The sequence below is a fragment of the Saccopteryx leptura genome, chromosome 5, assembly GCF_036850995.1.
Source record: "Saccopteryx leptura isolate mSacLep1 chromosome 5, mSacLep1_pri_phased_curated, whole genome shotgun sequence".
Taxonomy (NCBI): Eukaryota; Metazoa; Chordata; class Mammalia; order Chiroptera; family Emballonuridae; genus Saccopteryx; species Saccopteryx leptura.
In genome coordinates, this window is record NC_089507.1 from 64737744 (window position 1) to 64809586 (window position 71843).

A 71843-nucleotide genomic window follows, 5' to 3' on the forward strand; every position below is an offset into this window, starting at 1 on the left:
AACCTGCTGCAGCCCCCCATTGACTTGAATAGGAGAGGAAGAAATGTGTCGGAAACTGTCATTTCTCCGCCTCTTATTGAAATCAAAAGGAGGCTGCGGCGGATTGTGTGGTAACCCGAGATTCTCGGGAGCTCTCTTCCACAAAATCCACCGCACTCCCAATGAAATCAATAGGAGGCGGATTCAATGCCGGAAACCGCTGATTTCAGCAGTTTCCTCATTCAGAATATGGGAAAATAGTGGGAGATATGGGAGATAATTATACATTGGGGAACAGTGTGAACTACATCTTATAGTGGTCTCTTATAGTATAAGACCGATGTAGTTCACACTGTGTAAATGTATGGTGCTTTGTGTAAGTGTAAGCTGCTTTGTGTACTGTGTAATGATTACACACAAAGCACCTTACACTTACACAGTATTGTGTGTATGGTGTGTGTACTGTTTTTACATTATTAACCTTTTTTACACCAGCAGGCTGTCTCGTAGGCTCTCTTGGCTCTCTGCCTCTTGCCTCTCCACCTCCTAGGCTTCTGTCATCCAGCGCTTGCTGCACCCGCCCACTGATGATGTCAGCAAGCGCTGGACACACATAATGTGCTGCTATGGATGAGCAGCCCCGCTGCTATGGACTGTGGAGTGTGTCCCCCCCCCCCCCTTACCCCGCCCCTTAGGCCCCGGAGGGATGATGCAATCACGTCTGCGCATGACCACAGGCATTCAGTTTGGAACGCATGTCCATAACGGCGTGCGTTCAAGCTGAATAGCGCTGCTGCAGACGGTAGCGCGGCATCTCAGCGGCTAAAGCCATCGGGAAATATGTATTTTCTGATGGCTTTAGGCGACCCCTGTTTTTTGGTCGTTCGACCCCCACTGGGGTTGCGACCCACAGGTTGAGAACCGCAGCCTTATAAGAACGTTTGTGATTACATTGGGCCTACCCAGATAATTCTGGATAATCTCTCCATCCCAAGGTCAGCTGATTCGCAACCTTAATTCAATCTACAACCCTGATTCCCCTTTGCCATATAACACGACATAGTTATAGCATCATACTCATTTGAGTTAAATTTCCTTTTCCCTAGCTTTCCTGAGCTATAATTGACATATAATTAGTAAGTTTAAGGTGTACAACTTATGACTTGATGCATATATATTGCAATATGATTATCACAATAAGGTTAGTTAAAATCTCCATCACTTCACATAATTACTTTATGTGCATGGCAATAGCATTTAAGATCTGCTCTCTTATCAACTTTCAAGTGTATGATACAGTACTGTTGATTGTAATCACCATGTTGTACATAGATCCCCAGAACTCATTCATTTCATAACTAGAAATTTGTACCCTTTGACCAACATCTCCCCATCCCTCCCACAGCAACGATCAATCTACTCTTTGTTTCTGAATTTGGCTTATTTAGAGTCCACATACAAATTAGAACATATGCTCTATCTTTGAGTCAAATTCTTAAAACAACAAAAACAGGTTACTTATTTAAAATGCTCAGAAGAAAGAAAGCATGCACCTGAATGCATAAGGTACCAAATTTCCTACACTGGATATTGCCAGTGTACTAACTTGTGTTGTCAGTTTCACTTGTTTCAGTGAAGACCTTAGACTAAAGCTTCTACTGCCATCTCTGGGCAGACATCTCAATTGGGGGAGGCTTCAGCATCTAACAAATCTGGTTCAGCTAGAGCAAAACCACTCATTTCCTCAATTGCTAATGGTAGTTTGTTATCTTTATCATTTATCATTGAGAGTAAAAAATATATATATACATTTATCAATATGATTATTGGAAATTGTAAAAAAAAAAAAAAAAGTATAATAGGCCCTAGGCCCTGGCTGGTTGGCTCAGTGGTAGAGCATCGGCCTGGCGTGTGGAAGTCCGGGTTCGATTCCCAGCCAGGGCACACAGGAGAAGCGCCCATCTGCTTCTCCACCCCTCCCCCTCTCCTTCCTCTCTGTCTCTCTCTTCCCCTCCCGCAGCCAGCCGAGGCTCCATTGGAGCAAAAGATGGCCCGGACGCTGGGCATGGCTCCTTGGCCTCTGCCTCAGGCGCTAGAGTGGCTCTGGTCGCGACAGAGTGACGCCCCGGATGGGCAGAGCATCACCCCCTGGTAGGTATGCCTCGTGGATCCCGGTTGGGCGCATGCGGGAGTCTGTCTGACTGCCTCCCCGTTTCCAGCTTCAGAAAAATACAAAACAAACAAACAAAAAAAAACCACAAAAAAAGTATAATAATGTTTACATCTATTTAGTGTTATTTTTTGTCATAATGGAACAGACTTCATAAGCTGTAGTGATTCTTGTGGGAGAAGGTTCTTTGCCCACTCTTGTGGTTTTCATTTGTTTTTTTCCACAAGTTGGGGAGAAGGGGTGGTAGGCAGAGAAATCAATAACTAGTACAGGTAACACTTCATCACAGTGGAAATGATGGATAATTCAGTGAATGGAACTGGAACAAATGGCTACCTTGTGTTTTAGAAAAACTTATTCAGCTGAGCCCTGACCAGTTAGTTCAGATGGGTAGTGTCAGCCTGAGCACAGGGGTTGCCAGATCGATCCCAAGTCAGGGCACATAAAGAAACAGATTGATGTCCCTATCTTTCTCTCTCTCAAATCAGTAATAAAAAAAATTAAAAACATACTCAGTTGAATGTCTACCTAGATTTTTAAACCAAATTAAATTTTAGGTAAATGAAAAGGGTTGAATGTGAAATTTTTGATGGTGTCATCTGACTTTGATGGTTAGCATCCAAGACATTCACTTCAGTTCTTCCTATCAGTTCCGTTGCCGTTGTGGTTTGAGAGTGTGACCATGAAACGTTTCTTTCTGTGTAAGCCTGACACCTTTGGATGAGCATCACTTCAGACTGAGAAATCGTGTTTCTTATCTGAGAGAGAGAGAGAAAGAGAGAGAGAGGGAGGGAGGAAGGTAAAGAGATGAGAAGTATCAACTCATAGTTGCATCACGTTAGTTGGTCCTTGATTGCTTCTCATACATGACTTGACCCGGTGGCTCAAGCACAACCAGTGATCCCTGTTCAAGCCTTTGGGCTCAAGCTAGCAAGCTTGGAATCATGTCGATGATCTCGCACTTAAGCCAGCGACCTCTGGGTTTCAGGGACCCCGGAGTCTGGGGCCAACATTCAGTCCGGTTCATTAAATTCTTAAGTGTATTTAAGTATATTTTTATACTCCATTCTGTTCCCACTGATCTACTGTTCCTTCTACTCTAGAACTCGTTTTAATTTCCTTACATTTTAATATCTTTTAGAGCTAATTCCCCATCACTCTACCTGATACAGCCTTTCAGTTGCACTGCCCTAGAGAAACACTGACTGGGGTGACAGGCTGTGCTGGTCTGCAGGTACAGGTATTCCCATTTCTGTAAGGGCGCCACTCCCCGGCCTTTCCATCTCTAATTATAAATTAGTAAGTTAAATGGAGAGCCAGTCTCTTATAAATTGGCTAACAAGAATCAGGCTCACATACAGCCTTACTTACTTGGGCAAACTGGAAATGCTAGAGTTTCTAGGTTGAAAACTGAAGACTGAACCATACTTTTATAGTCTTTTTAGCTGGAACAAATGGAACATGAATACATGCAGTGAAGCCCAAGGTTCTCCTAAGACATGAGGGTACCACACTTTGATTCATGTAAAGGGTGGGGAGGACATGTAATGCTAGGGGATAAAATCAAGGCCAGTTGAAAAGAATACTTAGAAGGGATCAAGTAGGCAAATTCTATCAAGACAATATTGTATAATGGCTCAGTGCACAGACTTTAGGTTGGGACTGCCTGGGTCTGAATCCCTGCCCTGCAACTAACTAGTATATGACCACGGGCAAGTTACTTTAATTACTCTATGTCTCAGTTTACTCATCTGTAAAATGGGGACAATAACAGTATTTGTCTTATAGTGCTGTTGTAAGGATGAAATTCATCACATAAATTAGCACTTATAATAGTGCCTGGCACAGAGAAATTACTCAGTAACTGTTACATTATAATGATCTTAAGCATTAAGGCACAAAGACTGTGAATCTATTTGCAAAGTTTCCAATGGCTGTCTCAGACTTTAACTAAACCAGTTCAGTATTAATAAATACTGCTAGATATTACTTTTTTCTATAGATAATCAGTCATCTACATTTGCACTATAAATTTGAACAGGGAGGGGAAGAGGCAATATTGAATTGTGTTTGATGAGAATCTTTAATTGTTCATTTCGGTAGTATTCTTCACAGAGGCTGCAGTGACTTGCATTAGATGCTGTGTGCCATACAAGGGCGATAAATAAAGGTCTCAGCCTTCCAGGAGATTTGAAACTAACAAGATTAAAAAAGGACAGGTTTGCTGAGGGTCCCAGTGAACTGCGAGCTGCTTCAGGGCATTTCCAGGAGTCAGCATCATCATGGCAGAAAACATCAAGAACAAAATCTAGAATTATGACTGCTTTTTTGACAGCCACTTCCCCAACCAGAACCAGAACAGGAACTGTTGGCAGAACTACCTGGGCTTCCACTGCTGTGAGAAGGCAATGACCACTAAAGGGGGTGAGGTCTCCATGTGCGAATGGTCCACATCTGTGGTGTCGGCCTAGGAAGACCGCCAAGCACAAGGCGTGTTTCCTGGAAAGACTTGAACTGGCTCCACTGTCTCTCTTCTGTCCTCCATCCTTCTCCCAGGATGGTGAAGGGGGACCTGCGTATATCCCACCCTGGGATCCTGAACCATGGCTAAAGTAATAGTTAATACTTGTTTAAAAGTGTAAAAAAGAATACATGGGTATAAATGAGGGGCTCACAATACTTACAGGAGAACCCATGTATGGGGTGGGGATGAGAATAAACTTGAACTATTTCATAGAGGAGACAGTATTTGAGCATTTTAGTTGACGAAGTATATTCCAAAGATAATTTTTTATGTATTGGGAATAAAATAAAGCAGTTAGAAACGAAGGGTTTGGAAATCTCAGGGAAAATTCTGGAATTTCAAATATACTGCTCACAAAAATTAGAGGATATTTCAAAATGAATATAAAGCGATAAATAAAAGAAGCACTTGATTCTTTTTTATTAAACAAGAACATCAGAAAAGCAAATGACAAGTCAAAGAAAGTTGTTCAATTATGCAAATGGGGTGCAAAACCAACTTTTATTTCATTGGTGAAAATGCACTATACAAAAGGCTGAAAGTACTGGAGTATCTGCACGTTCCCTGAGCCCTAATTTGTGTGAGCTGTGTAGTGCAGTTGGATGAAGGAAATGGGTAAGAGAATGATGACAAATCTGGTTACAAAGGTAGGCTGCACCAATGTTAAGGAAGCTTCGGATTTCATTTTTTGAGCTGAGAAATAATATGTTAATATTATTTGATCAAGTATTACTGGGAAGGTTACTGTAGTTATGGGTGAGAGGTATATTCAAACATTACCCATAATTCTGGAAATATAATTGAAGTGTATTTTTTATTTATAAATTATATAAGGAATTCTTAATAAAACATATGTACAAGAAATAATTCATATTTGAAAATGCTCATCAGATAGCTTCATGCCTTTTCAGTGGAAGGGAAATCAGAGGGTAATCTCAGCAGTTCTTCTGCTTCTTCTTGCAAAGCCTCTGCTTTTTCATGCAACAGCATCTATGATAAAAACATCACGACATGAGGCCAAAATACACATTGCTGGAGAAATGCTAATATTTTTACCTCCTGAATCCGTACATATCAGCAATCTATACGTTAAAACTAATAATGAAATTGAAAAATGGCTACTTAAGAAAAAGCGATTATAGTAAATGACGCCGAAGCATTTAATTGAAGCCATTTTAGCTGATTGCTACATTTGGTATACCAAAAATAAAAGGGCTCTAATACTCTCAAAGATTTCTCTTATTGAAGACTCAGCCACTTAAAAATTAATGTTTAATCTATACAACCTAAGACAACTTTGTAAAAATTTAGTTAGCTCTTGAAAACATTATCCATTATGTATGCGTTTTATTTTTCCTCAATATTTAGTATGCTATCTTTAAAAAATGCTATCATTTTTTCAAAGAAAAATTTTATTCAAGTTCCTAAAATTAACATGGCTAATTTCAAAAGACATATAATAAGCAAAGAAAGCATTCTAAACATGGTACATAGATGTAAATGAATATTTACTGAATTATTTTTCTCTTTTAGAAACCTAAAATATGATGACATATTACCATTTATGACAACGCAGATGTACCTTGAGAACATTATACTGAGTGAAATAGGTAAATTGAAAAAAGATTAGAATTATATGATTTCACACACAGGTGGGATATAAAAATGAGACTTATGGACATAGATAGAAGTGAAGTGGTTACCAGGGAGAGGGGGATGTGGAGGCAGGAAGGGAGTCAAGAAAGACAAATATATGGTGACAAAAAATGATTTGACTTTGGGTGATGGGTATACAACATAATCAACAGTTCAAATGCTATAGAAATGTTTACCTGAAACCTGTGTACTCTTATTGATTGTCACCCCATTAAATTTAACTTTCTAAATAAAATTACAAAAAAGAAACTTGAAATAAAATGTTATAGCTGGGCTTTATGTATATATATTGGGGTGAAGTATTTTTACTACTTCCGTTACCAAGTTTTATAATAAAAAGTTTAGCAAAATCACAAAGGAAAAATTTCACGACACAAAGTGAAAATGAAATACCTATTCTCTACTAATTTGATATAAAGCATAGCATTACATATATAAAAAGACTAAAAGGTAATTATGTAAGCTTTACAGCAGCTGAGGTAAGGGTGACCAAGTACAATGACTCTCCTAACACATCCTCTAGAAACCATACAGATCAACAAGTAAACTACACAAAAACCATGCATCAGCATTACTAAGAATACAGAGACCACCGTTAACTTTAAATTACTCATAGTTTAAAAAAATCTACCAATTTCTAGCAGAGCCATTCTCAAGCTCCCACTACAAAGTGTTTGCAGAGATCAAGTTGGGTTTGAGAAAAACTACACAAAAAAGAGAAGAGGGAAAACAGAGGGTCTCAGATGAAATAAAATCACCTCCAGATAGAGAAGGGCTGCCCTAAGTACAAAAATACTAAGAACAGAATCTTGGTAGATTAAAGCATTGTTATAAGAAAGAACTTGAAGTGTGTGAAACTCTAGAAGGCAGTCTTAAAAAGGCAATACCTCTAGAGCAAAGAAGAGTAAAAAGGAGAGGTGTCTTTTGCAAGCTAAGCAGTAAGGGAAAAATATAAGGGCAAAATTTAGAAGCCTGTAGGAAAATTAAGGAAATTTTAAAAATCAAAGAATGCCATTCTTCCTTGCGTTTCTCTTCCACTCTAAGCCACCCATTAAGGACACTATACTTTGCTATACTGACAGAAAGACTCTTGAACTAGGATTCTCATTAACCACTTGAATGGCTATTCATCCCTGTCTAAGAAATGCAGAGGCATAAGCAGCTCTCATTATACAAGTCTAGTCTATAAAAAGAAAAAATAACAAAGTGCTTCAGCTCATAAATATTTCTTTCCCTGAAAGCATATCATGAAGCACAAATATATAATATTCAAAACAGAGTTAAATAGTCTCAAATAAACACTTGAAGACATGGGTAAAAACACATTCTGAATAAGATGCTCAAAACTAAAAACGGAAATTGACCAAAATCAGGAAAAAAAATGAAACAAAGGTTGAAGCTCAGGAAAGAAACAGAAGAAAAAGGTAAAATTATATCAGAAATAAAAAATAAATAATGAGATATCCAAGGAAGAATAGATTTAAAGAAAAACCTAACTAGGGTCATTGCGAGGAGAGGGAAAGAAAAACAATCATAATATAGAAATGAGATAAAGAAAGAAGTAAAAAAGTCAGAGAAATTGAAGGGGAAGACGGGCAAAAAAGACCCAAGGTACACAATTGGAGATGCTGAAAAAAGACAACCTAAGCAATGGGTCAGAGCTCATATTTAGAACTACAACCTGAAAAAAACTTCCAGAAATAAAATAAAATAAGATATATCCTTGAAAAATTATTTGAATTTAAAGCTAAAGAAAACAGGTTTGTGATTTATATATTCAACACAAGAATAAAAACTCAACTCCTAAGGATTGGGGTGGAGAACTAAAATGAAATACAAACAGCATCTGTGTTTCAAATATATAACATAACCACAGCTTTAAAAAAGCAACACTTGAGGCCCTGGCCAGTTGGCTCAGCGGTAGAGCGTCGGCCTGGCGTGCAGGGGACCCGGGTTCGATTCCCGGCCAGGGCACATAGGAGAAGCGCCCATTTGCTTCTCCACCCCCCCCCCCCTTCCTCTCTGTCTCTCTCTTCCCCTCCCGCAGCCAAGGCTCCATTGGAGCAAAGATGGCCCGGGTGCTGGGGATGGCTCCTTGGCCTCTGCCCCAGGCACTAGGGTGGCTCTGGCAGAGCGACGCCCCGGAGGGGCAGAGCATCGCCTCTGGTAGGCGTGCTGGGTGGATCCCGGTCGGGCACATGCGGGAGTCTGTCTGTCTCTCCCCGTTTCCAGCTTCAGAAAGAAAAAAAAAAAAAAGCAACACTTGAGCACATTAGTTCAATTTCATAGTCTCAAACTAAAGAACTATAAATAAATACTAAATTCTAGTTAGTAAGTCCCCCCCTTTTATGTTAAAGCATAAAGTGGTATGCTTTAACAATTCTAAAATTAGTTTCAGTATATTCTAGGATTCAGCAAAATAGATAAATATATTGATGAAAATAGGAGTCAGGTTTTTCACTTTTGGAGAAACGAACTAAAAATATGAGAAGGGGGAAGAACACAATGAGTCCTATAGTGGATTAAAGATGACTGGAAAATTTTTGACACCTCTATCGACAGATGGGATTTAATTCTCCTCTTGAACCAGTGCTAACCTTGGTGATTCACTTGTAAGTAATAAAATACAGTGGAAATGATTCTGCATGATTTTCAGGACTCTGTCAAAAGGAAGCTTTTTAAATTTCTGTCTTGGTTTCTTAGAATGAAATCATCCCAGGATCTCTTGAAGGCTCCCTTCCCAAAGCCCAGCAACCATGCTGTAGGAAACCCACCTATGTGGAGATTAAAAATAGTTGGCCCTGGCCGGTTGGCTCAGCGGTAGAGCGTCGGCCTGGCGTGCAGGAGACCCGGGTTTGATTCCCAGCCAGGGCACATAGGAGAAGCGCCCATTTGCTTCTCCACCCCTCCCCCTTCCTTCCTCTCTGTCTCTCTCTTCCCCTCCCGCAGCCGAGGCTCCATTGGAGCAAAGATGGCCCGGGCGCTGGGGATGGCTCCTTGGCCTCTGCCCCAGGCGCTAGAGTGGCTCTGGTCACGGCAGAGCGAGGCCCCAGAGGGGCAGAGCATCGCCCCCTGGTGGGCAGAGTGTCGCCCCTGGTGGGCGTGCCGGGTGGATCCCGGTCGGGCGCATGCGGGAGTCTGTCTGACTGTCTCTCCCCGTTTCCAGCTTCAGAAAAATACAAAAAAAAAAAAAAAAAAAAGTTAAATAAGAAACCTACAATGTTTAAAAAGACATGATAACAAATTGAACAAAAGGGGACAGAGAATAAAATAAAAAGAACCTTTAAACCCTTGAATTTCAACAGAAAGGAGGCAGATTGAGAATGCTACCTAGCTGCAGACATGGGCCGTTACTTGTGGAAAAGAAAGGGTGATTCAGATGAGGGAATCCAAAGCTAGGAAGAATCACTCTCAGGGAGAACTGGATCCTAAGCAGGGAACAATCCATATGTGCCTGGCTGGATATCAGAATCGCTTCTATGTCCACCCACTGTCCCTCTTTGGAATAGTCACTGTGGTTATCCCAGCCTTCCTCACCGTTGCAGGTGTGTATTTCTTCAGCTGTTCTCAAGGAACATCACCTGTACCTAGACTTGGTTTAGAAGAAATACTGGACCTCGAGGTCCAGCCTGAGTCTGATTCCATAAGGGAATATATCTTTTACAGATAAATCTATTTTATAAGTGGGAGAAATGTAAATAATTTGTGACCAGGGGCCAAACATTAAAGATGACTGAAAACTATGGGCATACCCCTCATGGAGAGAGGGAGGTCTAATTCCCTTTCCTTTCAGTACGGGCTGATCTTAATGGCCTTCTAGGAACAAACAATATAGAGCAGAAGGGCCTCTACATAACTTCTGAAGTTAGTCCAGAAGATCTCTTGTATTTTCTGCCTCGATTTCTCAAAATGTTCACTCTCTGGACATTTCTTCTCACACCTGGTTGCCATGGCACGAGGGATGTGGAAAGGCCACGTCACCCCAGGTAACAGTGCTTTCACCTGCCAGCCAGGTGAGTGAGCGTCTTGGGTATCCAATCCAGCCAAGACTACAGCCTCAACTGAAATCTGACTATAACTGCATGAGATTCCACATAAGACTCACCCAGCTGAAAGCTTCCAGAATTCCTACTCAGAAAAAATATGAGCAAAATAAAACAGCTGTTTTAAGCCGCAAAGGCAGATGACACTTCCTTAATCAAATGACCAAAGTTAACATTAGTAATTGAACAGACTGGCAGCCTCTGGCTTCTGGCACAATGTCCTAAGAAGGACACACATCATTTCTGTGGCATTACTGCAAAAAACTGCATAACCTCAATATAATCCTAACTGGTTTCCCTATTTCCATTCTTGCTCCCCTATTTGCAGCCTTTGACCTACTCTTCTACTCAAAATCCTGCAAAAACATCTCCATTTTTCTCTTTCAAGCTATGTGGAAAGTGAAAGGAATGGCTGGAACCAGAGCATGTATTTTGGTCCATAAGGTGGAAGCCGTGAATTGAGGATGAGACAGAAGTACGCGTCACTGGATACAACAGTGATTCCCCGTATCGGCTATGAATTGCTTATGCTTGAACTGGTCTAATAAGCTTTTAAAATTTAAAGTCATTTCTATGGACAGTGTTACTACAGCTCCATTGGTATCCTTAATAATATATAGCCTAACTCCATATTCCTGTCTGTATTACTAATTTAGCTATGTTACCTTGGGTAATCACTTTTTTTAAATCTCATTTATTTATTCAAATATATATTAAACGTCTACTCTAGGCTGAGTACTGTGCTAGCTGCTATTACAATGGAAATGACTCTAACTTCATCCCTACCAACCCCAAGGCTCCTAATCTAATGAAAAAGGTCAGTTTTAGAGTCATCAAACTGGAGATAACACTGACTCGACTCAGCTCTCGGGACTGTTGTAAAGATCAATGAAGTCATCTGTGAGCACCATCCAAAAAAGATGGAAATTTAATTTTTAGCTCATTCTTATATGTATATGACAACAATGTATCAATGAAGTTTTTAAAAAGCTAAGCAGTTTCAGGCTACAAGAATGGAATTGCAGTTGAAATCAAGAAGGAAATGATCCCAAACTGCTATGTAATGGCTTTCCCCACACGGAGTAGGAAGGTAATGACACACAGGACCGCATCCAGCAAAGGGTAAGCAGGACAGTGACAGGTTATTTACTACGGATGAAAGAAAAAGAAGAGAGACACTCTTGTTGGCAGTGAGAACTGTTTTTAAGTATGTGAAAAACTACCCTGAGGATGACAAAATAGTTCCAGAGGGTAGTATTACGACGTAATGGCCAACATTTTAAGAAGGCAAAATTGAGCCTCATTATAATGGGATGCCTTTTGTAATACTAAGTGTGTCCAAAAATAGAACTCTATAATTTTTGAGGTTGTAAACTTCTTGTCAGTGAAGGTATTGTAGGGTGAGAAGACCAGATGCTGAGGGTGCTGTTGACAGGACTTCTGTGAAAAGGTTGTAAGGAGGCAGAATTCAATGAGTTAGATTTCCTTGTACTTCAATGAAGTCTTGAAACTGTCGATTTTTGGAGGTCCTTTTTCTCTTTATAGTAGGCCCTGTATCATAATGGGTGCACTATTTTTATCCATGTATTATGAGTTTATACTTTTCTGTTTGTCATTAAATATTTCTGTTTTCATGTCTAAGGTATAAAGAGAGAACAACACAAAATATCATAAAGGTGAACAAATGGTTTACTTACCTTTGCTGATGCAACAATTTGCTTGGCCTGGCGTCTTGATAAATGCTCAATTGTCCTTATTAGCACTTCAGGATCTGCATTAGCCAAGTGCACTAGACTTTTATAACCTGCATTGTATAACTGTTTTGCTCGACCCTGAAAAGTATTATAAAAAATCAGTAGGATCAGAATTTGGGATTTGAAAACAATAATTAAATGTTGAATTGAAGAGGAAAATTTCACACGAAAGAGACAGGAATATACTAAAGTAAAGAAATAAAAATGAAGAGAGAACACATCAGAATCCTGAGGAATTTAAAAGATGTATTTTGGTGCTTCCAATGTGACTGCGAGAGAGCCCTTCAGTCAGCTGTGTGTGCAATCAGCAGTGAGAAGTCCATTATGGCACTTAGAAAACAGGCATTACTTCAGACCCCAATCAAAATGTTGTAGACTAATATCCTTCAAATGTTCTTACCATCTACTCAGGAAACTATAGGTGCGTGGTGTGGTGTGTGTGGGTGAGGTGTGGTGCGTTTGAGTGTGAGGTGTGGATGTGGTGGGTGTGGGTGTGGTGTGTGTGGATGTGGTGGGTGCGGGTGTGGTGTGTGTGGATGTGGTGTGTGTGGGTGTGGTGGGTGTGGATGTGGTAGGTGTGGGTGTGGTGTGTGTGGGTGTGAGGTGTGGGTGTGTGTTCCCAAGCAGAAGAGTTCCTCTGATTCAAGACCTGAATAACAGAGAATAAAATTAAGGGTTGGTCAAGAGAGACAGCTGAAAAACCAGCTGAGAATACTTTCTTCTGTCTCTTAAAACATGTGAATAAGGCTTGTTACCACCGAGTCACCAGTACTTTAAATAAGAACAGAGTCTAAGCTGATGGAAGGCAATTCTTCACTGAAGAAGAGATGCTAAGGATCAGTGGTAGCACACATATACTTGGGGAATGTCATCTTATCCCTACTGTTATTTTATTCACATGTGTGCTCCTGGGTTAACAAGGGATTTCTAGGAGACCATGGAAGCAATTTATCTTAAAAACAATCAATCAAACAAACCCATGCTATAAGGCTGTTGTCATTTACCCTATGACAAGACTTCACAGTTAGTTGAAATCATCTCAATTGGGAAACTGGGAGGCTACTAACCTCTAAAACTCCAGTCACTTCCATGAGAGGGATCAGTTCTGCCTTTACACAGTAAGTCAATTTCTTCGTAAGTTCCACCAAAAGGGCTCTATAAACCCAAAACTCTTCAAGTTCCTGCCGAACACAAAGAGATATACAGAATTTAAAACTGGTAAGTTATTTCAAAGTTTAGTTTGCGTGCTAGGGAGTTCAGAGAGACTATTCCCTTATGTAAGTTCTGGGACTTAGGTTAAGCCAGAGGTGAACAATAATTCCATGCAAAATTATTTTAAGGAAACATGGCAGAGACTCTGATGAACTTGATGAATAGTTTTGGGATGAGGAAAAAATACAAAAAAGTAAGTCAATAAGAAGAGTTCTACTCAGTTTTATCAAAATACCAGAAAGTGAAAGCATATTTTTTCTTTCCCAAATGACTGAAAATAATACCTACTTCTGGGAATTCACTCTGAAGACAAAATACAAATATGGAATGATTCAAATGCAAGCTGATGCTCAGAGCAACAATACTTAAACAATAAAAATACTAGGAGCTATGGGTGAATAATTGTTAACGCTGGATGGGTAAATGGGTATTCGTTATATTATTTTTGTCTTCTTTTGTATACGCCTGCAATTTTCTATAATAGTTTATTTTTTAAGTCTCTTTCTAACCTTTTGGTATCATTGTGAGAGTATGTGATACAGGGAATAGCATCAGTTAGTCACTTTGTGACCACTGCTCAAGATAAAAGAGTAAAAAGAAGATACCTTGACTAAAGCCACTGAATCAATCACTCCTGGAACTGCCCTCGCTCTAGCTTTCCTATTACCTAAGATAATCTTTTTTCTTATTGTTTAATCTATTTTTTTTAGTTGTAGGTAAAAACATCTTGATTAATACAATTAGTGTCTTATTTTATATGACTTAATAATTATTTAAAAAGAAAAAACTTTAAAATAGACATTCACGAAAGCACAAGTTGTTAGGTAGGTTTTTCCTAAGATCGACCATCAAATTATATTAGTTGTTTTTCAAGTTCAATATAGTCTTTAACTTGAACAATTCTACAAGCTGAAGTCCTTATGGCTCTAATTAAAACAAAGGGATAGCATATTAGGAAAAATATCTTTAAATATGAAGAACAAAAAACAGAAAATTTAAAATATATTTTAAAGGCTGGCTTGTTACTACTCAATTTTGTCTATTGCTTCGCAAGCATGTGATTAGGAAATGTAAGCCAATATTTTAAAAAGTCAGCATAAGTAGTAGAAGATATTTAGAAAGATAAATTTGCTAAAATAATTATAATTCAACCCAAAGTCAAGTATTTTGGATTATTTACTCATTAGTACACGTGACAGAACCAATTGCCATGTACACATACAAAATATGGAGATTTAATAGGGAAAATGAAGTTGATTTTAAGTCTAAAAATAAAATTCATGGGAAAAAATGTTTTTTAAAAATCAAGTATAGGGCCTGACTGGGCGGTGGTGCAGTGGATAGAATGTAGGACTGGGATGCGGAGGACCCAGGTTTGAGACCCCGAGGTCGCCAGCTTGAGCGCGGGCTCATCTGGTTTGAGCAAAAAAAAAAAAAAAAAGCTCACCACCTTGAGCCCAGGGTCCCTGGCTCGAACAATGGATTACTCGGTCAGCTGTAGCCCCATGGTCAAGGCACATATGAGAAAGCAATCAATGAACAACTAAAGTGTTGCAACAAAAAACTGATGATTGATGCTCCTCATCTCTCTCTGTTCCTGTCTGTTCCTATCTATCCCTCTCTCTGACACTCTCTCTGTCTCTATAAAAAAATAAATAAAATAAAATAAAATAAATATGGAGATTTAAGATACGGAAAATGAAGTTGATTTTAAGTCTAAAAATAAAATTCATGGGAAAAAACGTTTTTTAAAAATCAAGTATAGGCCCTGGCCGGTTGGCTCAGTGGTAGAGCGTCGGCCTGGCGTGCGGGGGACCCGGGTTCGATTCCCAGCCAGGGCACATAGGAGAAGCGCCCGTTTGCTTCTCTACCCCCCACCCCCCTCCTTCCTCTCTGTCTCTCTCTTCCCCTCCCGCAGCCAAGGCTCCATTGGAGCAAAGATGGCCCGGGCGCTGGGGATGGCTCCTTGGCCTCTGCCCCAGGCGCTAGAGTGGCTCTGGTCGCAACAGAGCGATGCCCCGGAGGGGCAGAGCATCGCCCCCTGGTGGGCAGAGCATCGCCCCTGGTGGGCGTGCCGGGTGGATCTTGGTCGGGCGCATGCGGGAGTCTGTCTGACTGTCTCTCCCCGTTTCCAGCTTCAGAAAAATACAAAAAAAAAAAAAAAAAAAAATCAAGTATAGGGCCTGACTGGGCAGTGGTGCAGTGGATAGTGTCGGACTGGGATGCGGAAGACTCAGGTTCGAGACCCCGAGGTCGCCAGCTTGAGCACGGGCTCATCTGGTTTGAGCAAGGGGTTACTTGGTCTGGTGAAGGCCCGCAGTCAAGGCACATATGAGAAAGCAATCAATGAACAACTAAGGTGTCACAACAAAAAACTAATAATTGATGCTTCTCATCTCTCTCCGTTCCTGTCTGTCCCTATCTATCCCTCTCTCTGCCTCTCTCTCTGTCCCTGTAAAAAAAAAAAAAATCTAGTATAGGAACAAATATAAAAACAGTATTATGCTACCCAATACTAAGAAATTTAAATATAGCAAAAATGGCTTATATTATAAATTCATCAAAAATCATCTGAGTAGAAAAGTCTGGCAAGCTTTACTGTGTTATTTAAGGAAATTCTGAAAGCTTCTTTTTAACAAATCTATCTCAAATGCATATGGCCAAAATAAAGTTTTCTCCTTGAGTTACTTTATAAAATAAACATTTGTTGTAGAAGTCTAAAGTAGCTGCCTGACATTGAAAGCAAAAGCAGTAAATTACTGAGACAATCTAAAGAACATGAAACGAAGTAGTTAAGTAGCTTTGGATATTGACCACATACTAATCAATCATTTCAGGTGGGTGTTATGCATGAGGAGGACATATACAGAATCCACATTAGTGGAGAAATGTCATCTTAAGAGTTGATTTCCAAACACTTGAAACAATTAACGGTGCTTCTAAGAATAGGGATAATTGTGTGCTTTCTACTTGCTCATTATATACTTTAGTTGATTTTGTCATTTTTGTATCTTCACATAAGTATGTAAATTGTGTTTTTCCAAGCCAATAAAAACAAAAAGACACTTTAAATAAATTCTGAGTGCTTTGTAATAACAGAATAAGTCAACAATGAGAAAATACTAACTGGTTTATGAGTTTAATAAGTTAAAATAAGATGATGCACAAAGCACCTAACATCCATTTAATGGCATTACCTCACAGAAGTGTAACACACAAGATGAGAACGTGGCAGCTGCAGTGAGGAGACTCTGTGTATATCCTCGAGGCATATTAAATTTTTCAGACACATTCCAAATGTTGGTCTCTTTGAGCAAGGTATAAAGCACAAAAGACAGGTATAGTCTATTCACAACATCCTTGTTCACCTTCTAAAAAGACAAATAAATTTATGTACTTGAACCTACTAAAAAAAATGTACATTATATTCAAACCAGATAAAAGGTAAAGTGAATGAAATTGTGCTACAGGAGAACAAGGCTAGAATGATTCACAGAAATAAAACAAAGTTTTAATATATATATCTTAGATCAGTGGTTTTCAACCTTGTTACACTTGGGGACCGGTGAAAATAGGAGAATTATTTTGGGAACAGCTAAGGAAGAAATTACCCTGAGCATAAGAAGTGAATCTAAGATCATTGGGTCTCTACTCTTTATATAACATCAGGGTGGTTAACTCCTTCACAAACCAACACGAAATTTCTGGTGGATTGGCCCATAGACCAGTGGTTGAAAACACTGCCTTCAATTAATTCAGATTATCATTTTTCTGAGTATTAAAAAAAAATGCCAAATTGTTTCCAGTTTATATTAAACTTCTTTCTATAGGAAGTGCAGTAGGTTGAATTGTATCCTACCAAAAAATATATTTTTAGGTCTTAACCCTGGTACCTGTGAATGTGATCTTATTTGGGAGTAAGATTTTTGCTGATGTAATTAGTTAAGACTCTTGAGAGAAAACCATCCTGGATGTATAGTGGGCCCTTAGGGCTCTTTATTTAATGTAAATTATAGTAGTTGTTTCTCAAGTTCAACACAGAGTATAAATGTCCTTATAAGAAGAGACGACACAGGAGTGACACAGACGAGAAGGCAATGTGAAGATGGAGGCAGACATTGGAAGGACTCATCTACAAGCCAAGGAAAACCAAGGATTGCCAGCAACCACAGAAAGCTAGGAGACTGGCAAGATGTTTCTCAGAGCTTCCAGAGGGAACCAAACCTGCCAGCATCATAATTGTAGCCTCTGGTCTTCTGAATTGTGAGAGAATAAATTTCTGTTGTTTTAAGACACCCAGTTTCACTTGGGGTGGTGAACACACAATACAAAATACAGAGGATGTATTAGAGAATTGTACACCTGAAACCTATATAATTTTTTTTTCTGTATTTTTCTGAAGCCGGAAACGGGGAGAGACAGTCAGACAGACTCCCACATGCACCCGACCGGGATCCACCCAGCACGCCCACCAGGGGGCGACGCTCTGCCCACCAGGGGGCGATGCTCTGCCCCGCCGGGGCCTAGCTCTGTTGCGACCAGAGCCACTCTAGCGCCTGGGGCAGAGGCCAAGGAGCCATCCCCAGCGCCCGGGCCATCTTTGCTCCAGTGGAGCCTCTGCTGCAGGAGGGGAAGAGAGAGAGAGGAAGGAGAGGTGAAGGGGTGGAGAAGCAGATGGGCGCTTTTCCTGTGTGCCCTGACTGGGAATCGAACCTGGGACTTCTGCACGCCAGGCCGACGCTCCACCACTGAGCCAACCAGCCAGGGCCGAAACCTATATAATTTTATTCACCAATGCTATCTCAATAAATTCAGAAAAAGACACCCAGTTTATGCTAATTTGTAACAGCAGCCCTAGGGAAAAACTACACGGAGAGAAGAAGTTAAGGTTGTATATATGTGTGAATGTGATTATAAATTAGACAAATGCATTTATTTAGATAAATATGTTAATAAGCTTGTCTATATTGTAAACTGTCAATATTAGATTCTATGATTTTCACAGTCATGATAAGTAATTAATGTTCCTAAGTTAAAACACTGAAAGAGAAAAATGCTTTCTATAGTTGTCAGTTCCTATTCCGTCTACCTGCTTTTGCCTGTGGTGTCTAGTAACTATTTTTTATGTAAAATTTTCAAAATTAATGTCATACTAAGTTAGAAACTGAATAGCTCATGCTTAAAATCAGAGGGGGGGGGGAAAGGGTGATCTTGAAAGAGAAAAGGTAGGTATAAAATATAAAATTATATCCTCTACTATAGTAATAGAATGTTTGAGATGAGAATTTGACTGACATATTAAAGAAAATATGAATTAAGATTTTGCATGTTGATATTGGACCACCTATTTAAAAAGCATTAAACTAGCCCAACCGGTGGCAGCACAGTGGAGACAGCATCTACCAGGAACACTGAAACCCCAGGTTCAAAATCCCAAGATCACTGGCTTGAGCACTGGCTTATCCATGCATGCAGAATCACCAGCTTGAGCGTGGGATTATCGACATGATCCCTTGGTCGCTGGCTTGAGCAAGGGGTCATTGGCTCGGCTGGAGTCCCATGTTAAGGTACATATGAGAAAGCAATCAGTGAACAACTACAGTGCTGCAACTATGAGTTGATGCTTCCCATCTCCCTCCCTCCCTTCCTGTCTGTCTGTAATAATAATAATAAATAAAAAACATGGGGGAGATGGTAGATAATTAGGTTTCAATGGAGTATAGATTATCAAAGAAAATTAAAAATGGCCTGACCAGGTAGTGGCGCAGTGGATAGAGTGTTGGACTGGGACGCGGAGGAACCAGGTTCAAAACCCTGAGGTCTTCAGCTTGAATGTTGGTTCATCTGGTTTGAGCAAGGCTCACCAGCTTGAGCCTAAGGTCACTGGCTTGAGCAAGGGGTCACTCGCTCTGCTGTAGCCTCCCAGTCAAGGCACATATGAGAAAGCAATCAATGAACAACTAAGGTGCTGCAACAAAGAATTGATGCTTCTCATCTCTCTCCCTTCATGTCTGTCTGTTCTATCTGTCCCTGTCTCTATCTCTGTATCTGTCACACACACACAAAAAGAAAATGAAAAATGAAAAAAAGTATATATTATGAGGTATGAAATTATATTAACTTAAGGAATTTGAAGGCATATTAGCTAAAGAATTATTTTTACTGCTCTTACAGTGTATGTACTAGACACTTGCTTCATGTTTATTGACTGAACTTTAAAACCCCCCAAAATACTAAGATATCAAACAAAACAGTATTAGTTTATCCACTTCAACCTTCTAGAATGGTTTATGTATGTCAAGTACTAGATTGGACGTTCTCTGAGAGCAACAAACAGCACCAACAATAAAAACCTGAAACCTGTCCTATCTTAGGATCTCTGGTATCAAATAGAATGCCTAATAAAAAGTTTTTAAAAAAATATAACTTTCTTATATAATATCATAAAAACATTTTATAAATATTTTACAATTCTTATAATGGGAGCAGTAAGTAGCATAGGAAAAAACAGATTAATAAGATTTACCTTTCTCGATGATAAAATCCTTATACGTACATGATAATATTTTAAATACAAAGGTACAAAAAAAAGCCATCACACCACCAACAAATAAATTTTTTAAATTGATTTTAAAGAGAGAGAAACATCAATTTGTTGTTCTACTTATTTATGCACTTATTGATTGATTCTTGTATGTGCCATGACTTAGGGATCAAACCCACAGCCTTGGTGTATCAGAAGGACGCCCTAACCAACTCAGCGTCTAGCCAGGGTAATAGTTTATTAAAAATGCCTAAAATTTCACCCTCAGATGTTTTTTTTTTTTTTTTTTTTTCATTTTTCTGAAGCTGGAAATAGGGAGAGACAGTCAGACAGACTCCCGCATGCGCCCAACCGGGATCCACCCGGCACGCCCACCAGGGGTGGTGCTCTGCCCATCCTGGGCGTCGCCATATTGCGACCAGAGCCACTCTAGCGCCTGAGGCAGAGGCCACAGAGCCATGCCCAGCGCCCGGGCCATCTTTGCTCCAATGGAGCCTTGGCTGCGGGAGGGGAAGAGAGAGACAGAGAGGAAAGCGCGGCGGAGGGGTGGAGAAGCAAATGGGCGCTTCTCCTATGTGCCCTGGCCAGGAATCGAACCCGGTCCTCCGCACGCTAGGCCGACGCTCTACCGCTGAGCCAACCGGCCAGGGCCGCCCTCAGATGTTTTAAATATAAAGTGGGAATTATAATAATTTAGACAAAAAGTGTGAAACAAAAAGATCAAGTCAGTAAAGATGATAAAATAGCATTAATTTTGTTAAATGAACTTGGCCATTGAGGAAGGAAAAAAGGACTGTGGTACCTTCTTAATAGCTTGACCTGATACCTTCTTCCCAAGATAGTTTTCAGAGACTCCAACAAGAGCAGCCACATTTTGTTCTGCTGGACTGAGCTGGTTAAACTTTATAGAAAAAGAATAATTATATAGAAAAATCAAATTGTAACTTTAAAAAGTGCCATTTGAACCAAATCTGGTATTTTCTGATACCAAATTTTCATTCTTGCAAAGGACATGAAAAAACAGAACATTTTATTTACATATTGCAAACTTTAAAATATTATTAAAATATAACACACTTTCTAGAATTACTTAAAGTTATGATCACAAGTACTGTGTAATATTGGAAGATGTCTAGGGGTACAGAGAAGAGGGAAAGCTTTAGAAGTAACTGCATTATATATACCACTTAAGAAAACTTATAGGAATAATTTAAAAATATGACATTAAAAAGTTTATTTCTTACAATTAAAAGCTGCACACTGCTTCTGCCTAATGTGGTCACGCCTCTATCCTGTTTACAGTACAATCATAAAGACTGTACTCTACCACTTGCTTTTGTAATAAATAAGGCCTGTTCCTGCTGGTGATAAAATTGCTATTCCTTCTCAGTTATTACTATTACTGGGTTTGGGATATCATCATGCTTGGCCCTGACAGAACTTTCATGTAATTAAACTCTCCATCATCAGAACCGGCCTTCATGGTTTTCTTTAGATCCTAGACATTATAATGCAGTGGTCACCAAATCAGAACAGTAACTATCTTTGGGGAAATGGAGACAGGATGATCCTTTTTTCTTTTCTGTACCTTTATTTTTTGATAATGACATATTTAACAGAAAAGTAATATTTAAGTTAAACAAACCAAAAATGCTATTGCCATATTACTTTTTCAGTTTTCAATACTGAGTTTAGAAACAGAGAGGAAGGGAGGGAGGGAGGAAAGAAGAAAGGAAGGGAAAGAGGGAGAGAGGGAGGGAGGAAGGGAGGGAAGGAGAGAGGGAAGGAAGGAGGGAAGGAGAGAGAGAGAAACACTGATTTGTTGTTTCAAATATTTATGCATTCATTGATTCACTGGCTGATTCTTGTATGTGTCCTGACCTGGGATCAAATGTTAGCGTATCAGAATGACACTCTAACCAAATAAGCAACCTGCCATATTACTATTTTAAAAACTGGAAGAACTAAAAGCCCAATTGCAAATATATTTTAATAAAAAAAAGTGAACAACCACTTGAAGAAAATCCTATCGTTAATAGGCTAAGTAGCCTATATTGAAGAAACATATATGCTCACCTGTCTGAAGTATATCATCCAGTCAGGGTTACACTGAGAAGCCATATCATAAGGAGTGGTTAGGTAAATTAGATGAAGAAAGCTTTCAAGCACAAGGCTTTCAAGACCTATCTTCAAATCTCTGTAGAGAATGTCACAATAAGCCAGATCTATAGTTCCTAAAAGATATAAGTATTTCATCTTTCATAATCACCAAAGGGGGAAAGAGGTAATTTTAAAGAAAGTCTTGGTTAGAAGTTAACTAAACATAGCAAATAGTATTCAAAATCTCTTATTATGTAATTTAGCACGACGACTTGGAGGTCGTTCTGATAGTATCCACCAATATTTAGTAAATTTATACCTTCTGACACAACTACTCTATTTTTGGGAATTTAACCCAGAGAAACATTTCCACACACATCCAAAAACATGAATAGAGATGCCCATGCAGCCTTGTTTGTACCTGAAAAAACTCGGAAACAGTGCAAATGTCCATCAATAGGAAAATGGTTAAACAAATTATGGTCTTTATATCATGGGTGACTAAAGTAGCAAAAGAAAATGAGGTAGATTTAAAAGGTTTAACATGTTAAGATGTTCATGATATTTATAAGGGAGAAAAGCAAGCTGCTAATACATACACTATGACTCCATTAAAAAATAAAGTATGTGCATATGCACATATGTATATGTGTGTACATATGTATAGATACATGCACCTGTGCTACATACACATGAAAATATTTGCAAGGATACATACACATACACACACATGTGCACATATATTAAATTGTTAACTGTGGTAGCTCCTGGGACAGTGGAAATGGGAAAGAAGTATAAGATTTTCTTTTGTAAATTCTGAGTCCTAAGAGATTTTTTTAACAACAGAAATGTATTATTTTTCATTAAGTAAATTATGAAATAACTATAAAAAACTATACACTGTCATGCAACAGTCTCTCTATTCACTGTTCCACAGCAATATAGTTGACTATTTAAAAACAAACACTTGGCCCTGCCAGGTGGTTGGCTCAGTAGATAGAGCCCTGGCCCATCATATGGACTTCTTGGGTTCCATTCCTGGCCAGGGCACAAAAAGAAGCGACCATCTGCTTCTCTCCCCCTCTCTCTTCTCCTCCTGCAGCCAGTGGCTCGACTGCTTAGAACACTGGTCCCTGGTGGCACTGATAGCTTGGGTGGTCTGAGCAATGCTAAACGTAGTTTAGTTGATTTGAGCATCAGCCCCAGACATGGGTTGCCAGGTGGATTCCTGTTGGGGTGCATGTGAGAGTCTGTCTGTCTCCCCTCCTCTCACTAAAAAAAAAAACCAACTTTAAAATATTTAAACCTGTATATATCTATGTATTATACATTGAAGTGAAATATACAGAAACTGTCTAAAACGATATACACCAAATTGTTATTCTCGGTAGAATTAAGATTTGTTGATTGCCGGGGGAGAGGAGTGTGAAGAAGGGATGAACATCTTTTTTTCTATGTACTTCTGCAGTATTCTAATTACTTGTAATTCAAAATATTTTTAATGTTTTGAAATTGAAGTAGTCTAACAGTTTATGATTAATTAATAAGAAATTGCAAATCCAATTTTAAATAACAATAATTTTATGTCTATTTTTTCCAATGCATTTCCTAAGATTTTAAAAAAATTTTATTTTAGGTAAACTATTACCTTTAAAAGAAGCTCGTCCCAACTTTGTAATGTGAAAACTATACTGGTACCATTCTTCAGACTTACAAAGAGCGTCTTTTTGTGTAAGTCCTTCCTCTGTCAGAGTGGTGTCTTTTTGTAGGAGTCCCTTTTCTGTCAGGTATCTAAGTGATTCGACAGTTACTTCCCAGAGACTTTTTTCTTTCAACAAAACCTTTTGCTGAACACCGAACAATGTGCCACTCATAAACTGATAGATCTCACCAAGATTTGTTGCAATCTGAAACAATTCAGGGCACCATTGGAGCATTTTCCTTAACTCAAGACATCATTTTCAATGTACTTAATTAAGATAATTCCGTACCTCAGAGATATTTAAATAAAAAAATTAAATAAAATCTAAATTGTTGCATATATGAAGGTGATTTTATAATAGCATTTAAAAATTAACAAGAAACAACATTTTAAGAAAGATGACAGTTACCATATTCATAGTTTTTATGAAAACATCTACACATTTTTTATTTAAAAACTCCTTTGGTTTTTAGTGATTTTTCACAATATCTCCAAAGCTGTTCTCTGTTTATTCCACAACCAATTATCACTATTTCTCACTCCTCCTTCAGAAATCCTCCCAGACACCTGAGAAAGCACTCTAAAAATAGTATTTAAAAAGAAATAAAGAAACACATAGAAAACACAACTGAAATCTCCACCGAAACAGGATCAGGCAATAGTGTCCCTGTTTTATCACCTAAAAATAAAAAGCAGTTCTCTACCTCTTTCTGTCTCATTTCTATCTTCTTTTCTTGCCTTTTCTTTTCTCCTCCTCTTACTCACTATTTAAAACTTTTAATGGCAATCATCAGTAATACTTAACCCTCAATTTGGTAATTAGATGTAGAGCTGACTCTGAATTAGAATGATTTTATATTAGGCAATTTCAATGAAATCAGCATGTTATGGTAAAATATAGTCAATCAATAAGCATATTTCTCTCTCACAATTCTGATAATATTTCAACTGGAAAACTTAAGTAGTCATTTCATATAAAATGAATATAGGGGATAACAAAAAATATTATGGAGCAAAGACATTTCTTATTGCTTCTCCTTTTAATAAAAATCATTCTTAATAAAGTATTCAATTAAGCTAAAATTGCACTTTTAAGGTATCTAAGAACTGATACTCAGTTCAATGTACTTAGTTTCTATATTGTTTTCTACTTGGTTACTTACAGTTAACACTGCGGGTTAAAAAAAAAGTTTACTTGATCTTTCTATCTACCATCATGTTACTACTCCTCTGTGAAAAACTTTTAGACATAGGGATTTAAACTCACTGGGCTAGCCTCTGTCTCTTCTCAAAGCTGAATTCTCCACTGTTTCCCAATCTTCAGTTCACTCATGCCCAAATCTAAAGTCAATCCATTAATTAAGTCAAGCATTTACTGAATGCCAAACACATGCCAGGCACTGAGATTCAGGGGTAAATGGAAATAAATGTGATCCTGCTTTCACAGGGCTTACATTCCAAGGGGTCGAGTCCGTGGTCCTATTAAGTGTACAGCACCAGGATGACTAGATTCAGAGGCATAGGCATAGGCACAGGCACAGGGAGACTTCCCTGAGGAAGTGATGGTGAAGTGAGAATCAGGAGGCTGGGTAGGAGTTAACCAGACAAAGTTGTGGGGGAAGGTAAACTGCATGAAAGGGTAAGAGCACTGGTTTTCTATTTAGACAAAGCTGAATTCAAACCTTGGCTTTGTCATTTAGTGGCAGAGTGACCTTGGGCACAAAGTTAAATTTTACTTTATTTAAGAATAATCCTAAAAAAGAGGTTTCACTGAAGAGTAAACCAGAAAGGAAAATTAATTTCTAATTTTAGGAAAAGAGTATTTCCCTGATATGCTTGTGAAAATTATTTAAAATTTTTTGCCTGATAAAGACCATACTTATTTCACAAATGTTTAAAATATCCTCCTAGGCTGGTCACAGGACTGTAGGGGACCTTTACTCTTAACAAGGGCGGAGAGGCTGGATTATCTCACATCAGGACCCATGTTACAGTATTGTATATCCATGGTATCCACCAAAGTCTCTTACTGGTAACTGATGCCTAGTTATAGTTTGTTGATTTCTCATATTCTTCACAACTCCAAGGTTATAAATGCACATATAAATCCAGATTCAGATTTACTTTGTCACAGACTGTTATTTTCCACATCAGATTAAAGTTAACATTTTTTCATACTTTACAGTTTTTATATCTATTTAACCTCTATTATCTCAGGTAATAGTAATAAGACTTTAAAATATTTAAAAATACCTTCAAACCAATTAGTGAAAGAAACAAAGTTTGGATTCCCTTGGAGAATTCTTTAACAAGATGGCTATAACAGTTTTCCAGTGGTCTGCTTATTAACTCCAATACCTACAAAAGTTAAAGCAGTATTATGTTTTGGGTTACTATAAAGGATAAATGGTGTTTCAGATAAATTTTTATAATTTGTGTATATCTTATAGAAGCATAGGAAGATTAAAAAAAATACAAAGACAAAAAAAAATTTTGCAATTGTGCTCATGAAATAGAAAATAGGAAAAATACTTTTTATTATTTGCCTGAAATACAAAAACTACTCTAATTCTTAATCATAAAGAAGAAAACATTATTTAAAAATATTAATAATTAATTTTTAAAAGATGACTCATAAAAGGGCTAGACCAGGGGTCCCCAAACTGCAGCCCCCTGAGGCCATTTATCCGGCCCCCGCCGCACTTCTGGAAGGGGCACCTCTTTCATTGGTGGTCAGTGAGAGGAGCATAGTTCCCATTGAAATACTGGTCAGTTTGTTGATTTAAATTTACTTGTTCTTTATTTTAAATATTGTATTTGTTCCCGTTTTATTTTTTTACTTTAAAATAAGATATGTGCAGTGTGCATAAGGATTTGTTCATAGCTTTTTTTATAGTCCGGCCCTCCAACGGTCTGAGGGACAGTGAACTGGCCCCCTGTGTAAAAAGTTTGGGGACCCCTGGGCTAGACCAAAGACCAAAAAAAAAAAGACCAGCCCTGGCAGGTTGGCTCAGTGGATAGAGGATTGGCCAGCAAGTGAAAGCCCCAGGTTCGATCCTCAGTCAGGGCACACATAAAAAGTTACCATCTGCTTCTTTCCTTGTCCCTCTCCCCCTTCTCTCCCTTTTCCCTTCCACAGCCAGTGGCTCGGCTGGTCCACATGTCAGCCTCAGGTGCTAAAAACAGCTTGGTTGATTTGAACATTGGCCCCAGATGGGGGGGTTCCTGGTAGATCCCGGTTGGGGCACATGCGGGAATCTGTTTTACTATCTTTCCTCCTTTCATTAAAAAAAAAAAAAAGACAAACCAACCAAAAATCAGATTGAATGTTACCTGTTGCTTGTCTTTTTCTTGCAATATAACAATACTCTCCCCAATAGAATCTATTCCAGCACGGCCAGCTCTGCCAATCATCTGTTTGTATTGATTTCTCTTTAAAAATTCCTTAGCAACATAGGGGGCTCTCAAAATAACTCTATGGGATTGATAAAAATAATTAAAAGTGATACTCCATTTATAGCAAAAGCATCTATTTTTTAATTCTTAACTTCATTATATCTATGTGGTATTAAATTTAATGACATATTAACTTAAAATAATAGGTTACTACTATTTTGCAAAAATCTATGATGTACTAGGTTCTTTAAGTACATTATCTGCGATTCTTACAAGAGTCTTTATAATAATATTCTTTTTTTTTTTTTAAACAAGGGCTAATTGGCTTACCTCAACCCACAAAATTAGTAATTTCCAGAAACACGATTTGAATTTAGGCCCACCTAGCTATAAAGGCTGTGACCAATCCACTATAGCAATAGTCTGCAACAATTTTTTATTTTATACTCCATAAATGAAAATTCTCTCCATGTACCACTAATATATGCATACTTATTTATAAATTTATATTGTGGTCAACTATATAAAATTATAGATTTCAACTGTTTTTGGCCTACAAACAGGGTGATTTCATCCTGCTCAAAAATACATAAGTCTGTAGCCAGCTTTCTTGTTCAAAGGTGAGAAAAAAATCTATAGTATTTACCTATACTGACTAACTCCTTTATTTATAAATCTCATTGGACAGCCATGATTACCAAACACTTGAAGAAAACTAATGATGTAACAGAAAAACAAGAACATAAATAATACCATATTTCCCCACATATAAGATGCACCTTTTTTTGGAAAAGTTTGGAATCTAAAAACTGGGTGCATCTTATACAGTGGTTGTAAATATTTTACTTGCATTTCCCATTTTTTTTACAGTGATGAGGAGTTATATGAATTTTATGATGAATAAAACTTGAGTTCAATAACTTTATGTAATACATTTTTTTTTCAAATTTCTGGCCCCAAAATTAAGGTGTATCTTATACATGGTAGCATCTTGTACATGGAGAAATATGGTAAATGTCTCACAGAAGCAGATAATACAGAGAACAGAAAAGAACTTAAATTCTAATAAGTATCCACAGAAAATCCTAGAGGGTATTGTATTCAAAATATGAGAGCAGACTTTATTTAAAAAGAGCAATAAAAGTAGAGAGTTCTTGGAAATTAAGAAAAGGTTTTAAATTCATTTTAAAAATTCAATAGAACTGAGCCTGACCAGGCGGTGGTGCAGTGGATAGAGCATTGGACTGGGATGAGGAGGACCCAGGTTCGAGACCCCGAGGTCGCCAGCTTGAACATGGGCTCATCTGGTTTGAGCTAAAGCTCACCAGCTTGGACCCAAGGTCGCTGGCTTGAGCAAGGGGTTGCTCGGTCTGCTGAAGGCCCACAGTCAAGGCACATATGAGAAAGCAATCAATGATCAACTAAGGTGTCGCAACGAAAAACTGATTGATGCTTCTCATCTCTCTCCGTTCCTGTCTGTCTGTCCTTATCTATCCCTCTCTCTATGTAAAAAAAAAAAAAAGAAAAAAAATTCAATAGAACTGAATCATGAATGAACATAGTTAATGGGTTTACAGTTAAAAACTGATTTTGTTATACAGAAGGTAAAAAAGAAATCACATAGCTCAAATAGATTTAAAAATGTGTAAGAAAAGAGATAAGGCCCAATCTAGAAAGTTCCAATCCTGTCTAAATAAAGTTATAAAGCAAACAACAGAGATAATGAAAGGAAAAAAGTAATAAAATAACCAAAAATATTACTCTAAGATTATGAAAGGGATAAAACTTTAAATTGAAAGCATATACCCAAGTGCTAACACCTATGAATGAAAAGTAGCTTAATTAGAATAGTTGGGATGGTAGAATTAGTTTCCTGAGTTCAAGTCTTGGCTTTGAAACTCATTTTTTGGGTGTGAAGTTAGGCAAATTATATAACTGTTCAGTACCTCAGTTTTTCCCTTTTATAAAATGTGGATAATAAAATATGACCTTCCTCACAGAGTTGTCATGAGGATTTATTAGGTCAGTGCATGTAAAGTTATTATGACATGAGAGAGGAAGTGTAATAGCTGCAATTATTATACACTATGACAAAGTTTTAAAGTTAAAGAGACATATCTAAAAGCCTCTGAAAAGGGAAAAACAGTGAACCTACAGAAAAACAAAATGAGCAACACTGGCTCCCCGAAGTCAAGAAGCAATATTCCAAGGTCTCAAAAAAACCCAAAATTTAAAATTCTAGCAAGGTGTTAAAAGTGTGAGGCTAAAATAAAGACATCTTCAGATATGTTAAGATCCAAAAAATTTTACCCCAGTAGAGCATTTAAACAATAATTACTCAAGGGTGACAGCAAAAAAAAAAAAAAAAAAAAAAATGTATCACAGAATGACAATGTGAGATACAAGAGGCAGTGGTAATGAAAACAAAAAAAACAACCACATACAATAAACAGGTAAGTTTAGTTACTGATTACAAAATGAAAAAAAATTAAAAAAATCTGGAACTAAAATTTTAGTTAATTGCAACATATATACATGAGGAGGTGTAAGAGGATATATAAATGGTAAGGCTCATGTTCAAGAGAGAATATAATTCTTAATTAAGTCTACAATTATAGGAAAACATGTTTGATAACAACTGTTAAAATTTTAACAGTCGGAATAAGAGAGATAGGATATATAACTTCCTATTTTTTGAAAATTAAATGAGTAATAGAGGTTGAAAATAACGGAATGAAAAAAGATACTCAGCAAAAAAAATGTAGTACCAGTATTCAATGAAAAATCACTATGTCAGAAAAACAAGGACCTACTATATTGATAGAAGGTATAATTCAGCAATAAGATATTTGTAGTAAACCTTTGTATGCCTAAATAATTCTGACCTACAAAGCAAACACTTCTAGAAATGAAAAAAGGAGAAATTGATAACTCTATAATTAAAATGTTAGACTAGCCGACCAGTGGTGGCACAGTGAATAGAGCATCAACCTGGGACACTGAGGACCCACGTTTGAAACCTGAGGTAGCCAGACTGAGTGTGGGGTTGCTGGCTTGAGCGCAGGATCACGGGCTTGGCTTGAGTCCCACCCAGTTAAGGTAGGTATGAGAAGCAATCAATGAAAAACTAAGGTGATGCAACTATGAGTTAATACCTCTCATCTCTCTCCCTTCCTGTCAGCCTGTCTCTCTCTCTCTTGCTAAAACAAAACAAAACAATACAAAATAAAATAAAGTAAGAGATTAACACACCTCTCTGAAATTGACAGATTAAGGAATGATAAGTAGTAAAAGTATAAACTGATAAAATGATTACAGCAGTAACTGTGATCTCACTGAGATATTAGAAAAGTGCACACCCAACAAAAAGTAATTTAAAAAAATGGATTCAGTGAGAGAAGGGGAGGCAGAGACACACTCCAGCATGCGCCCCAACCAGGATCCACCCGGCAAGCCCACTAGAGGGCGTTGCTCTGCTGTAACCAGAACCATTTTTTAGCATCTGGGGTGGAGGCCATGGAACCATCCTCAGCGCCTGAGACCATCTAGCTCCAGTTGAGCAATGGCTGCAGGAAGGGAGGAGAAGAAAGAGAGAGAAATGAGAAAGGGAGGAGTGGAGAAGCAGATGGGACTTCTCCTGTGTGCCCTGACCGGCATTTGAACTCGGGACATCTACATGCTGGGCTAATACTCTACCACTGAGCCAACCAGCCAGGGCCCTAAAGTACATCTTTTTTTAATTTTGATTTTTTTAGTTGGATTTATTGGTGTGACATTAGTTAATAAAATTATATAGGCTTCAGGTGTACAATTCTATAATACAGTATCTGCATATTGTATTCTGAGTTCACCACCCCAAGTCAAGTCTCTTTCCATCCCCATTTAGTCACACTTTACCACCTTCTACCTTCCCCCATTCCCTTTCTCTCTAATAGTCACCACACTATCATCTGTGTCTATGAGGATTTTTTTCTTTGTGTAATTCCTTCACCTTTTCCCCCAGCCCCAGCCCCCTTTGTCAGTCTGCTCTCTGTATCTATGAGTCTGTTTATGGAAAATACATATTTTTTAAGTGAATATTTGATGGTGAACAGGGATCTTAGGGCCTTATTATTTTTCAACTATATATTTATTGTTTCATTCTGATTTGGAAACAGTTTAATACATATATAATGATTCTGAGTAATTCCTCGTTTATTCCTTATCAATATGTCATTGCAGCATGTATCTCTTGTTCCCCCCAAAAATCCATTAGTTTTATCTATTTATTTATTCATTCATTCATTTATTCATTCAGTTTTTAGAGAGAGATAGAGAGGGACAGATAGAGAAAGACAGACAGGAAGGGAGAGAGATGAGAAGCATCAATTCTTTGTTGCAGCTCCTTAGTAGTTCAGTGATTGCTTCTCATATGTGCCTTGACCGGGTTGCTACAGTCTAAGCCAGTGACCCCCTGTCCAAGCTAGCAACTGTGGGCTCAAGCCAGCAACCTTGGGTTTCAATTCAGTGACCTTTGAGCTCAAGGCAGCAACCATGGGGTCATGTCTATGATCCCATGCTCAAGCTGGTGAGCCTGCACTCAAGCCAGTGACCTTAGGGTTTCGAACCTGGATCCTCTGCGTGCCAGGCCAATGCTCCATCCACTGCACCACCACCTGGTCAGGCCTGTCCATTAGTTCTTTAATATATAATTTTAATAGAGTTTGCTAGGATATGAATGTTTAGTTTTAGTATTTTTCTTTTTTTTAAAGATTTATTGATTTTAGAGAGAGGAGAGAGAGGGAGCTAGAGAGAGAGAAAGGGGGTGAGGGAGCAGCAGGAAGCACCAACTTGTAGTTACTTCCCATATGTGCCTTGACCTGGCAAGCCCAGGGTTTCAAACTGATGACCTCAGCATTTCAGGTCAATGCTCTATCCACTCCATCAAAACAGGTTAGGTGAAAATATGTATTTTTTAACACTCATAGATGATTTCTAAAAACTGACCATTTATTTGAAAAAATCTCACAAATTTTTAATGTCACAAATTATAAAGAGTGGAAATCAACTATGCAGGCCACAGGTTTGGTAGTAACTGAAAAGGTAACCAAAGATCTGCTCTAAAAAAGATACTAGAATCAAAAGTCTTTATGAATGAATTCTTTAAGGTTTCAAGGAAATCCCTATGTTGAATAAACTCTTTCAGATGATTAAAAATGGTAGAAAGCTTTCCAACTGTTTCTATCCAAGCTGGATAATAAACTGTAACTTAAAAACCATATAAGGAGAGCACAAGAGAAAGAAGAAATTTTAATACTAGAAAAGCTACTAATATTATTTTTCATTAAAATATTAAAGAAAATAAACCAAATGATCAAGTCAGCAAATATTTGAAAAAGAAAAAAAAAATTTCACCCACTACCAAGAAAGAATAAAACAACAACAAAACTCCTGGCAAGCTAGGCTTTAAAAAGTTTTGAACCTGGCCAACAATTACTTGTATCTTACCTTCGAGCTGGTAGGTTAACACCTGCAGCTAGGGTGGATGTGCAGGTTAAAAGGCAGAGGACTCCTGTGGAATAGGCCTCCTCCAAGAGCTTTCTTTCATCACTTGTTAAACCACTATGGTGATAAGCAACTCCTAATGGGATAGTGCGCTTTAAAACAGGACACAAGTGGCCACTGCTCACACTCTTCAAGTTCTCAATCACCTCCTGTTTTTCTTTTTCCCTGTGTCTCAGATATTCCCTAGGAAAAAAGATCCATTAGAAATATGAACCCTACAGTGACAAAGTGCCTGTAATTTAAATTTTAGTAGATGCATGTAAATATGCTTTTTAAAAAATATATTGTTATTGATCTAAGTAAATAAAATGTTCTTAGAATTTTGATTCTAATTTCACTATTAGACAGTCGCAATTTTTTTATAGATCACAGAGCACTGTGAAAATTTGATTAAAGGTAAGAAAAAAACAAATATTCACATAAACACAATACCTCACATTTAAGTTCTGAAGGTTTATGGACTTCCTGAAGTTCATTCCTGTACTTCCTATGAATTCATGGACACGAAATTTAGACCACTACTCTAGATGTTACAATTATTTTTTTCACTAGATCACATGTCATCATATGTCATTATTGAAGATGATTTATTTTAAGTAATACATTTTCTTCTCTTAAGATGGTAACATATTAAATAACACATAGGGTATGCAAAATACTGTCTGGAAACTAGCATTTTAGAAACCTCAATAATATCCTACAATGTCTCTGTGTCTAGAAACACCTATTATTTTAAATTCCACTAAGACAGGAAAGAGAGAAAGGAAAGAAAGACTATGTAGAACTAACTACCAATTGATTGTAAAGCCACTTTTAAATACCAATAGCAAACACCTAGCATCCAAGGTATAAATATTACACACAGAGCCCAGTATTCTTTTGGTCTACTTCCTAGAAAGAAGAGAGCGCTCTGGCTGGCATTCACTGAAGAATTTCAGAAGTTGAGAAACAGGAGGCAAAGAGATAAGAGCAGCAGGCTTTATGTTGTGATTTTCCAGCCAATGTGCAAGGTCCTGAAAAGAATGTAAAGGATACTTCTCAAAGAATTAAGTCTTATAAGCAGTGATAACATGGATAATCAGCATATAATTTTTGATAAGGGACACATAAGTTATGACTGACCAGATAAGCTACGGCTGCATGAAGAATAGTTTTGGGAGAACTTGAAATCTGAGCTGGATCTTGAAGAACAGGTGTTAGGGGACAATGAAGGGCAGGGAAGTGCAGTCTTGGCAGAAGGTGAAGCATGAACAGAAGATTGAAAATGGGAAGTTCAGGGCATAAACAAAGAAGAGAAGTAGTTCAGGTTGGATGAATCTCAGGGTGAATGAAGAGTAGAAGAAATAAGGATGGAAAAGCAAGTTGAGTCAAGTCTTAGCCTGAATTCTAAGCTAATAAGCACAGGTTTTATTTTTAGGAAAATTTTTTTAGGAAAAGTAGTAAGACCAGAGCTTTGGCAGTTGTCAGGAATAGCACTTAAAAGACATTCTTTAGATTTCACTTATATGTAAAATCTAAAAAATAAAAATAAAAGAACAAGCAGACCAGAAACAGACTCATAGATTCAGAGAACATTTTGATAGTTGCCAGATGGGAGGGGGGTTAGGGAGTCTGGAACAAAAAGGTGAAGGGATTAAGAAGTACAATTTGAGAGGTACAGAACTGTCATGGGGATGTAGAGTACAGCATAGGGAATATGGTTAATACTGTAATAACTATGTATCGGTCAGGTGGGCTCTAGATTTATCAGGCTGATCACAAGTTATATAAGTGTCTAATCACTGGGTCTGAAACTAATATAATATTGTACATCAACTGTAATTAAAAAATAAAAAATATTTAAAAAATAAAAGACATTCTTGACTAAAGTCAAAGGGAGTAACAGCTACAAAAAAGATAATAATAAACAAATCAATTAAAAAATGGGAGAGGACCTGAACAGACACTTCTCCCAAGACGACGTACAAAGGCCAACAGATGCATGAAAAAATGCTCATCTTCACTAGGTATTTGAGAAATGTAAATCCAAACTGCAATGAGATACCAGCTCACACCTGCTAGATTGGCTATTATCAACAAGATAGGTAATAAGTGTTGGAGAGGCTGTGGAGAAAAAGAAACCCTCATTTGCTGCTGGTGGGAATGCAAGTTAGTACAACCATTATGGAAGAAAATATGGAGGTTCCTCAAGAAATTTAGAATAGAACTACCATATGACCCAGCAATCCCTCTACTGGGTAACTACCCCCAAAACTCAAAACACTGGTATGGAAAGACATATGCACCACCAAGTTCATCACAGCATTATTCACAGTGGCCAACACATGGAAACAACCAAAGTATCCCTCGATAGAGGATTGGATAAAGAAGATTTGGTACATAGATATAATGGAATAATACTCTGCCATAAGAAATAATGACATAGTGACATTTATGACAACATGGATGAACCTTGAGAACATTACACTGAGTGAAATAAGTAAATCAGAAAAAACCAAGAACCGTATAATTTCTCACACAGGTGGGATATAAAACTGAGACTCATGGACATAGATAAAAGTAAAGTGGGCCCTGGCCGGTTGGCTCAGTGATAGAGCGTCGGCCTGGCGTGCAGGAGTCCAGGGTTCGATTCCTGGCCAGGGCACACAGGAGAAGTGCCCATCTGCTTCTCCACCCCTCCCCCTCTCCTTCTTCTCTGTCTCTCTCTTCCCCTCCCACAGCCAAGGCTCCATTGGAGCAAAGTTGGCCTGGGTGCTAAGGATGGCTCTGTGGCCTCTGCCTCAGGTGCTAGAATGGCTCTGGTTGCAACAGAGCAATACCCCAGATAGGCAGAGCATCGCCCCCTGGTGGGTGTGCCGGGTGGATCCCGGTTGGGCGCATGCAGGAATCTGTCTGACTGCCTCCCTGTTTCTAACTTCAGAAAAATACCAAAAAAAAAAAAAAAAAAAAAAAAGTGAAGTGGTTACTAGGGGGAAGGGCAGAGGTGGATTAAGGTCTGTTGAGGCCCCGGGCACAAAAGAAAATACTGGGCCCCTTAAAAAAAAGAGAGACAGAGAAAATAAAAATTCATATTAACCATATTTTTAAATAAATAAAAAATATTATGTACTATTAATGTTAAAGTTGCACATATGAAACCAAACTTGGTGTCATTAGAAAAAAATGTAAAGTTGGGGTTTTGTGGGGCCCTTCAGAAGTCAGGGCCCAGGGCATACGCCCACTGTTAAATCCACCTCCAGGAAGAGGAATGTAGGAAAAGGGGTGGAAGGGAGCAAAGAAGGACAAATGTACAGTGACGAAAAATTATCTGACTTCAGGTGATGGGTATACAATATAATCAACCGTTCAGATGCTATAGAAACGCTTAACCTATGCACTTGTATTAATCACTGTCACCCTGTTAAATTTAATTTTCTGAATAAAATTTTTAAAAAAGGTAATATTCCTTGAGACTGAGATAATCATTTCGAAATAATCTGCTTTAGTCTTTGCACTTAAATAGACATACAACCATATTCTATTGTCCAGGGCAGGGGAGAGGGTACTGTACCTGCTTCCCACAAAATTTATGATAAGGAGCCAAATAATTAAGATCCAAGCTGAGGCTGTGGCCGGTTGGCTCAGTGGTAGAGCATCAGGCCACCGTGTGGAAGTCCCAGGTTTGATTCCCAGGCAGGACACACAGGAGAAGTGCCCATCTGCTTCTCCACCCTTCCCCCTCTCCTTTCTCTCTGTCTCTCTCTTCGCCTCCCACAGCCAAGGTTCCATTGCAGTAAAGTTGGCCCGGGTGCTGAGGATGGCTCCATGGCCTCTGCCTCAGGCACTAGAATGGCTCCAGTTGCAATGGAGCAATGCCCCAGACGGGCAGAGCATCACTCCCTGGTGGACATGCCAGTTGGATCCTGGTCAGACACATGCGGGAATCTGTCTGTCTGCCTCCCTGCTTCTCGCTTCAGGAAAAAAAAAAAAAAGATACAAGCTGATATCCCAAGACTCTCAAAAAATCATGTTTTAAAACCACTATTGAGCCTGACCAGGAGGTTGCGCAATGGATAGAGCGTCGGACTGGGATGTGGAGGACCCAGGTTCGAGACCCCAAGGTTGCCAGCTTGAGCGCTGGCTCATCTGGTTTGAGCAAAGCTCACCAGCTTGGACCCAAGGTTGCTGGCTCGAGCAAGGGGTTACTCAGTCTGCTGTAGCCCCACAGTCAAGGTACATATGAGAAAGCAATCAATGAACAACTAAAGTGCCACAATGAAAAACTGATGATTGATGTTTCTCATCTCTCTCTGTTTCTGTCTGCCTGTCCCTATCTATCCCTCTCTCTGACTCTCTCTCTCTGTCTCTGCAAAAAAAAAACCCAAAAACAAACTACTATTAAATAAATTCAATAAAAAAATTAAAGTATAAAAATAAATAATAAAAATAAACAAGCAAGACCACTATTGATAAAAGAACCTATTTAACTCTAGATTTCACTTCATCTATATCTAAATTATAGAATAATATAAAAAGTGTTATTTCAATATGACAACACTTCAGTCAATAGCCACAAGAAAATGAGCTAAAACTATATACTCAGCTTATAAAAGCAGCAAGTAATATGGAAAACATAGCTTAGAGGAAATTTTCCTTTGGAAAGAAATTGTTAACTCCTATCTTTTAAAGAAAATATCAAGTATCTATTTTAATTCATTAACTGAGTGTTCTGGAGAAGTGATTCTTAAAAATGCTTCAATATTAAGCATAAACATTTATGATCCAAATAAACCATTTTCATTAAAAGCAAAATAAGCCTGACCAGGGGGTGGCGCAGTGGATAGAGCGTCGGACTGGGATGAGGAAGACCCAGGTTCGAGACCCCGAGGTTGCCAGCTTGAGCGAGGGCTCATCTGGTTTGAGCAAAAGCTCACCAGCTTGAGCCCAACGTCGCTGGCTCAAGCAAGGGGTTACTTGGTCTGCTGAGGGCCCGCGGTCAAGGCACATAAAAAAACAAACAAACAAACAAACAAAAAACAATAAATAAAAGCAAAATAAGCCCAGTGGATGAAGCACTGACCTGCAACGCTTAGGTCACCGGTTTGAAACCCTGGGCTTGCCTGGTCAAGGCACATATGTGAATTGATGCTTCCTGCTCCCCCCCCCTTCTCTCTCTCTCTCTCTGTCTCTCTCCTATCTCTAAAATGAATTTTAAAAATCTAAAGAAAAGAAAAGAAAAGAAAAAGCAAAATAAGTCAAGGGTATAACTTCTAAACTTCAGGTCTCCCAGGCAATTGTTAGTCTCTAAATTTCTATGTTACTTAGCCAGTGCTATATTACCTTATATTATTCTAAAAAAATGAGCAATTTACTGAGAGTACCTCAATGATAATTTTGTTCAACTTTTATAATCAACATCATTATTATAAAGGCACGTTATAGTTATAAAATGGAAAACTCTGCATCTCTGTGCTAGGCAATGAATTTAACTCTATTTTAGACCAGCCCGTGACAGCAGGCCTGGGAAGGGGGTGGAGGATGACTAGGTTAGAATCCAGGGTAAAGCTCTGTATCTAGAACTGGCTAAGGGGCCAAAAGTCTGAAAACAAAATAATAAAACCACATGAGAAAAGTGCAAAAACCTGGACTGCTCATATTTAAAATCACATTATACTCATCGCTGTGAATATAACAGAGCCAATATTAAATTACTATAAACCTACAAACTAGTAAAATTCCTTAATTACTTAGAAAATTCAATATAAATGTCCACACAACTTAAGTGTGAAGCTTACTAAGGAAACAAAGGCACTGTATTTAATTAAAGAGAATATGAGCTGCAGATATGACCTATCCCCATAGTAATTATGATGATTAGTCCTTTTTCCACCTAGGCCAGTGGTTGACCTTGGCTGCAGGTTGAACTTGCCTGGGGAGCTTCACAGAATGGTGCCTGGGTCCTCCCATTAGAGATTATGATTTGTTTAGGATGTACCTTGGACACTGAAAAAAATTTTTTTTTTTTTTAGAGAGAGAGAGAGAAGGGGGAGGAGCAGGAAGCATCAACTCCCATATGTGCCTTGACGAGGCAAGCCCAAGGTTTTGAACCGGCAACCTCAGTGTTCCAGGTCAATGCTTTATCCCACTGCGCCACCACAGGTCAGGCCGACACTGACATTTTTAAAAGTCCCTGATTCACTGTGCAGCCAAGGTTGAGAATCATGACTCTAAGCCATTATATTAGCATTCTCTTATATGTAGTCTTAGAATTTTTCTCTGGCTATTTTACATATATGAGTTTCTTTTCTCTTCTTTTTTAAGAGAGAGAGAGGGACAGACAGACAGGAAGAGAGAGATAAGAAACATCAATTCTTCATTGAGGCACCTTAGTTGTTCATTGATTGCTTTCTCATATGTGCCTTGACCAGTGGGCTGCAGCCAAGCCAGTGACCCCTTGCTCAAGCTGGCGACCTTGGACTTCAAGCCAGCAACTTTTGGGCTCAAGCCAGTGACCATGGGGTTATGTCTATGATCCCATGCTTAAGCTGGCGACCCTGTGCTCAAACTGGTGAGCCCATTCTTAAGCCGGATGAGCCCGTGCTGAAGCCGGCAACCTTGGGGTTTCAAACCTGGGTCCTCAGTGCCCCAGGCCAACACTCGATTATTCACTGCATCACCACCTGGTCAAGCTATATGAATCTCATAATTAAAATTTCTCCAAGGTCAAGGCTTTTCAAATCTATTATAACCACTTAACAATGTTCTGCAATATGTTAGTGTTTCTTGAATAAACAGGATACAGAGCATTCAAATTATGACAAAAATAAAACAGAACAGAATATTTTTAGAAGATTTACATACTTGCTTAAAAATTTGCATATCATTTCTGCTACGTTTTCACAGTTCTTCTTAGTGGGACAAAAAACTAAGCAGGAATAATTGGGAATAACTTCTGTCACCAATGCTACCAAGTGATCAGGATCCATCTTTTTCAGTGTATCAGAATACTGCATAACAAGATACAGCAATAAAGTAGTTAGCAACCACAAAAACCTGTCATTTTACCAGTGTGCTTTGAAAGGTAGGTAAAGCCATAAAGTTAAATTTTAAAAAATCTGATCATTTAAATAAAATAAAATCTATATTGTACATCAATATAGTTAAGTCTCGCTTTTACTTTAGGTTAGTAGGATATTGTTAGGTACATTTAGTTTTCAATTAAAGCACCTGGGCAGAAAGTCTGGCAACCCTGGGTTCAAGGGTTATTACCGTTACCTTATAAATAAGGAGACGTGAAAAAGTCATGCCATTCTCAGCTTTTCTGTCAACCTCATATATTGCATCATTTATTTTCACATATTCTTTTAATTCAACCTCAAATTAAAGGGATATTTGCAGTTATTAACACATATAAATTCCTTTTTCCAGAGTTACAAATTTTGTAAAATATGTTGTAAAAAAGGATACCTATACAAGGTAAGTAAAACATGCTTTCACTTAAAAATATTTTCTTTACCATTTTTTCTATTTCTCTTAAATAAAAGTAGAGATTAATATTCTTAAAATATACTTTTGAATTGAATAGCTACATATCTAAACAGGAACTATAGTACAAATAAGTTAAATGTTCATACTCTTATCTTTTATTGAAGAGTTATTTGTGTTATTTCTCATGGATCTAAAACTTTCTAATATTTTATTAGTTGTCAGTTTTTATTCTAACTACCACCATATTACTTTGAGTATCTGCAGACAAAAATAAAGTTTGTAAATATAGCTTACTGCATTTTCAAAAGAATAGCAATTAGCAATTAATTTGACAATTAGGGCCATAAAATATCCTTAAAAGTTTCATATATGATGCAAATGTACAAACATCAACTTTCATATTAAAATTTGGTGATTCTTAAAAATAATTTTCTGAAAACCCATTCAGAGACAGAACATGTACACTACTACAGCAGATACATTTATTTACTCTCTTTAAACATTTCGGGAATACTACTATTGAGGAGTTTAAATTTAAATCCACATGAAGTCTAGACTTATTTAAAAAGAATTGTAACTGCTAAGAATAAATACTTTAACTTGGAAGATACCTTTTTTAATGTGCTAATAATTCAAAACATAAATCACTAAATTCTGACTGAAAACTTTTACCTTAGAGAATAAGAAGTGGACAAATAGAATGGGTCTGGAAATTTTCATTCAGAAACTACTCATTTATTGAATATTTGGGCCAGCCACTGTTCCAAATCCTACAGATACAGTTCAGTCGTGACCCAAGCCAAGATCCCTACCTCACAGAGTTCACATTCTCTATAAATTCTTATTAGCATATAGCCATCGTGAGTGGAGTTATAGCCCTCAACTACTCTATAATTTTTTTAAAATATGGTACATTTGTTACTATTGTTTCTAAGTCAAATGATACATAACAAATCAGTACAGTGTAAACCCCAGGTACATACTGGTCTGAACTGACTGGTGTAATATTCTGCTTGGAGAAATTCTCTCAGGTCTTCAACATTGTTCAATGTTGCACTCATACCAATAATTTGAGTTGTTTCTAAACAAAGAAAAAACCACAAAGTATTAAAAAAATTTGTTATTTGGTATATCATAATAGTAATTTCAGCAATCTTTTCCTGTTCTAAAATTTTCCTGAGTGATTTGGAAAGAGGTTGGGAGAGGTAAGAAAAACACAAATATATTATCAGAGTATTAATCTGGCAATCAAAGAATGAAATTTTTCTCAGATCCTAAGAGTTACTATTTAGAATTTTATAAAATTTCAAACTTGAAAAAAAAGTAGGGGGAAAGGGGAGGGGCACAAAGAAAACTAGATAGAAGGTGACAGAGGACAATCTGACTTTGGGTGATGGGTATGCAACATAATTGAACAAGATAACCTGGACATGTTATCTTTGAATATATGTATCCTGATTTATTGATGTTGCCCCATTAATAAAATAAAATTATTAAAAAAAAAACTATAAAAAAAAGTAGGATCTTTATCAAGACTTTTTTTTTTTTTTTTTTCATTTTTCCGAAGCTAGAAACGGGGAGGCAGTCAGACAGACTCCCTCATGCGCCCGACCGGGATCCACCCAGCATGCCTACCAGGGGCAATGCTTTGCCCCTCTGGGGCGTCGCACTGTTGCGTCCAGAGCCATTCTAGTGCCTGAGGCAGAGGCCACAGAGCCATCCCCAGCGCCCGGGCCATCTTTGCTCCAATGGAGCCTTGCTGCGGGAGGGGAAGAGAGAGACAGAGAGGAAGGAGAGGGGGAGGGGTGGAGAAGCAGATGGGCGCTTCTCCTGTGTGCCCTGGCCGGGAATTGAACCCGGGACTCCTGCACACCAGGCCGACACTCTACCGCTGAGCCAACCGGCCAGGGCCTATCAAGACTTTTAAACAATTATGAGTATAAATATACTTGTTGCTATTTGGACCATCCTTGTAAAGAGTTATGATAGGTTCCACAGGTTCGGCTCTATGCATGTATATAGCGTAGGGTGCAGGGCTGCATGGAACCTAAACTCTTGCCACATGAAAAGTACTTTATGTGATCTTGGTATCAGGTTAACTTGATTTTAAAATAAAGGTGGAATGAAACTCATGAAGCTGCATAACTTACTGGGCAGTATAGAAATGCTGCTTTTCACAGACCAGCTATTGAATAAAAAAAGAAAAACAAAACAAAAAAACAGAGAAGAACAAAAATAGACAAAGAAAAAATAATTTAAAAAAACCCACTAAAAATAAAATTTTTAATTAAAAAAATAAACAAAAAGAAAATTAAAAAATAAAACAAAGAAGCCTTCTTAGCAAATGCTTCTTCATTGTTTCTGTGTTTTATCTTTTTCTTTAATTAACCAAGTAGACTCTATTACTTATTGTCTGGTGAATAAAATGATTAATTGCTAGTTATCAACAACCAATTTGAATTTGGTAGTGATGTTTAGACATGTTGTTCTCTCTCTCATTCACAGAATAGCATGTGTGTTGTTTTACATATCTGAAAGAGATGCTCAAAGATTAAATTAGGAGACAGCCAACTTCTCCAACTTCTCAACCTGGGGCTTGTCAATTAGATATTAACTTCTAAAATTCCAAAATTATGTTTTTACCTGAATACATGCTGTGCTTTGCCTTGAATTTCATCATGCAAGATCTTATCTGAAGGAGGACTATGTGTTGCCCTTCCTACTCTGCACAGGTGGCCTATGAAGCTGAAGAGGTGAGTACGCAACCAGATTAAAAAAGGCTGTGCTAGCCTGACCAGGCGGTGATGCAGTGGATAGAGCTTTTGACTGGGATGCGGAGGACCCAGGTTCGAAACTTCGAGGTCACCAGCTTGAGAGTGGGCTCATCTGCTTTGAGCACGCTCACCAGCTTGAGCCCAAGGTCGCTGGCTTGAGCAAGGGGTCACTCAGTCTGCTGTAGTCCCCCAGTCAAGGCACATATGAGAAAGCAATCAATAAACTAAGGTGCCACAACGAAGACTTGATGCTTCTCATCTCTCTTCCTGTCTTTTTGTCCCTATCTGTCCCTCTCTCTGTCTCTGTCAGAAAGAAAGAAGGAAAGAAAGGCTATGCTAAGAAATTTGGGATTAATGCGGAAAAAAGGGGAAGCTACAAAAGGACTGTAAATAGTAAAATAAACTAATGGGATCTGCATTTGGGAAATACCATTCTAACTGCACTAGAGAAGATGGGTTTGGTGGAGGAGAAGGAAGTGATCAAGTCTGAAGGCAGATGAAAGTTTTCTATGTTAATCTAGGTAAGAAAGGATGAGGTATTGAGCTAAAAGATTTAGTAGTAAAGAAGGATAGAAGAGAGAACTTAAAAATATATTTATACGGTAGACCAGATAGAACTTGGTTGCTGACAGAATGGACAAGAGTGAAGGCTGTAAGATTCTGGCTTGGCTGGCTGGCTGACAAATAGTGGCAAGGAATTCAGACTGAAGAATGGGTTTGAAGAAAACGGGTTAGACTTGGACATGGTGAATGTGAACAGTTCACAGGATATTCAAGTAGAAGGGTTCAGCTGGCAGATGATATTACTTGGAAGAGAGCCATAAACTGGGATTGCAGATCGGAAGCCATCAGCATACAGGAAGCACTTGAAGTCATGAGTGTGCGTAAGAATTAGCAGAGGCTGACCAGGTGGTGGCGCAGTGGATAGAGCGTCGGACTGGAATGCGGAAGGACCCAGGTTCGAGACCCCGAGGTCACCAGTTTGAGTGCGGGCTCATCTGGTTAGAGCAAGGTTCACCAGCTTGGACCCAAGGTCGCTGGCTTGAGCAAGGGGTTACTCAGTCTGCTGAAGGCCCGTGGTCAAGGTACATATGAGAAAGCAATCAATGAACAACTAAGGTGTCTCAACGTGCAATGAAAACCTAATGATTAATGCTTCTCATCTCTCCATTCCTGTCTGTCCCTGCCTGTCTCTCTGACTCTCTGTCTCTGTAAAAAAAAAAAAAAAGAATTAGCAGAAACTGTATGAAGTAGGAAACAAGGAAGAGCCTAAGCTGATTCTATCATAATGCCAATGTACATAATGAACATGCTTAGAATAAGGTGTCACAAAGGAGAACAAGAAGGAAAAACTAAGGAGATTAATTTCATTTAAGTATCTATTGCCCTGGCTGGGTAGCTTAGTTGGTTAGAGCTTCATCCCTATATGCCAAGGTTGTGAGTTTAATCCTTCCCCCACCCCGTCAGGGCACATACAAGAATCAACCAAAGAATGCATGAATGGGTAGAAAAACAAATAGATGTTGCTCTTTCTCTCCCTTCCTCAAAATTAATACATAAAAATATTAGATTTTTAAAAATTAATTCTTAAGATTTGACCTTTAAAATTAATAATTTTTGCATACAGAAGTTAAGTTACTGCACTAGCATATCATTAAATAATAAAGGAGACATTTAGAATAAATATTTCTTGTACATTTAAAGACTATCCAATGTTGCAAATAGCTCCTTAAAGTGACTACAGGAATACACCTCATTATTGATACGATGATGATTCTGATGGTGGCAGCAGCAGCAAAATCTTATAGAGTGCTATGTGCTAGGCATTGCTGAATGCTCTACATGTGCTAACTCATTTATCCTCACAACAGTCCCATCAGGTCAGTCCCATTATTATCCCATTTTACAGATGAAGAAAGAGAGGCTGAGTCGCCTTCATAAGCACACATAACTAGCAAGTGAAGGATAATGACAGGGATGTCCTCCTGTCATAAATGAAATGTTAACTTCATTTATCTTCACAATTATCCTCATTCTTCCAACAAAAATTTATAAGCTTACCTTAGAAATCAAAGTCTAAAGCAAAAATCTTAAGTATTTTACTCAAGGTTAATAATCTAGCTAGTGACAGAAATAAGTCTTATAAGATCTTTGATTATAAATCAATTACGGCAGTTACCACATTGGAAAAAATACTCACTGCTAGTGTAGAGGATTTTTGCTAGGGTCATTTCCAGCACAGCCCCGCGGCTTCCTTCAGCAATCATGTGCAACTTGAGATTTTTATTAAAAAGGAAAAAAGTAAATCTGCATATAATGACTATATAAAACATGCATATGCATATATTTGTATGAAATGAAGTAATATTTGCTTTATAACTCTTAAGCATTTTGGATAGAGCAACTAGAGTACATATGCATTATTTCACTGATATCTTAAGTTAATGAGGTTTGGGGGCAACGTGTTGACAGATCTGGAATCCATAAGTACATTATAAAATCAAATATACACACACATATATTCATTCTGCAAGAAAACAACACAAAACTGAATTTAAGATCAAGTCTGTTTCCATCTGTATTGTCTGTTTATTAAAATAAATTATTCTCATAGAGGTACTAAGCAGATCCACATGATAACTCAGTATAATAAAAATGTTGATAAACAAGTTACAAAAGTAGTAACCCACCTCATCTACAACAACCAGACCCAGACTGTCAATCCTTCCACTTTCAATCAAGGAGTTGATCAGACCATGTCCTTTTTCAATAGTGGCAATATATAGTGATTTCTTTTCCCTTCTTTTAATTGGAGGAAATTTTCCTTTGCTTCCAGCATATTCTTCCACAAAGAAACCCAGTTCTATACCAAAGCTTGACAAACCCGAAATCTAGAATATTAGTCAAAATAAACAAACAAAACAGAAAAATAAAAAGTTTAGTTATTAAGTGCTCTCTGGGATTTAAAAATCTAAAATTCTATTTAATACCAATCAACAGGAACAAGGTCACAGATAAAAGCATGTAAGAAATGTCATTATAATTAGTGCTCATTTCGGCAGCACATATACTAAAATTGAAACAGTAGAGATTAGCATGGCCTATGCACAGGATGAATGCAAATATGTGAAGTGTTCCATATTAAAAAAAAAAAGAAATATCACAATGTATTGATCTTTGCAAGAATAAATCCTACTTTTATTTATTTATTTTTATTCTGCAAGTATGTTTATTACAGCTGGAGCCGGTGACACAAGGAAGGCACAAGGATAGAAGCAGTGACTGGAGAGAGCCTAGACGGGGCTGCTCTGTCTAGAAATGTTGGGAAACCAGTGGGCTGCTCTCAGCGCTCGCTGGAAGGTCAGGGACAAGGGGGCTTTGGGGACAGGTTCGGGGGAGCCCTGGACAAGCTGCTACTGTCCACTGCTCCCTGGATGCAAGTCTCATGGGGACCCTCAGAATTTAGGAGAAAGAAAATTCACTCAAGAAGGAGATTCGATCCTTTCGAAGAACGGAATGCCCCAAGGAGGGCGCACCACAACTTCTAAACTACTTAATAAATGAGAAAGTAAATTTCAACTGTCTCCTCTGAGGTAAAAAAAATTAGAGTAACTCATTTATTTTGATAAAATAATTGAAAGCAAACTAAATATCAATAGAGCATTCACAATGGAGTTTAATCCACCAGTTTAGATGGGAAAAGATTTTCAGTTAAGCACATCATATTGCTTTTGGCGCATTCTAAAACTATTAATTCTCCATCATTAATAGAAAAACCTGCTTTCAGTCAATAAAGTTACACATGCTAGTTTTTATATCTTAATGTCATATGTCAAAATAACATTAGCAAGTACCACTTGTTAAAAAAAATCACCTTTTCTTGGACAATTGCCACATATGGTAGAATCATTAAAACATCTTTCCGCCGGCAAAGCAGTTCTTGTAGCATTAAAATCTCAGCCACGAGGGTTTTTCCACCACTCGTTGGCAAGGAGTATATTAAATTTTTTCTTTCCTGCACAGAATTCAATGTTAAGCAAGTATGTTGCCAGTCTGTGGAATTAAACAAAAAGCATTATTTTTCTCCTAGTTCAGTCTTAATCTTAGAAAGTTTTCTAAGAAGGAAAAGTAAATCCCACCTTCTCATAATGGTATGAGAGGGGGTAAACACACAATATGGTATAAAGAGATGTGTTGTAGATTTGAACACCTGAAACATGTAAAATTATGTTAACCAGTGTCACCCTAATAAACTCTATTAAAAATGGAACTATACATCAATAATAAATGTCAAAATCCCCAATGTGTAATGTGCATAGCAAGTGAGAGTCTACTTCGAATTCAGCCTGGTCAGTGGAGCTCTCCTACTCACCAGCTGCAAACTTAGGTGTAAGATACCAGCAGGGCAGGCTTTGCCTGCTGGACAAGTTATCACCTGAGACATCAGAGCTCCAGGACAGTACGTGATTTATGTGAATTCTAAGACTTTCCTCTTATACTCTGCAAGGAGATTTTGTAAGCTTCCCTTTCCCGTTCACTCAAACACCATCTTAGAGAAATAGGGGAGAAGAAAAAAAATTTATGAGCATTTGTACAAACCAAGGACTATTATTTAGTTCTCATGAGGAGCTGAACTTTGAATGGCCTGAATACCATTTAAACCGGATAGTTAAACCATAAAACCTTATTAATTTGTGTATCTAGGGTTTCCACAACTTAGCACAGTGGAATTTATGAAAAGCATCATGTCAGAGCCAAAACATGTTGTGAAAACTAGTATACCAGTAATTACTTTGTAGGGTAATTTGATAATGTGGATCATCAGAAGTCTTCAAAATGAGCACCAGTATCTTAATCACTAGAAAAATGGAAAAAGACATTTCACTGTAGGGATAAATGCAAATGACTAATAAATACATGAAAAAATGCTTAGAAAAATAAATAAAGACCAAATAACTATCAAGAAATTTTAAAAAGGCCACTAATGTAAAAGCCACCTGGCCAAAGTGGAGACAAACAAGCATTCCTGTGTACGGTTTATAAGAGCTTATAAACTGCTAGTCTTTTTGGAAAGCAATTTAGCATATCAAAAACAACATTGCACATCGTCGATCTAGTAGTGTTACTAGTATTCTTCTAGAACTCCACTCCCATCGAAACAAAGGGACATATAAAGATTATGTGCAGGATGTTCATCGTGGCTTTGTTTTATATAACAAAAAGCCATTAGGGGGTAAAGGTTGAACAAATTTTTTGCACAATCATATAGTTCTTTGCAACTTGAAAATGGGGAAATAGATTGATTTATATATGCTCAATACACAGTTAAGTGAAAAAAGCAGATTATAAATGTGTCGAACAGTATGAACTCAATTATGTACAGATATTAGAAAAATTGGCCTTGAATATTTTGCATGTTTTCCCAAAAAGATTAAATTTAAAAAATGATTGACAGGTTATAATACAAAGGCATTAGAATAGTTAAATATCAATGAGTTACAAGTGACTAACTTATTGTGCATTTTTGATAATTCTCAAATATTTACAAATGGCTATGTACCCTTCTTTTTGCCTGACTGGTGGTGGCATAACGGACAGAATCTCAACCTGGGATGCTGAGGACCCGGGTTTGAAACCCCGAGGTTGTTGGCTTGAGCGTAGGCTCACTAGTTCGGGTGTGGGGTTGCTGGCTTGAGCGTGGGATCATCATGAAGCGATGGTCGCTGGCTTGAGCCCCCCACCAAGGCACATATGAGAAAGCAATCAATGAACAACTAAAGTGATGCATCTATGAGATGATGCTTCTCATCTCTCTCCCTTCCTGTCTCTCTCTCTCTCATATACAAAAGACTATGTACCTTTTTTTACTTTAAAATATTTCAGAAAAAAATTTTTTAATTTTTCAAAAATCCTTAAATTTAATACTTAAATATTAAAAAACTTCAGACTGGTACCGCTTGTTAGTTATCAAACTGCAGATGTTTCTATGAAAATATAACCTGACCATATCTACATTTTATCCAACTCAGATTTTTAAAGTATAAAATGACAAAAATAACAAATACTTAGGTATATTATCATCAAACATTAAAAAAGTAAATTAGAACTTAGTTCTCAACATTTATATAAAACACATTAAGCATGTAATTCTACAATGAGAAAACAACCACTACACCATGAATAAAGTTAAGTTTCTCTTGCTCAGTGGTTCTCAAACTTTTGGCACTTCAGTGTGCCCTGGAGGGCCTATTAAAGCAGACTGCTGGTCCCACCCCAAGAGGTTCTGATCTATCAGGTTTGGCCTGGGGCCTGAGAATTTCATTCCAACAATTTCCCAGGTAATGTTGATGCTGGGGTTCAAAAACTGGTCATGTAATTAAGCTTATTTTGCAAGTAAAAAGAGATAAAGTTATTAACCAAAGTTCATACTTCAAAACTACTAGATACTGATAGTCATTACCAAAGTCTAATTTGGCATATCCTAAACATAAACTATAACTTGCAATACAGCTATTGTTACTTTTATTATCATCCTTTGTTAATAGATCAGAAATTAAGGCTCAATATGCTAAACTTGTGTTTAAGTGACAGGGCCAAAATTCATAAGTAGGCTGACAACCCGCAGCAGTTAAAAATCAACCGGAGTAGCCCTGGCCAGTTGGCTCAGCGGTAGAGGGTTGGCCTGGCGTGCAGGGAACCGGGGTTCGATTCCCGGCCAGGGCACATAGGAGAAGCGCCCATTTGCTTCTCCTCCCCCAACCCCTCCTTCCTCTCTGTCTCTCTCTTCCCCTCCCGCAGCCAAGGCTCCATTGGAGCAAAGATGGCCCAGGCGCTGGGGATGGCTCCTTGGCCTCTGCCCCAGGCACTAGAGTGGCTCTGGTCCCGGCAGAGCGACACCCCGGAGGGGCAGAGCATCGCCCCCTGGTGGGCAGAGCGTCGTCCCTGGTGGGCGTGCCGGGTGGATCCCGGTCGGGCGCATGCGGGAGTCTGTCTGACTGTCTCTCCCCGTTTCCAGCTTCAGAAAAAAAGATAAATTTTAAAAAAATAAAAGAAAAAAAAAACCGGAGTATACCAGGCTCAGTGCTAGTTACATAATAAAAAGACGAATTAGATAAAGCCCTGTCCACAAGTACTCATTCTGGTAGGAGATGCAGATTAAACAAAGACAGGTGCTAGGAGAAAAGCAAAGGAAGAAAGTGAACACCTTCCGGAGCTATACACATCATTAGCTCTTAAACTACAAACCTCCCAATTTAAAATTAGACTCTTGTAGAGTCTTATATTACCGTTTCCTATAGTGCTACTTCTCCAACCTGAACCGAGAACCCATGTTATCATATGGTTCTTGAAGATACTTAGCCGGTGGGAGTGGAGTGGAGAGAATAAGGGATATAAGTGATGATGGACACACCTGACTTGGGCTGGTTAACACAAAATAGTGTACAGATGATGTGTTGTACAACTGTGCACCTGAACACTGTATAATTTTAAAAGTATCACCCCAATAAATTCAATTAAAAGGGGGAAAAATAGGAGTTTCAAATACTTAGGCACTGATTGGTTGATAGGCTGATCTTCCAGAATAGCAGCAATAGCACCTTGTCTAAAATGACACGTATTTGAAATATAGGCAAGAATACAGAATTTTTGAAAAATATTATATGATACAGTTATTCATATTCTTTGCACTTAAGTCTTAACTTCAGTTGTCTTAATGTTTAATTTTAATCTGCTATCACAAATACTGGCTTCTTTCATTCAAGACATCTCAGTAGTCAAAGGAATTTCAACAACTACGTTTTGGTAGAGAAGACAGACTCAGCCAAGGAAACATACCAGCTAAGAAAACTGAGGAGCAGCTAGACAACTAGAGAAAAACAGGAGTGGAACATATCAGGAAGTGTTTTAAAAAGTCTGGTCAATTGTGTCAGGTAAGCTACTAATAAGTCAGGAAAGGTAAGAACTAAAGATATCATATCTTAAGTGAGCACAGAACCCAGAATTCAAGTGGGTTAGGAATTATTTGAGTTAGCAAAGGGAGACAGTGAGGATAACAAGTTTGAGAAGTGTGAGTACAAAGGGAAGAGGTTCAGTAGTAGCCAGATAGGGTAGGTTGCAGGATTCATACTTTTAAGTGAGAGGAGGGGAGATAGTGAGACAGAACCTCCTATGCACCCTAACTGGGACCCACTCTGCAATCTCCATCTGTGGTCAATGCTCAAATCAACCAAACTAGTTTTAGCGCCTAAGGCTGATGTTCAGACCAACCAAGTCACTGGTTGTGAGAGGGGAAGAGAAGTAGATGGTCACTTCTCCTGCGTGCCTAGACTAGGACATCAGGCTGACACTCTATCCACTGAGCCAGCTGGCCAGGGCCAACACATTTTTTTTTCCTTAAGTTAGAAGCAGGGAGTCACAGACTCCTGCATGCACCTGACTGGGATCCACCTAGCATTCCCACCAGGGGGCGATGCTTTGCTCATCTGAGGTGTTGCTCTGTTGTGGCAGGAGCCATTCTAGCGCCTGAGGTGGAGGCCATGGAGCCCTCCTCAGTGCCCAGGTCAACTTTGCTCCAATGGAGCCTTGGCTGAGAGAGGGAAAGAGAAAGATAGAGAAAGGAGAGGGGGAAGGGTGGAGAAGCAGATGTGTGCCCTGGCGGGGAATTGAAACCGGGATTTCCATATGCTGGGTCAATGCTCTACTGCTGAACCAACTGGCCAGGGCCAACACTTTGTTTTTAAGATATAATATATGACAAGGAAGGATGTGCATTTTATTGCTTTGCACTAATGTCATTGTAATGGTGGCAAAAAAATGTTCATTCCAGCAAAATGCATTACCATATAATTTTTCAATTCCCCTGAATTGAACATAAAGGTCTCTGACTTTGCTGGGTAATGAATAAAAAGGACCAAGATCATCTGATGATGACTCTATTGTTTTCTTAGCAACATTAATTTCTTCAGATAGGAGCATCTCTTTGAGCTGTTTAGTCCTAGAAAACACTGGTGTTTGGGCCTTTGCATTTCCAGTCATGGCACTTTTTAGATGATCTTTAAGACTTTTCCTCCTTTTCACATCTGAACTAGTTCTGATCTTAGAAGAGGATTCATCAGTTTGCTGGGGTTGCTCTATGCTATTATGGGGCAATTTCTCATTCACAGTCTTGTGAGAGGATGAGTTCCTATCCCTCTCTTTAGTACACCAATCGTCCAAATCATTTGAAGAGTTCTGCAAATTTTCAAAATATAAAACCTGTGAAGAAGGCAATTCATACATAAGATCAGCTCCAGGTTTAATAGAGACGTCTTCATGCCCACTCTGGTTCTTTGTACACTCATCTGTTTTTAATTCAGTACAGCTGTCTACAGTAGTAATGCTGAGTTTGTGATGTTTGATGCTTTCTGAACAAAGATCTTCAGTGGCAAGGTCTGTATCGGGTTTCCTATTTTCATGAACTTGCATATATTTTTGTTCCAGGTCATCAACTTGAGCTAAAAAGGAATTTTCAGCAAAGCTATCATAGTCACCAAACATGTCCTCTTCACTATCATTATTCTAGAAAGAAAACAAAAATAGTTATGATCAATTCTAACTTTATTAATAAAAGTTTCAGCCTTCAGCTATATCAGGTATATAATTAAATGGTAACACACCCATCACAGACCTAAATGTTAATCACCCTATAAAATATATATTTATCATTCCCATTTTATAGAAGAAATGGATGCCTAGAGAGCATAAATGATTTGCCTAAAACTACACTCCGAGTGCACGGTGATGCTGGGATCCTAATTCTTAAGCCAATGATAAGTCCTTCACATGATAGATAGCAAGACTGATAGACATTATTGATATGTCATCTCACTAGAAGTTCTAATACTGTACCACCCCTACCCTCCTAGACTCCAATGTACAGAGAGTGGTCTGTAACAGAATCATGTATGTACTACTGGACACTCCAAGGAGATTGTCCCTAGGTATCTGAAATTGAGAGGAGTCTGCACATTGACCTAGGGTGGTCTACTAAACAGAAGATATGTAAACTCGGAGGCAGCAATATAGTGCAGCGACTAAAAACACAGGACTTGGAGTCAAACGTAGTTTCTTAACTTCTCAAGGCCTGATTTCTGTTATAAAATCTAGATAATGTAACCAGCTTAAGGAAGTACCCAGCACATAACTGGTCTGCAGCAAGTGGCAGATTTTACTGGCACAGAAGCAGCAGTAACTTCGACTCTAACTTTGTGTCTCAGTCATACTTATTCGCCACGTGTACACTTTTTAAGTGTTGGCAGTCTGCATTTCACATCTATGTAAGTACAGGGATAACGAGGCAGTACCTCACAAGGGAGAATGAACAGCAATAACAGAGGTGAGGTAAGCACACGAAGACTAGTATATAATCGGTCAATTGTTTGCATCTGAGAAGGAAAACGTCAACATTTTGGGGTTTCAAATTCCATTCCTTCGAGAGCTGGTCTCCCATGCCTCTTTCAGTGGGGATGCGCAGTAGGAGACCTGGGTTTGTATCTTTGTCCAAAGGTGTGAAATGGGACGAGAAACCCGGGGGGAATTTGAGAGCTGATGGGGCTGTACCTCAACCAGTTGCACGCCCACAGTTTTCCGTCGCCGGCTCCCAGCCACCATCTCCTCCTCCTTCTCCTCCTCCTCCTCATTGTCCGGCTTGAGCTCGGCCGTGGTAGGGGCCGCAGAAATGATACCTAGGCTAGGGCGGTTCCTTTTGCGGACAGACACCCGCCGGCGGATGCGGGAACCATCTTCATCCATGGCAGGGACCGAGGACTCTTGCCCGAACGAGGTCCCCCGTGACCCAGCCACCAAACCCCAGAGAAGGGGCTAGTGGAGGACAAGCACCTGAAAGTAAGGCCGTTAGCTTATCCATTCACCTTCGCGAAAGACCACAAATTTAATTGCTCCCGGACCGGAAGCGGAGGCACACACGTACAGCCCGCCTTCTTCTCGTCCAATCACAAGCGACGCAGGCTCGCCGCGCGCTGAGACTGGGAACGTAAAAGCTCTGCGCAGACGCGTTGACAATTCTTTTCTTGGGTCCCTGGCGTTTGCCTGCGGAACTTCTAAGGGGAGTCCAGGCCACCCTGGGGAACAGCACCGGAAAGGACTTGTCAGGGCTATTTAGAAAGAGGAAAGGAAGAGGGAGGACCGAGGAACCATGTCATCTGTGTTTGCTGTATGTAGTGGTTTAGGGAGGAAAAATTCGACGTACTTTGTAACGGCTGCTGTCAGCCTTCCAAATCCAAGAACTCACGCGGGTAAAGTCTCTATTTTGCGTTCGTTGTAGTTTTGCAGCCATTTCCTTAGCCCTAATTAGGTTGGTGGTGTGTCGCCACTGTTAGCTAACAGCGTCGGTTTCCAGGCGATGTAAGAGTTATTCCAAGCTAGGTGGGAATCTGTACTGGCTCATGACATGACTAGTATTTTGAAGCTGAAAAGGGCGTGAGATATATTTTCTAATACTTTTTTTTTTTTTTTAACATAGCAGGAGAGTAATGAATGCTTATTAAAAGGAGGCAGGGATTTGCCTAAGAACTTCTGGTTACATTATTTAGAGTCAACTTAAGGAAGGGACATTTCTAAGGTCACCCAGCAGCAAATTCCAGATGCCTGAGTTCCCAAATCAGGACGAAATTGTGACACAGGCTTTTGAGTCTATTATTTTTGCACTTTTTTCTGTTTATCAATAACTACTCTCTCTGTAGAAGGTCGGTTACTCATCCTCCCTTTGGTATGACAGTCTCTTTCTGTTCCTTCTCCCCTAAGTAAGATATTTGCATTAAAAATATGTTTCTGACCATGGAGTGAAGGGAAATAAATATTAAAACAGCAGATTAGAGGTTGTATGGGTGGGTAACAGGTGAATATGCCCTTTCCTAGAGCCCTGGAAGGCACATCCATATTAAGTTTTTATCCAGTCATTGTGAGTTAATGAATATAAAACCTGTCTATATTCAGGTGTCCCTTGATTTATCTTGCCAATATAAAACAATTTCTTTAGCTACTCAGCTAACAAAAAGAATTGGTTTGTTGCTGTTTCTGTTTAATTGCAGTGCTGTGGAGAAGTTGTTCACAATATAAACAGGTAACCAGCAATGAGGACCTGGTAAGAATTTTTTTATTCCTTTTTTATAAGGCATTTGCAAATATGACCAAATTCTTATTATTTAGCTGTTTGAATAGAGTTCAGCTAAAGGCCAAAACAATAATCATTAGTCTGAGTTTGAAAATGATCATTCATTGATGAGTAATGACTTGAGTTTTGAAGAAAATTCCTAGATTCCTAGCAAGAAGCATGGCTTCTATGATACCATGTTTTCTTTTTCTTAAATTTAAGGATATGTGCTTTGGGAATTAAAAAATGTTGTTTGGGTGGATGGAATAATTGCAGATAATCCAACAAAGGCATTTTACAAAACTTACAGGTTGACTCTGTTCCTCATTTCAAATTCAATTCTATCCTTGTCCCATTCATCACTCTTTTGAGGGATGAGGGCTGTATTAATAAATGAGGGATCAAATTAAAGTTTGATACCAGGACACTAAATACAGTTTCTTCTATTCTATAGATATATTTTTAAGGGTTTTAAGTACTAGGATTGGACCTGGGCAATATAGGTTTTCTTGCCACTTGCAAAGATAATTTGATACTAATCAGAGCATACAAAGCACTACAGTGTAGAGAAGGAATATAGTCATTACTGGAGGTCCTCAGGTTACAACAGTCTTGACATATGGTGTTTTGAGTTTACGACGCTCACTCCCATAAAAAACGTAAAAAAAATTGAGACTCAGTGTTTCAGCGTATGCCGTTAGTGTCAATATTTATAGACTATGTGGGTGAACTAGTTTGGTTGTGTTATGTTGCAGTAACAGGGCATATGAGTGAGAGATGGCTCACTCCTTTTTTTTTCTGTTACTACAGTATAGTGTACAGCAGTAGTCCCCAACCCCCGGACTGCAGATTGGTACCGGTCTGCAGAGAAAGAATAAATAGACTCACTCTTGACGCTTGTCTCGGTCGGTCACATGATACATTTATCCATGTAAATGTATCACCCTAAATCCGGACCCTAAAGGCCGGTCCGTGAAAATATTTTCTGACATTAAACTGGCCCGTGGCCCCAAAAAGGTAGAGGACCACTGGTGTACAGTACAGTATATTTATGTCCTTTTCCTTTTTCTGTGGCTTAGTTGTGTTTTTATATTCTAGATTATGATTTTACAACTGTGTTAGGATAGGTAAGTGATTTAGGCTAGGGTGTGTTTTGACTTACACCAAAATTTGGGTAATGTCACTGTTGTAGGAACAGAACTGTGTTGTAACCCAAGGACCCCCTGTACATGTGAGCTGAAAGTAAATTGGATTAAGAAAGTTTGAGGACTTGAGAAAAAAAAGCACTCTAGTCCTCTGAGCATCTATCTTAGTCATTCCATTCACACCATACTTCAAGATAATAAATTATTAGAACTCCTTTGTAGGCCATAAACCCTACTGAGACTAATGAAAGCTATGTGATCTCTCAGAAAATGGCACAGTCCCATTCATTTGAAATTTTACATAAAACTACAAAGGTTCAAGGATTTCACAGCCATTTCTACGTTGAGAATCTCTAGACTAGAGATGCCTACATTCATTGTAAGAGGGAGGCATTGTGACAAACGTTGGAAGCAGTGGTGAAAGAAAAAAAGAAAGGCTGACACAAACTTATAAAGCAGTCTGGGAGCCACAAAATTATAGTCAAAGGACCTATATTAAGTAAGCCATGGGGGCATTGTCTCTGTAACAAAAATGGTGATAAAACATCTGATGGTGAAAAATGGGAATGGATTTAGGAATTATTCTAACCTAAAAATTGCATATATCTGTGATTATTTTCTTACTATTTTTTTCTTCTTTTCCAAGAGAGAGGAGGGGAGATAGGTAGACTCCCGCATATACCCCATCCAGGATCCATCCAGCAACCCCCATCTGGGGCCAATGCTTTGCCCATCTGGGGTCATGCTCACAACTGAGCTATTTTTAGTGCCTGAGGTGGAGGCCATGGAGCCAACTCAGCACCAGGGGCCAACTTGCTCGAGCCAGTTGAGCTATGGGTGCAGTAGAGGGAAGGGAGGGAGGGGGAGCGAGAGGGGGTGGAGAAGCAGATGGTCGCTTTTCTTGTGTGCCCTGACTGAGAATCAAACCTTGGATATCCACATGCCAGGCTGATGTTCTTACCACTGGGCCATCTGGCCAGGGCCAGATTTTCTTAATTAAAAAATCTAAGTTAAAAACTTTTAGTCATTCACAACCTGGGCAAAACATTTGAGGAATCACTTAGTGCAGATTTCATTTTTTTCTCCCATAAGCCCTTTTTTGTCTCCAAATACTATATTTTATCTTAGAATCCTCCATGACAATTCCTCTTTAGCCAAAGTAAAACAAAGAACTTGTGCAAAATATGGAAAAGCACACTGAAATCTTTATAGTGATAAATCCTTTTAGAGGTATTTGTTTTTTTCTTTTACAATGTCAGAATGTAGTTTTATTCCTTTTCATGGTAAGAAAGGTAGTACTGATCCACTGGGTAGATTTAAATGTGGTAACCATAAGATTTCATTTTAATTCAAAATTAACACATTAAACTTTATTATCAAATTCTTTCCCCCTTTATTCCAGCCTGTTCCAATGGAAAGTCCTTATAAGGAGCCTCTTAAAAAATGTATCTTGTGTGGAAAACGTGTAGATTATAAGAATGTACAGGTGAGATCTGGTTTTACTTCACTAGGATACTTGATTTTAGGATTTTGTTTATTAGTCCTAACTAAAAACAAGTCTGTTTTATAACAGGTTTTGTGGAGGGGCAGCTGTTTTAGCAACATCATAATTTCCAATCCAGTTATATTTCTATGTATAAGGCATCTCTATTTTATTCTAATAAGAGCTCACTATGGCAGTAATTCTCAGTTTCTGGGGGTGAGTAGTTTGGAAAAAGGCTCCTCTGGTAAAGTTGATCTCTGTACCTCACTGCCAGTATCACTGTTTCAAATACAATTTTATTTGTTGTGTAGCTCTCAGCAATTTAAGTGGCAAATCTGGGATAGAAAATAATGTTGGACTTTATACTGATAGTTGCCTTATATGGAGAAGAACCAAGAAATTTTAAAATGTAACATTTTAGGATTATACATAGTGCTAACAACACTGCCTAGCATCTGGAAAGTGCTAGAATTAAATTAATGAAACATAATTACAGCAAATGTCTCAATGTACCTTTTGAAGACTTCACTGTAGTCTGATATTATGTGACAGCCTATCATGATAGATGAAATGTTTAGTATTTTGTTGTAAGCAGGAGTATTTTAGAAAAGTATCTGTAAAAAAGTTAGGAAAACGGCCTTAGCACTGAAAGAATATGCTCATTAATCTGTTGTATAGACTTTTTGAACAGACTGGGTAAGAGATATTAACTTTAAAAATCACTTTAGTTCCTTAAAAAGATGACGTACTAATAGGATAAGTATAGGTCTGTATTTTTCATACTTAGGAAGTTTGCCTGAAATTTATTAACAGACCTTTACATAACTTGAAGGTGATATGAGGTATGCTTTTTTTTTTGAAATTTACACAAGTTTGAGTAACAAATGTATTAACATAAATTTTTTCCTCTTCAAATAAAACCTAAACAGCTTTTGTCCCAGTTTATTTCTCCGTTTACTGGATGCATTTATGGAAGGCACATAACAGGTATTTTGTTCTCTTTTATGGCAACTTATAAACCTACCTTTGTTATTTAAGAAAACTGGCAAAATTTGTTTTCAAATAATGCTACAAATCACTATTAGAAATCTTAGTATTGCCTGACCAGGCAATGGCGCAGTGGATAGAGCATTGGACTGGGATGCGGGAGACCCAGGTTCAAAACCCCAAGGTCGCCAGCTTGAGCCCAAGGTCGCTGGCTTGAGCGAGGGGTCACTCGTTCTGCTGTAGCTCCCCAGTCAAGGCACATATGAGAAAGCAATCATCGAGAAACTAAGGTGCCACAACAAAGAATCGATGCTTATCTCTCTGTCACCAAAAAGAAAAAAAAAAGAAATCTTAGTATTTAAGAAAGCATCTTAGTCCAAGAGGGGTATTATTTTACATGTCTTCGTATACTCAGGTAACTATAAGCTGATGTGTAGAAAACTTGAGATCTTCATATACTCAGGTAACTATAAGCTGATGTGCAGAAAATTTGAGATTAAATTGTGTTGGTATTCTGGAGTATACTATAATCACTCCTAGACTATTATTTAAACAGGAGCCTATTTCCCATAGGCCAAATTGGGTCTGCCACTTATTTTTATAAATAGCTTAGTGTAGTGGTTTTCAACCTTTTTACACTAGGGTACCAGAGAGAATAGAATTATTTCGGGGACCGCTAAGGCAGAAATCACCCTAAGCGTAAACAAATTCGATCAAGATCATTGGGTCTATAATCTTCATACAACATCGGGGTGGTTAACTCTTTAGTAGAACAGCCTGAAATTTCCGGTGGCTGGTCCACGGACCTGCGGTTGAAAACCACTGGCTTAGTGTATGTAGTTTCTATGGCTAGCTGCTTTGTGTGTTAGAAAAGTGGAGTTCAGAAGTTATGACAGACTGTATAGCCTGCAAATCTTAAGGTATTTACTCTCTGGCTCTTTAAAGGTTTTCCAAATCTTCCTTGATTTAGATAGTTGTTAGGCATTTTGAATATTGGCATTTTTTATGAATAAGAAAGAATTTTCTTTTATAGGTCTTTGTGGGAAGAAACAAAAAGAAATCACAAAAGCAATTAAGAGAGCTCAAATAATGGGTAAGAGTATCTGAAAAAATGGTCTGGGCTAATCAAAATTTTGCCTGTTATCTTTTGTGAAGAACTTTAATTGTTTCTTTACAGGATTTATGGCAGTTACATACAAGGATCCTGCGTATCTCAAAGACCCTAAAGTGTGTAACATCAAATATCGGGAGTAAATTATATCAAGTTATTGTTAAACATTTTAAAATAAATGGTTGTTGACTCAAACTCTAAAATCTAATAACATTTAGAAAAATAGGCTTAAAATAAATCTTTCAACCTATAAATTCTTTTTATTAATATGAAATCTTATGACGAAAGTGTTTCAAGAGTGATGTGTTTCCTATCCATATCAGTGAATGTTCATTAAATAAAACTAGAGTACCCTGGCCGGTTGGCTCAGCGGTCGAGCGTCAGCCTGGCGTGCGGGGGACCCAGGTTCGATTCCCGGCCAGGCCACATAGGAGAAGCGCCCATTTGCTTCTCCACCCCCACCCTTCCTCTCTGTCTCTCTCTTCCCCTCCCACAGCCAAGGCTCCATTGGAGCAAAGATGGCCCGGGCGCTGGGGATGGCTCCTTGGCCTCTGCCCCAGTGCTAGAGTGGCTCTGGTCGCGGCAGAGCGATGCCCTGGAGGGGCAGAGCATCGCCCCCTGGTGGGCGTGCCGGGTGGATCCCTGTCGGGCGCATGCGGGAGTCTGTCTGTCTCCCCGTTTCCAGCTTCAGAAAAAAAAAAAAAAATAGAGTATTTAAAATGTTAATACTCATTACATTTACATACACATGAATAAAAAACATTGGTACGGTGGCATTGTCACTTATATCTGGTCCACAGTTAGCTTGTACTATCATAGATCACTGTTAATGGGATATTAACTGTGAAAGGGATGACTTGTATTGGAATTTTAAATCCAGATTTTGTCTGATAAGTGGGATTTTAGGAATATGGGTAGAGAGAGGAAATGGATGCATGTATAATCTACAAATCCCACGTAACAGAGTGTGGACCTGAAATTGCTCAGGGAGATTTTCTAACTAGCAAACACAGGTATACCTGACTAGGCCAGTAGATCTTCCCTTTGTAGGGATATTAACACTAGACAGATAGTGGTGCCGTCACAGGACCTGACATTTATTCCTGGACTAGTCTGTCCTGAAACTGTTTGTGTCCTTTAAATAAACTGATCCATGTCATCTTATTACCAAAAGGAGAGAAATTAGGAGAAATTTTCCTATAAGGACTCTTTTTACTCCTTTCCATTGAATACCCTGAAAGTTTGGTTATCAGACTCAATTGTGAAGTTCAGCTATGTACCAATGACCTGAGCAAGCTTTTATTTAAAATTCAATATTGCTTTCTTCAAAGGAGATGGGTCATTGTGCAACAGCATGAGCTAAATATTTTTGTACTTATATAGTATTTCAGCAAATTGAACTTTCCATGAAAGCAGGTTTAGACTTCAGTCTGAGTAAATATGTAGGATCTTGAAAAATCTGGTTATTATCTAGAGAAGACATTTGCATATATTGGCTGCTTGTTGCCTCTACCATTACCCAGGTATCCAGTTTTGTTCATTTGTTGGTTATGTCTAGTCATGTTCTATATTCGATGGTCTGCCTGACCTGTGGTGGCGCAGTGGGATAAAGCGTCAACCTGGAACACTGAGGTTGCCGGTTCAAAACCTTGGGCTTGCCTGGTCAAGGCACATATGGGAGTTGATGCTTCCTGCTCCTCCCCCTTCTTCCTCTCTCTCTCTCTCTCTCTCTCTCTCCCCTCTCTCTAAAAAAAAAAAAATCAATAAATATATTCGATGGTGATGTTTGCAGTTATTTTTAAATAGGATTCAGACTGACATCCTATTTCCCCTCCTTTTGCCCTCTGCACCACCACATGTATCTTATGTGCCAATAAAACAATCCCAGAAAAAAACCATTATTTTCAAAATCATCCCTGGTTTTATGTGGACTTCGTATGCACCCCATGGTAATTAACACATGTTAACAAATAGATAAAAAAGATGCTAATTTTTTATACTAGCTATGGATTTGCTCTATTACATAGGAAGTAACAGATGAAAAGCAATGGTCAAACTGTGTGTTCAGCATTTCATCCAGTCAATGAAACATGAAAGCTTCATGTATTGTGTATGCTTCATGGAAAATCCTCACAATAATGAAAAAGACACATACAAAAAACATAGCAAAAGCTCTTTTAACCAACCTGCACCTAACCAACTCACTAGATTAAACTGAGTTAAACTGGATTAAACAGTCTTCCTCAGAACTGTACTGAGCCCATGACTTGCCTGCTTGTTGAGGTCTGCATTGCCAAGAGTTACTTTGTTCCCATCCCTGTTAATTGTATTTGTTATTGTATTGATGAAAAAGGAGCATTAAAAAGAAAGTTAACTGTTGGAATAAAACTAAGTAAGTGCTTTGGAAGGTCAATAAAAATAGCTTTAAAAAATAGTTGTCAAATTATGTGTGGTCAGGACAAGTGAGTAAATTTAGGAATGAGTGGTTGCCATGAAATAAAAAAAACCTTGTAGCATTCTGTACTTCACTTTAAGGAAACCAAATTATTTGTGCTGCATTATAGTCATGCCATAAATAGAACTGCCAGATTTAGCAAATAAAATAAAGGTACAGCACATGGTCAAGGCACCTATGAGAAAGCAATCAGTGAACAACTAAGGTGTTGCAACGTGCAACGAAAAACTAATGATTGATGCTTCTCATCTCTCCGTTCCTGTCTGTCTGTCCCCGTCTATCCCTCTCGCTGACTCTCTCTGTCCCTGTAAAAAAAAAAGATACATTCAACTAAATTTTAATTTCAGATAAACAATGAATTTTTAAAATATAAGTATGCCCCTTGTATTGTAGTATCCAGCATTTTATCTGGCAACCCTAGTCATAATGTACTATTTATTATAACTTTAGTAGGAATTGTAATGACTTAGAAAAAATTAAATAAAATTTCATATTAACTTTAGACTTCTATTGTAAAAATAAGGCTAGTCTCTCTTTCCCAATTCAAAAGACTACGGTACTACTTAAACTTTTCCCTTAATAGTTTAGTGAAAGGGACAAAAAAGGGTTTTGGCTTCAAAATAAAAGTACTTGATAAAATAAATGCACTACAACTTATTTACTTACTTCAAATAGCCAAACAGCAAAAATAACGAATATTTGGCTTTTTACCCTTAAGCCATCAAAAATCTTTTGGCTTAAAAGGATCAAAATGTAGGAGACTGTGAATATCCACCAGAATATTTCATTTTTTCAATCTCCTCATCTGTTTCTAGGCTGCTCATTGGTGATTTTTCTTGGTTACTACTACCAGTGTCTGTTTTCGATGGTTTGTTCTCTGTCTCTAACAGCCGCGGCTTCTTGACTTGCCGTCTGCCATCTGTGTCTATGGCTTTGCACTTTGTTTGCCGTGTACGTGTACTACTAGCTGGACTAGCTTCAGGAGTGTCAGTGTATTCTACCATTAAGGTCAAGTTGTCTACTGTGTTCAGTTCGTGCTTGGTATTACAGCTACTTTTAGAAATCTGCTTATTTTTCAAGGAGATAACACATGAATGAAGTAATTCACAATCTGGAAAAAAGGTCCGTAAAGCTTGACAAAGAAAAATGTTCTCCTGAGGGTCTTTTTGGACATTCTTCTCTCCTAAACAAAATAAAATAACAGTTCAAAATGCAATAGTCGTTCTACAAAGGTTTTATTATAATCTATTTGTTAGTAAAGTTGAGTTAAAAACACTTCAACACTTTTACCAAATTATCTCAACTGAGAAAAATTACTTGCATGATACCAAATTCCAACTTATACCATAATATTCTAAGAGAACATTATAGAAGGTCTACCGGAAAGTTTTTGGAATAAAACAAAATACAAATTTTTCTTACCATCAATAAACTTCATTAAATAATATAATTGCCATTATTATTAATGATTTCTTGCCAGCGTGAGGGCAATTTGTATATCCCATTTTTGAAAAATGTTTTATCTTTTGATGCGAAAAATTGAACCAGTGCTTGTTTGATATCTTATTCATTTTTGAATTTTTTGCCCTTCAAAAAATTTTGTAAGGACAAAAACAAGTGATAGTCGGAAGGTGCTAAGTCCAGGGAATATGGTGGATGCGACAGACATGCTTCTGTAGCATTTCTTCCTTGTTGAAATTCGTAAAAATTACAGTGGCGTAAATAAACTTTATCAGTAGCCATGGGTACACTATGGCTTCAAACATAACACTAACGTGAATCAACTTTGTTTTAGTTAATTTGCTATGTCAGTATGTATACATTAAGTGATAAAAATAGAGAGGCACACATGCGCCAAATAAACATATGCTTACGTGTTGAAACTTGTGATAGAAACGGACAGAACTTCCCGGTAGACCTTATAAATTCTTTAATATCAACAATTGAGTGTAATAGTACCATGTTCCTTTGTTTAGTAGAATTTAAGGGTATTGGCCCTGGCCGGTTGGCTCAGTGGTAGAGCGTCGACCTGGCGTGCAAGGGGTCCCGGGTTCGATTCCCAGCCAGGGCACACAGGAGAAGCGCCCATCTGCTTCTCCACACCTCCCTCTCTCCTTCCTCTCTGTCTCTCTCTTCCCCTCCCGCAGCGAGGCTCCATTGGAGCAAAGATGGCCCGGGCGCTGGGGATGGCTCGCAATAGAGCACACCCGGGAGGGGCAGAGCATCGCCCCCTGGTGGGCAGAGCGTCGCCCCCTGGTGGGCGTGCCGGGGTGGATCCCGGTCGGGCGCATGCGGGAGTCTGTCTGACTGTCTCTCCCCGTTTCCAGCTTCGGAAAAAAAATACAAAAAAAAAAAAGAGAGAAAAGAAAAGAATTTAAGGGTATTAATAGAACAATTCCTTTTAATCTTTTTTAATTAAATGAGAGGTGGGAGGCTGAGACAGACTCCCACATGGTGGATCCACCTGGGAAGCCCCTACCAGGGGATGCTCTGCTCAGCTGGGCTACAGCTCCGGTTGCTGAGCAACTGAGCTATTAATATTTTAGCACCTGAGGCGGAGACCATGGAGCCATCCTCAGTGCCCAGGGCAAGACCAACTTTTGCTCGAACAATTCAAGCCATGGCTGTGGGGCGGGGGGGGGGGGGGGGGGGGGGGTGGAAATGGGGGGGTGAGAAGCAGATGGTCATTTTTCCTGTGTACCCTGACCAGGAATTGAACCCGGACTTCCACATGCTGAGCAGACACTCTATTGCTAAGCCAACTGGCCAGGGGCCCTTTTAATCTTAAAGTGGACAAATTCATCTATGCAGCTGGCTCATCCATAATTCAAATCAGATTTTTTGTAGACCCAGAAGGTAGTGATGTGTATGAACTTTTTACTTACGTGCTGCTTGAATCTGTGCTTGTTTTCTTTTTTTAATTTCTTGTTTTAATCTGTTTACATCCTTTAGTAGTTTCTCTACTGCTTCCTCACTGTGTTCTACTTTTTTGCACGTTCTCTGCAAAATAAAATAATTTAAGGGGATAGATAAAATTCCAAGTTGTGTACTAGATTCATGAATAATATAAAATCCTTCATGGTGCTTAGTATTAAATATTACTTGCTTTTATAAAAACTTTAATTTATCTATTTTTTGGAGGAACTTAACAATAAGCACTTGAATAGTGCTTTATAGGTATAAAATGATATCCAGATGTATTAATTCCCATTCATATAATAGTTTTAGCATACCAGTCATTTCCTTGATAATACACAGAAATAACAAAATGTAGCTTGCTTTGAAACAAAAAATACTGTATTATTTTGAGAGGTGATAGGTACTGCAAACATTTAACATTAAAGAAAAGTGACTACATTTTAATGTTATGAAAGAACTTTTATACAGGAATTTCACAATTCCTATAAAAGAAACTACTTTTGAAAAGCAGACTATTGGGGTGGTGAACACACAATGCAATATACAGATGATGTATTATAGCATTGTACATCTGAAACCTATGTAATTTTATTAACCAGTGTTACCCCAATGAATTCAACAAAAAATTTAAAAAACTGAAAAGCTTATTAACCTCATGTGTCATCAGTCTGAAGCACTAATACACTTTGACTCAGTGATTTCATTTTGGGAATATATCTTAAAATATATATAGAATGATCTTTCTTAGTATAATACCAAATCAAAAGTTACTACTTTCCAGTTATACAGTAAAATGCCATTATAGTCACTTTTAGTGGATACTTTTTAAGATGCTACTCAGCCTGTTTATCATGAACTTGTTCACTAACAACCTCTTCACCAACTTCACCCTAGCTTATGCAAGCAGAGGTGTTACATAGCAAATCAGCAAACCCTACTCTCTTGAATAGAAGATACCTAAAGGCAGCTGTGGTTAGCCATTCTCTGGTCAACCAGTGGATGACTAAACAGGAAGAGCTGTAGATAACTATGAAAGAAACCAATGTGCAGACACGGAGAAAACTGTGATGGCACTCGAGCTCCTGGTACCAGTTCCTTCCTGGAACTTGGCAGCTTTCTGCCTACGGGTCCTGTAACATACCTCTCTACATTCCCTATTTTAGCCCAAGTTGGTACTTTTAACATAAGAGTTCTTAAGTACTACTCTATAAATACACTGCCATTAAAAAAGAATATGTAGCAACATGAAAAGTGTTTAATGATACAGTATATCATAAAAATAAAAATCATGACACATTTGCCCGACCAGGTGGTGGCGCAGTGGATAGAGTGTCAGACTGGGACGTGAAGGACCCAGGTTCGAGACCCCGAGGTCACCAGCTTGAGTGTGGGCTCATCTGGTTTGAGCAAAGCTTACCAGCTTGGACCCAAGGTCACTGGCTTGAGCAAAGGGTTACTCAGTCTGCTGAAGGCCCAAGGTCAAGGCACATATGAGAAAGCAATCAATGAACAACTAAGGTGTCGCAATGAAAAACTGATGGTTGATGCTTCTCATCTCTCTCCATTCCTGTCTGTCCCTATCTATCCCTCTCTCTGACTCTCTCTCTGTCTCTGTAAAAAAAGAAAATATCATGACACATTTATGTGCTGCCATCACTGTTAACTATACAGAAGCATGTATAGATTAGGGGAAGACTGCAGGCTGGCAAAGTAAAAATAGTTACATTACAATGATGGGATTATGGATGTTCCTCTCCTTTCTAAAATTCTTGTACTACTCATTTTAGTAGTGTGTAAAATTAACGCCATTTCTCTTAGTGTACTAACTGACGAGTATTGTGACCATGGAAATATCCTCCTCAGGTCTCCATTTGGAGGAATAACTGACTGGCAGCCCAGCTGCCATACTACTAGGTCTACTACTATGTCTGTACTTAGGGCCAGGCTCTTCCTGGGCTGCTCTTAGTCAATGGCTGAGCACACGGGGGGTATTATTACAAGTTCATTCCTATAGGACAGCTTTGCTCAAAGATTTCCCATTAGCCTGGCTGAAACTTTCCTGGCCCTGCAGTCTAAAGCTCTTCCTACTCAATCTCATCTCCTTTTTCAGGTGTCCCCTTCCCTTTATCCTTTTCTAGCCCAATGAATCTCTTGCTAGTTTAATCCCACATTGATGTCTACTTCTCAAAGAAACTGAACTGCCAAAGTAAAATAAAGCAAAGTACTGTGGTAGATTGTTTCATTCCCAAGTATTTACTTTCATTTTTATCCTACAAAAGGGCCATATGTCCCTGCCTGTTGCCATGTGATAGCTTCTGACCAATGAACTATGAATGGAATTGGCAGACAGACAGTAAGAGAGAGAGAGATGAGAAGCATTAATTCTTCATTGCGACACCTTAGTTTTTCATTGATTGCTTTCTCATATGTGCCTTGACTGGGGGCCTACAGCAGAGCGAGTGACCCCTGGCTCAAGCCAGCAACCTTGGGTTTCAAGCCAGTGACCTTTGGGCTCAAGCTAGAGCATGAGGTCATGTCGATAATCCCACACTCAAGCCAGTGGCCCTGTGCTTAAGCTGGTGAGACCGCACTCAAGCCAGTTACCTCAAGGTTTCAACCTGGTCTTCTGAGTTCCTGTCCGACGCTGTATCCACTGAGTCACGGCCTGGTCAGGCTGCTCTGAGCTGCTTTAATAGCTATTTTGAATTTCCACTAATTTTCTTGCTCTTTTCCCTTTGTAATGAGAAGAGCCTATTCCACATAAGGTTGTTCCTTCAGTCTGGGTTTGGGAATGAAGATGACATTTAGAATAGTAGCAGAGTTGCAGCCCAGACATAATGTTAGTGAGACAAACTTTTGTATTTGTGGGCCACTGAAACAGGTCTTTCTTACTGAAACTAATCTAAACTACGTATCTAATCAAATGTCAGGTTATCCCTAAAAAAATTCAATTATCAATTTGATATGAACTCTAGAAGTGGTCTGAAAGAGTTGGGTTAATTAACTTACTTTTAATTCCTCTTGTAAAGAAGCATACATTTCATTTATCTTGTGTACTTCCTTTAGAGATCCATCTTCTTTAAAAAATTCAGGGCTGTAAAAAATTACCATTTCCTCAGGCAAGTGTATAGGACTCATTTAAAGATACGATGAAAAACTTATCTGTAGTTGAGCTATGAAGAATCACAATCATATTTTACTGATTTTAAGGCATCATTGATTGAAAGAGGCAACATTATTTTATGTACATTGAAGAAAAAAAAATGCTAAGGCATGGTTTGTAAGACATCCCAATTTGAAGTAAATTTAAAACTACATCTTAGAATCAATGAAATGTGATACTTAATTTCTGTAAGACACTGTTATGCACTGTCGAACACAAAAATAAAATCTAACCCCTTTTCTCATAAAGTTCATATTCTGGGAAATATATATTATTAGTGTTACTTCTGACAATTATTCCCTTAATGACCATCAAAAAGTTGAAACTTAGCAGCCTATAGTATGCATGAGTCTTGGCTAAAGCCTCATTTTTTGTCTTTATTATCCAGTCTTATCTCATGCCTTTAACTGAACTGCTGCCTTAGAAAATTATTTTGAGGCTAGCTACTTATTCTTAGAAAATATGTTAAAATAGGCAAAACTGAACAAGTGCTAGAAAGAAATGGAAAAAGTAAAAACAGTGTAGTTTAGTGATGTGGTTATTAGTCAATTTTTCTTTTATTTTCATTCTGTCGTAGAATAAAAAAACTAATTTCAGTAAGTGGATAGGAATAAGATTAGTGAGAAGCAATTAAAGAATCTCACCTGTGTGTTTTTACTGCTCTGCTAAAACCAGTGGACATACAGGAACCTGACACAGTTTTATAACCTAGTTGTTCAGACATGCCCAGGTTGGCCACCACTAAAGGTATCCTATGAAAAAGTCTGAGGAAATAAAAATTTTAAATACAAATTTAGAATAAAGTGAAAGATTAGCTTCTAAATTTATTAGTATAGATTACCTTTCCCCTATAAGACTAAACAACAAAAAACCCCATTCCTTACTATTGATATTTACCCAAGATAGAATTTACTGACTTGAGGAAAATGGCTTTTAAAAGTTGAAAATATACAACCTGACCAGTGATGGCACAGTGGATAGAGCATTGACCTGGGACGCTGAGGTCCCAGGTTTGAAACCCTGAGGTTGCCAGCTTGAGCGTGGGATCATAGACATGACCCCATGGTCAATGGCTTGAGCCCCCCTCCCCCTCCAGGTCAAGTATGGAAGCAATCAGTGAACAACTAAAGTGGCACAACTATGAATTAATGCTTCTCATCATCTTTCTTCCTTCCTGTCTCTCTCTTGCTACAAAAAAAAAAAAAGTTGTAAAATGTACAAAGTATAATTATGTAAAAAAATATTTGCATGGCTACTTTAACTGATTAGCACATATAAAAATAAGGCTGTATTGTTGAGATTTTATAAGACGGTGGGAATTCACACTGGGTTTGTGGACTGTAGTTTTGGAAGCCTTAGTTATACCACAGAAAGCCTATAATTACACTGATTCGATGTGATTTCTGACATTTGGCCCTTGTCAAAATACAATTTTCCTTTTTTTTTTTTTTTTTGGTGCAGATGATTGTTAAAGTCTTTCCTGTTTATTTGGTGCAATGAAGTATAGCAGATAAAATGGGAGAAGGGGAAATTATCACCTTTAACAAGATTAATTTTTAAATGTTTTTATATATATTTGGAATTGTTAATTTGGTTTTGCTGAAACAGAATTTCACCCTTGAGATACTACTTGAATGTTGGTTTCAATAAAGGTTCTTGAAATTGTTAAAAAAAAAAAAATCGACCTTAGTTGGTACTCCTTTCTTTTTTTAATTGAATTTTATTGGAGTGACACTGGTTAATATAATTATACAGGTTTAGTTGGTACTCTTTTAACTTAATTCTCATATTCCATGAAAATGTTGTTTATACAACCTTTGGGGAATCCCTGTTAACTCATTTTCATAGGTCATCAAGAACTACTTTGGTTCCTTGCAGAGGTTACAGAAAAGCTGCTCAAGTATCTACATTTAAGTTCTACATTATATCCTTCAGCAACCAATAGCTAAAGCACACACACTTTTTCTACCTTATTTTAAATAATAGTAAACCCTCAATGTTGGAAACATAAGTCAACATTCCATAACAGGCTTCTAATTTCCTTATCTGACCTTCATTTTCTCATCTATAAAAAACAGATAGTTAAGACAGACTTCAGAGCATTATTATAACACTCTAATGCAACAATGTATGAAAATACTTGGTTAGCCACAAAAAGTGCTATAAGAATATTGGGTAGCCTGACCAGGCGGTGGCACAGTGGATAGAGCATCAGACTGGGATGCGGAGGACCCAGGTTCGAGACCCCGAGGTCGCCAGCTTGAGCGCGGGCTCATCTGGTTTGAGCAAAAGCTCACCAGCTTGGACCCAAGGTCACTGGCTCGAGCAAGGGGTTACTCAGTCTGCTGAAGGCCTGCGGTCAAGGCACATATGAGAAAGCAATCAATGAACAGCTAAGGTGTCGCAATGAAAACCTAATGATTGATGCTTCTCATCTTTCCGTTCCTGTCTGTCTGTCCCTGTCTATCCTTCTCTCTGACTCTCTCTCTGTAGGAAAAAAAAAAAAAGAAGCTAGGCCTCACCTACATAGGTCCAGAAACTGAAAAACTCACCTACATAGGTCCAGAAACTGAAAAAAAAAGAATATTGGGTATATTTTTCTATTAGTTAAGCACAGCCAGTGACTAGTTAACATTTACCCTTTCTGAGGTTTATACAAGGCATGCTCCAGCCGATGAGTAGAGCAGCTTTCCGTTACAATACTCGGTGTTAATAGCAGAAAAACAAGGTCCCGGCTTGAAAGATGCTGCTGTAAGTTTTTGTGAAGCAGTCTCTCTCTGAATGTCATGATCTGATCTGAATGGCGTCGGAATTTGTACCAACCCACCACATCCTGAAAGAAAATACATTAAAAAAAAATCAGGTGTGTACCTTAATGGTTACACTTATTGAGTCTGTCATAATTAAGCAATAAAATTGACAGCCTTTAAAAATAGCTTTCTTAATATTTAAAAAAATTTTGGGCATATGTAAACAAAACATTTAAATATACACATTACACTTTGTAAAGTATGCAAACTCTTGCAGTTAAATTACTTGCCATTCAGTTTCAGGACTAAATTTTATTCAATATAGATAGAAAAAAAAGATTATGTTATGACATCTTAAAATCTTAATCTTTTGTCAAAATTTAAATTAAAATATCAGTGAAAACAAGTTAATTTCCTACATGAATACTTGATTTGCTATAAATAAGCTGAACCCAATAGTTTTTCTTTTCTTTTCTTTTTTTTTTTTTACAGAGACAGAGAGTCAGAGAGAGGGATAGACAGGGACAGACAGGCAGAAATGGAGAGAGATGAGAAGCATCAATCATTAGGTTTTTCATTGCAACACCTTAGTTGTTCATGCTTTCTCATATGTGCCTTGACCGTGGGCCTTCCGAATAACCGGAAGGTTATTCGTGCCAGACCAAATAACCCCTTGCTCAAGCCAGTGACCTTGGGTCCAAGCTGGTGAGCTTTACTCAAACCAGATGAGCCTGCGCTCAAGCTGGCGACCTCAGGGTCTCGAACCTGGGTCCTCCATCCTAGTCTGACGCTGTATCCACTGTGCCACCGACTG

The 71843-nt window shown here is 38.4% G+C and overlaps 3 protein-coding genes and 1 pseudogene across 7 annotated transcripts in view; 2 read left to right on the forward strand and 2 right to left on the reverse strand.

Moving 5' to 3' along the window:
- Positions 1–5069: 5069 nt before the first annotated feature.
- On the reverse strand, positions 5070–53825 carry HELQ (helicase, POLQ like). The gene is made up of 18 exons (XM_066385465.1): positions 53465–53825; positions 51706–52423; positions 46740–46918; positions 45556–45756; positions 45066–45138; positions 41075–41172; positions 39879–39977; positions 39465–39610; positions 32568–32807; positions 27018–27159; positions 25938–26042; positions 23631–23889; positions 21959–22116; positions 20685–20783; positions 16536–16709; positions 13194–13307; positions 12070–12204; positions 5070–5663 (listed from the first exon to the last, which is right to left on the reverse strand). Exons 1-18 carry the CDS (start codon positions 53654–53656, stop codon positions 5571–5573), a joined length of 3225 nt encoding a protein of 1074 aa, XP_066241562.1. The 5' UTR covers positions 53657–53825; the 3' UTR covers positions 5070–5570.
- Positions 45912–46011, forward strand: LOC136407326 (U6 spliceosomal RNA; annotated as a pseudogene).
- Positions 53826–53949: 124 nt separating the features above from the next.
- Positions 53950–60021, forward strand: MRPS18C (mitochondrial ribosomal protein S18C). 2 transcript variants are annotated; one of them, XM_066385876.1, is made up of 6 exons: positions 53961–54159; positions 54955–55007; positions 57564–57647; positions 58574–58631; positions 59665–59724; positions 59809–60021. In XM_066385876.1, exons 1-6 carry the CDS (start codon positions 54060–54062, stop codon positions 59883–59885), a joined length of 432 nt encoding a protein of 143 aa, XP_066241973.1. In that variant the 5' UTR covers positions 53961–54059; the 3' UTR covers positions 59886–60021. The 2 variants fall into 2 exon arrangements, with proteins under 2 accessions (XP_066241975.1, XP_066241973.1); XM_066385878.1 differs by lacking the exons at positions 57564–57647; positions 58574–58631 and having other exon boundaries at positions 53950–54159.
- A 1495-nt stretch (positions 60022–61516) lies between these two features.
- Positions 61517–71843, reverse strand: part of ABRAXAS1 (abraxas 1, BRCA1 A complex subunit) — a 22084-nt gene continuing 11757 nt past the window's right edge. For all 4 annotated transcript variants that reach the window (XM_066385475.1, XM_066385477.1, XM_066385478.1 and 1 more), the window contains 5 exons: positions 70919–71112; positions 68924–69043; positions 68126–68210; positions 65083–65197; positions 61517–63380 (listed from right to left, as the gene is read on the reverse strand). In XM_066385475.1, the coding sequence (XP_066241572.1) occupies positions 62944–63380; positions 65083–65197; positions 68126–68210; positions 68924–69043; positions 70919–71112 (951 nt within the window). In that variant the 3' untranslated portion in view covers positions 61517–62943. The remainder of the gene's footprint in view (positions 63381–65082; positions 65198–68125; positions 68211–68923; positions 69044–70918; positions 71113–71843) is intronic.

What these genes read in the sequence shown, in the direction of transcription:
- HELQ (XM_066385465.1), bottom strand. Translation starts at nt 53,656, where the DNA reads ATGGATGAAGATGGTTCCCGCATCCGCCGGCGGGTGTCTGTCCGCAAA. An exon ending in TGGGCGTGCAACTGGTTGAG is followed by an intron (nt 52,424 to 53,464) that starts GTACAGCCCCAT and finishes TTTTCTTTCTAG; the next exon opens with AATAATGATAGTGAAGAGGA. An exon ending in TTTCACTAATTGGTTTGAAG is followed by an intron (nt 23,890 to 25,937) that starts GTATTTTTAAAT and finishes GAATTGTTTCAG; the next exon opens with ATTGCAACAAATCTTGGTGA.
- MRPS18C (XM_066385876.1), top strand. Translation starts at nt 54,060, where the DNA reads ATGTCATCTGTGTTTGCTGTATGTAGTGGTTTAGGGAGGAAAAATTCG. An exon ending in TTATGGAAGGCACATAACAG is followed by an intron (nt 58,632 to 59,664) that starts GTATTTTGTTCT and finishes TTTCTTTTATAG; the next exon opens with GTCTTTGTGGGAAGAAACAA. An exon ending in TAAGAGAGCTCAAATAATGG is followed by an intron (nt 59,725 to 59,808) that starts GTAAGAGTATCT and finishes GTTTCTTTACAG; the next exon opens with GATTTATGGCAGTTACATAC.